The following is a 71,305-nucleotide window of genomic DNA, read 5'->3' as shown; positions in this document are numbered from 1 at the left end:
AAACTACTTTTTTTTTTCACATACAAAAGGCTTACAAAGTCTTAAAAGAAATGAAGTAATTAGAAACTCACAATAAGGAACAACGAAGTAGCAGCTAAAGCAGCTGGAATGGCAACAGAGGTAATCTTATCAAACGGTCCCTTCAGGTATGTGTGTTTGTGGATGCTTTGGAAAATCTTTTGCTTCTCATAGAGCTGCTCACGTGGTCGGAAGGGTGTTTCTGACATCCTGTATTATAGACATTCTTAAAAGGTCATTCTATGAAAGTAACTTCCGAAAGCTACATTTCTCCACAGGCGGAAAAAGCATATTGTTCTATATTGTAGAGGTTCCCACACCAACTCGAAATATCAACACTGTGCATAAGCACCACAAACCCAGACGGGGGAGGCACAGGGCCTTAATTGCCACACACATGCGTACGCACAAACACACATGCACACGCGCACACACACACTGTGCTATAGAGGCTCCAACAAAATCACACCAACTTAAAACATCAACACCATACAAAATCACACACTACGTTCAGGAAGACCCTTAGCAGTTGGGTATCAATCGATGGTAGTTAAAGCACTTCATCAGAGAACATAATATTGTCAATTAAGTTCCGATACAATTCTGGAAAAACATCACGGTGGACTGAATGGATTCTTTTTGAGCCATTAAGAGAATAAAGAGAAACATTTATTCACATTTTCCATATTTTCTAATTTCCATCACAGGCTTGCATTTCCAACTGAATGTTGTGTAATACTCGAAAAACGGAAGCGAATAAACCTCGTTTACATTAATTACCAATGCTATAATCATGACAATAACTGTTAGCCACCCAGTTAATAAAGTACATGATCTGAAAAAGACTGAAACCCAATTTTACAATCTGACAACAACCTTGACGTAAAATACATTAAAAATGTCATAAACCTAATTTGATGAACATTAAAGCTAGAGGCAACTGAAAATTTCAGAATTACAAGAATACCATGCCAAACTCATCATCAGCTACAAGGAGGCTAATACAGCCCCTTCCCAATCAGCCCACATACTGGTAAACTAAATTAAACAAATTGGTAATTTACGAAGCTTCGTGTTATATGCCCGAGGCATACCATACACAATTGCAATTACACTATCTTATCCGACCTCTTAACCAATGACGCACAGCCAAACCCCAATTGAAACTGAAGACTTTTTTCCCCATTTTCTATACATAAAAGCAGCAGCCTTCAGATTGCAATTCTAAAAGTTGCGCTTTCCCCTCAATTCCAACCTCAACGCCCAAATCAAGAACCCTAGAGTATCAATCATTTGCAAATTGAATCGAAAACTGAAAACTCAGAACGCCACATCAAGATCGAATCAATGAAATCATTTCCAAAATTCACCCCTCCCCTGAAAAACTTGGAAACCCGTACACAAACATCAAGTCGGTTCAATAAATATAATCATATCGAACAAATACCAAAGATAGTCGATAAATCACAACAAAGTAATTGGAAAAAGAATACAAAGGCAACAAAACCTAACCCTAGATTTAAGTGTTAACGCAAATCATATTCGTGTGTGTTCGAATATTTGATTGGAAATTGGAGATTGGGTGGAGGGAATCTTACGTGAAATTGCGAGTGACTGGAGCTGGAGAGCAATCAGGAAGACGAAGAAGGTGAAAAATGAAATGGTGATTTCGAGTGCAATTGAGGTATACTCTCCGGTTATATTTGTACAGTTTGTTGCGGTCAATAAATGTAATCTTGGAATGTCATCAATGATTTTTTACTTTCTACTTTTTTTTTTTTTTTTTTTTTCCGAATAAAGAAAGATAGGAAGTGCGTCAAGTTGTTGATAGCCGACATTTTATCCTTCACGTTTGATATGAATTCTAAACAAAATTGTGCTAAAGGTAGGTTGTCACCCGGAAGTGACGGTTGCAAGGTCTGGGCACAATGATAAGTGCATAAATGTCGTTGTATCTCCATAGAAGCTGGAATATAGTGTTAAACAAGTAAGGACACTGTAGAAACTTATTTTTGAAAGATTCCACTCAAAATTGTTTGGAAGCATTTGCTGATATCAACTTTACCCAGGATACCTAAAAGACGTATTTTGATCCTGCGGGACGAGTGAGGTCAAATAAGCTAGGACACGAGGGTAGGTTCATAAGAGTAGAATGCGTTTCGGAACGTGGAATATAGGAACTTTAATGGGAAATTTTATAGAAGTAATAGAAGTTATGTTGAGAAGAACGATAAGTATTATGTGCCTCTAGAAAACTAAGTTGGTCTTAAAGTGAAGGATCTCGAAAAACCAAGCTTTAAGCTTTGGTATTCGAGCACAAACATATCAAGAAACAATGTCAGCATCATCATGGATAAGACTTTGGCAAAAGATAAGGTAGATGTTAAGAGGGCCGGGTATTGAATTATAGTAATCAAGATTGTGATAAGACCAGAACTCATCAATGTGATTAGTGCGTATGCACCTTAATAGGATTTTTACCACCTGCAAAAGTATGAATAAAAACACTTACAATACTTGCAAGAGTACAAGGTAATTGTATTATAGTTGGCTCTAGCAAGGTTGTTCTCCACAGAGATTGGATGAATAATTTTTATTAAACCAAATCTTAATTAATTATTTAAAACAAAGTTTGAAAAAATGTTGATTTTGTGATTTAAAATAATAAAAACGAATTTAATAAAAATAATTAAAGAAATTAGCAAATTAAAGAAAACAAAAAAAAGATTTTGAAAATTAAATTGTAAAACCACTAGGTTCCGCCGTCACCTTAACAATCCTACGTAGTTCTTTCAATTACTTATGACTTATACATGCATATTTGAAGGTTAGGTTTTCCTAATACATGCCTACTTGGACCCCCCAACATAGAGCGTATATCAAACATGCAATCCGTTTGTGGTATTCAAAACAAGTCTAAACATGCAAGACTCATTAAGTTTTGTGAAACATTTTGAAAAATCATGCAACCCTTAAGACGAGGTATTCATCCTAAGTGAACTTGCACAAATTAACCACAAAAGGCCTTTGTCAATTTCAGGAACCGACCTCCGACCAAAATTGGATCAAATTACTTTTCTAAATATCCTAATGTTAATCAAATATTAAGACAAATAGATAGTTTAAACACGGTGATTAATAATTCAAAACCTGCATGCATAAAATCATAAGCAGATTGAAAAAAAACTACATATTCTTGTTAAGGCTTATGGTCTCGCCTTAGCAAAAGGAAATTAGTTACAAACAATCATAAAATAAAATATTATTAAAAATAAGGATAGAAAACACCTTGAAATACAAATCGTCAAAGCCTAGCAAAGTTCTCCAAAACTAATGCATTCTTCCCCTCTTCTCTCCAAAACCCTAATGGCTAAAAAATCTTATTTATACTACTATAAAATAAAAGCCTTATTATAAAAGGTCATCTATAAACTAGGAAACATAATAACTTAAGAGAAACTAGGAAACATAATCCTAATCAAATATGGGAAATCTGTCCAGCCATACATCAGCCACGTTTCTGGATCTTTAAGCTCCAAAACAGGCACAAAATGGCTAGAATTAAAGCTTGAGATATTCTGAACATAATTACAGAAGGCTTCGAACTCAAAAGACATCATCTTGGACGCCAAAAAGGCCAAATAAGCCTAAAACATCACTTTGACAGTACTGCACACTGCTCCTTTATTTCATCACCATAAATTATCCGCTTTGTAGAAAAATCTGAAACTTTGACATGAACTAGCTGAGAGACTCACGAACATCTTCCAATTAGAATCACTCCAATATTCATCTGTTTGGCTACTTTTTGCTTAAGAGGAAATCCAATGTCCTACATTGGAAATATAATTCAAAGTATCAAAATTCTCACAAAATAACCAATAAACTAATACTAAGATTAGGAAAAAATATATAATATAGAATTGACTCATTACACCTTAAGTGTGGTTAGATAGAAGTCTGAAGGACAAATTTTGGGAAGATTTTGGAGAATGATAATACTTGGGTACTGGCTAGTCAATACCTATTTTACTCACTAAACAATGTGGCCCGATAAAAACACAAGTGTTTATGATTAATTTTATAATTAACCAACCAAACACTCCCTTCTCTAATTAATCATGTGGCCAAAAGGACCCCTTCGTCTCTCTCCCTATGGTAGCCATGGCTTCCTTTCTCCGGCGATTCCCATGGCATCAATCCTTATCTTCTCCCGCTATCCACACCTCCATTCCCTCTCTTTTACACAACTATGAATCGTCATCCTCCGTGGTGGACGACAGAGATTATTGAGGACAACTGACTAAACCATTACAGACAAAGAAAAATGTGTCTGAGGTCGTGACGTCGTATCGAAATTCGAGATCATCATCATCCTAGTCATTGATGGTGGACTGAGGCAACAACCTAAGACATTGAGCCATAGCTTTGGCGACGAGGATTTTATTTTTCTGTCACGATTACACTGGCCTCATAGTTCTACGATAATGCAAAGCCTGCTTCCTTCTTTTGGTTTAAAGAAAAGCTTTTGGGCAATGTGAGGAGGAAGAAGGGTGTTTGGTTGGTGGAATAGTAGAATTGTTGTGTTTGGTTATAGAGTTATGAGATAGTTAAATAATGACATATGTCATTATTTTATTTGGCCACATAACATGGTGAGTATATCAATGAGTACTCAAGTATTATCCTTTGGAGAATTAGTTCAAGAAATCTCTCAGACGGAAAAACTATTCATATGAGGAGATTTAAATTGGCATGTGGGCAATGAGACGGGCAACTATAGAGGTTTCCCTGATGACCATGGTTTTGAGAAGAAAAATGAAGAAGGGGAAGTCATTTTATATTTTGCCATAGCTATTTGGTCCTTGGATAAGATTATGTTCAGGCAAACAAGGTACGTTCTACTACAAGAAAACATTGTTGGGGATCTTTTTGATCGAGTTGGATTTGGGTCTCGGTGGAAACTATTAGCCCTCCTGGTTCATTTTCAATACCAAGTCCTGAAATAATTTAAAAAAATTAGTGTCTTGGGAAGTATTCCAATTGAATCAATGGCTCAAAGATTGAATAATTGCAATAAACTATGACTTGCTTGAGTGAAGCACAGCATGGAAGCTAAAAGCTTATTGGTTTAGCATGATAGAAAAATCAGTGCATGCTTACATGGATAATGTTCTTGGAATATTTATAGTGGCTAAGGAAATCTAAAGAAAGCTTGAAGAAATGCCTTCAAAAGTTAGGAGAATTCCTTCTTCACGAATCAAGGTTTCCTGCACTTGGAGAAAAGCTTGCTCTGCCTGATGTAATCTCACTTTAATTTTTTCTTTATGTTGTCTATGTTGTTTTCCCACGTTGTGTCCTCCCTTGTTGTACTAATTATAGCGGCTTTCAGGGGAGTCAACTAATACTTATATTACTTATATTCAAATAAAAATATATAAAAATATAAAAATATAAAAAGGGTAAATTACATTTTACCCCCACAGGTTTGGGGTCAATTGCAACCTCATACAACATCTTTAAAGCATTTCAATTTCATACATTTACTTATCATTTTATTTCAATTTCATACATCCGTTAGAAAATTCGTTAAGTAAACCGTTAACTGATGACGTGGCAAATATAGGATCCACATTTATACTGACATGGCTAACAAACATGTGCCACGTGGCATAAAAAATTAATAAAAAATAAAAATCTAATTTGAATATTAACATATTAAAATAATTAATTAAAAAATAAAAAAAATACAAATTCTTCATCTTCCCCATCCCTTCTCCTACCACCACCCCCTTGCCCACCCAAGCCACCCCTTCTGCTCTCCTTCGTCTATAACATCTTATCTTTCCAAGACGTCTCCCACCTCCACCGTGTCTCCTCCTTATACTATGGTTCCCTCGAGGCTTGCGGTCTGGTCACCTGCAACATTAGTGTAGGAGTCGCCATGTTTAACAAGAAGTTCCTTGACAAATTCGCCACCACTTATCTCACCCCCTCCGACACCTAGAACTCTCACACCATCAATAACTCCAACGTGGATCGAATTTAGGGGTTGGGTTGGATTCGAAAAAAATTTGGGGGTTGGATTTAGTGATTTTGGGGGTTGGATTTGGTGATTTTGGGGGTTGTATTCGTCCAAATTCGAAATTCACCCAAACCCAGGTCCAAGTTGCAGGGCCAAAGTCGGCGTCCCTCCGCCTCTCTCCTCGTGCTACTACAACAACCTCAACGACGTTTCCCTCGCCCGCCACCTGCAACTCCTAGATCTGGAGGTAAATTTAGGGGTGAGATTAGGTGAATTTGGGAGTGGGATTTGTTTAAAACTAAATTCCCCAAGCCCAGATCTCCAATCCCAGCACCTCCACAAATCCATTTGGATTGTTATTTGGTTTTTGCTCAATTAGGTACTGCAATTTGGGGCAGATTTGAAGATTCTGCATAATTCTTTTCGTCAGAGTAGGTAGCTGAAGAAGATGGGGAGGATAGACTAAGAAGACATTTAAAAGATGTGGGCCCCCTTGTGTATTTTTAGTTTTGTTTTATATTAGCTTTATATTTAAATTGGTATTTATTAAATGAATTTTTTTTTGTACACATGACAAACGCGTGGCGTCCACGTCATTAAAAATATAGATTTTATATTTGCCACATCATTATTTAACAGTCAATTTAACGGATTGACTAGCGGTTGTATTAAAATAAAATGAAAATCATAGTTAATGTATGAGAGTGAAATGTTTTAAAGATATTGTAAGATATTGCAATTGCACCTAAACCTAAGACCATCTCCAATGGTGCCTTATAACCTAAATTTTCCCCTTCCCCCCCCCCCCCCCAAAATCCACTCCAACCCAAAACCTAAACCAAACCTAAAACCTAAAACTTAAAATGAACCCAAATACCAGTCACAAATTTAGCCCACAAATTGAAGTGGGACCCACACCCCAAAACCCCACCCAAAACCCAATATGCCAAACAGGGATGAACAATGCAGCTGAAGCCCACCCACGAGGGTTGTCCCATCTGTTGCCAGTTTCACTGTAGCCCAACGGCTCCATTTAAATGGGCCGTTGGTTAATCCAACGGTCTAGGTTCAAATTATTTTTTTTAAGTTTTATATTTATATATTTATTGAATCCAACGGCTTAGATCGAATATAATCAAATCTAACGGTAAAAAAAAAAAAAGATCTAACGGTCCAAATTTAAATCCAACGGCTAAAATAATTTTAAAAAAATTATTTAACTTAAAATTCAACCAAAAACTCTATAAATACCTATGTATTTGTTCAAACATCCACACAAAACTCACTTTTCTCCTACAATTCTTCCAATTTTTCTTTCTACCATTTCTTCTCATTTCCAAAATTTTTGAGATGGCAAAAGAGCATGTTAGAGGTCGTAATTGGACCTTTGACGAAGATATTGCTTTATGTTTGGCATGGATTTCTGTTAGCGAAGATGGTGCCGTCGGCACCAATCAAAATAGAGAGGTTTTGTGGGGTAAAATCGTTGATAAGTTCCATGAAAACTCCAACGCCGGTCGAAGGGAAGTTGGTGGTGTTTATGATCGGTGGAAGATTATCAATAAAGTGTGCACTTTGTGGAAGGGAAGCTTGGAGAGAGCCATGGTTGACATGCCTAGTGGAAGGGGCGCCTCAGAAATTGTGAGTTTCATTGTTGATATTTTAGTTGTCATGTACATAATAGTATTTTGCAACTAATTGTTTTTATGTATTTGTTGCATAGGGTGACAAAGTAATGGCAATTTACAAGACAAGAACTACACCAAAAAATCAAGCTTTTAAGTTGCATCATGCTTGGAACATCCTCAAGGATTGTCCGAGGTGGGGAACCGATGTGAATCAACAATGTGGAAGATTATTTCATAATGAAGCCCCACCCCCAAATGATGTCAATGAAGGTGTGAATTTTGCCAACAATGAAGGTGTCGACCAAATGAGCCCAACTTCTTCTTTTCCAAGGCCCCCAGGTAGAGATAAGCAAAAGGAAGCAAAGAGAAAAGAGAAGTCCCAAGATCCGATACGTGCACAATTTGCTAGCGAAATGGAAAGAATGAACGAAAACCAGTGTCGTCGGCAAGAAGAATCGGCCCAAATGTTTTTGGCCATGAAGGAAGAAGGGGATAGGGAGCAAGAAAGGTACGAAACTAATTTGATAATGGAGGACCTCGACAAATACACTCCAGAGAGGAAGAAATACTTACGTGGTAAACAAAAGGAAATTTTACGAAGGAATACCACAAGGAGTATATTTCAAGATGATGATTTATTTCAAGATTATCACCCAAGTCCATCACCAAGTCAAGTTGATGGATATCATTATTAAATTTATATAGTCTATGAGTTTTCGATTGTATTAAGTTTATGTGGTTTATTAATTGTTTTTTTTTTTTTTTGTAAGTTTATGTGGTTTATCATGATTTTCATGTATTGATTTAGTGATTTTTCAAAATTTATCGGAATTTAAATATTTTTAGGTTAAAATGTTCATAAAATTAATTTAAGATAGTCTACATAATTTTTTTTTTTAAAGTTAATTTAAAAAAAAAAATTAGCCTTAATTCATTCTTTGATAATCTAGGGCTAAAATTTTAGGCCAGAATGGTTGGAGTCGAAAAACTGTTTCTGGGCTAAAACCTAAATTTTATGGGCTAAATATTTTTAGGTTTTAGGTCACCATTGGAGATGGTCTAAGGGGGTAAAACGTAATTTACCCTAAAAAAAAAAAAAAAAAAAAGCATAGGGTTCCTTTCTAGCTCTCTAAGGAATCATTTGGTTTTCTTACTTATTCTTGTTTTTGCTAAATCCCATTTCTCCTTTCTGATGGAGCAGCTTTTTCTTTTTAATGTAACCTTGTAAAATATTGTTAGCCTTGCGAAGACTAGGCTGAACACCTTGCCCAAAGCACCTCTTTCGTGGTCAATTTCCACAAATTTCTCTTTTGCCAACGCACACCATGTAAGGAAATGATTGAAGGATATAACGAAGTTGAGTAAGGATAGTTAAATGGTTTAATTGTTTATGGTTAGGATTAATTAATATGTTAATTAATCAAACGAATAAATTTATTTTAGACCTTGGGTTAGTTTTGGACCTCAAGGCCCAATGGGCACTGAATAATTAAGCCTCTTGACTTAAGTTGTAGGACAACTTAATTGACAAAAGGGCACAAAGGCCCGCTAACTTGGCTAGGTCGGCCATAGGGAGAAAGGCTTGAGCTTTCTCATTTAGTCACTTAAAAAAGTGACTATATAAGGAGCTTTATAGCCAAAAGGCTCATTAGAGTTTCGCAAGGCAAACGAGAGAGTACACTTCTCTCTCTTTTCTTCAGGAAGGCCGATCACCCTGGGAAACTTTTCTAGCATTTGTTATTCAGTGGTCTCTCATCTTCTTCCAAAATTATCCTTGGTGACGGAACTTAGAGGCCCCCTACTTTGTGGGCTTTTGGAGAATTTCAACCATTCAATTCCATGGATCAAGGGAGCCAAGAAGCAAGAGGAGTTCATCCATGTTGATGGATTTAAGAAGCTAAGAGCAAAGGAATGAAAACTCTCTTTCATGGGTGATTAGCCTTTGCTTATTCAAAGAGGAATCAACAAAGGTATATGAATATCAAATTTTTCTATTTGAATTTGAGTTGAGTCTGGGTTCGCCACGATTACTAGGCATGGAATTTCATTATTTAAGTTTTGTTTTAAAGTGCATACATGCATGCTTCCACCATTTAATAGTTAAATGCATGTAATATGTTGTTTAATGAACTTAATATAATTAAAATTTTCCTTCAATAATTTTAGGAGCTAGAAGTTTGGGAGAAAATATGATCTTAGTTGCTGAAGCTCTAGCTTTAAGAGATGCTCTTTGGACTATGAAAGGAAAAGGATAAAAAAAAAAAAAAAAAAAAAAAAGTGCGTTGAAGGAGACTCAAAATTAGTAATAAATGTAACTACTAGCTCATGCTCAATTTTTTGGAGGGTGAAGAACATTATTGAAGATATTAAATGGTTTTAGACTTCTTTGACTCAATTTCTTGGTATTATGTCTTTTGGAAAGCCAACTTTGTGGCACATGTAGTGACTAGCACATGATTTAAGGTCGCTAATTTTTATATTTGGACAAAATCTTGCAACCTAGGGCCAGAAAAACTCTCTTAATGTTGAAAACATTGGCATTGTTATGAATGCCCACATACATATTTTTCAATGCCCACAAATGTGATGTAGACTTTGAAAAGGATCGTATTTTCAAAGTCATGTGATGTAAATTTCAAAATGTAATAATGCGAGTTGCTCTATAAATAGAGCACTCGACTGCAATCAAAACACAGAGAAAGAAAGGAAAGATAAATAACATCAGTATCTATTCCTGCCACTTTTATTAGTCATTCCCTTGTGTTATAGTTATAGTGTGATATTTTACACCTGCTTCACTCCTGTCACTAGTAAAGGTTATCTCTCTAACTTTTACCATAACACGTTATCAGCACGACTCTCTAAATATAACCATTCCTCATTTCTCTTCGCCGAAAGAAAAAAAAAAGTTTCCTCTAAGGATTTTACTGTTCATCTTCTTCATCTGCCTCAACTGCTGGATATACCCTTGCGAATAACTGTTTGCACCATGCTAGCTTTTAGTTCTCCACCTAGCAGTTACATATATCTTTGATTTCTTGTTTGGTGTAGATCTTGATTATTAACCAGTGTTTATTTATGTTAATTTTACTGCAATCCAAGACGGTGCGGTACAATCGCCCATCTTGAACTGCAAATTTAATCTTACTGTAATCCATGATGGTGCGGTATCATCGCCTATCTTGGATTGCAGATCTAATTTTACTGCAAATTTTAGGTGGAGCAGTATTATGGCCCATCATACCCTGCATATTTAAATTTGACTACTGTTTAATTTCATTGCAATTTTAGGTGGTGCGGTATAATCGCCCACCTTGCTTTGGATATTTAAATTTTCCTGCTACTTGAGTGGTGCGGAATAATCGCCCATTCTATGTTATGAGAGTGGTGTGGTATTATGTAAATCTCGAGCCAGAAGTTTCGAGTGCTTATCATTTTGGCCTGAAAATCAAAATGAAAAATTTGTAAGAACCAGAAGTTCCAACATTACATACCTCTAGAATACATATTATTGCAAGTTCTTATACATCTCCTTTTTCTTTTAGATAAGAAAATGGCGAACTTGGTAAAGCTTGATTTTGTTGCCCTGGACATAATTGGGAAAAAATAACTTACCTAGGTAGTGGATATCAAGATCCATCTGGAGGCAAGGAATCTTGCAGAAACAATCAAAGAGGAGAACAATGCATCTTCTCAAGATAGGGCAAAGGCCATGATCTTTATCCGTCGCCACCTTGATGATGGGCTAAAGAGCGAGTACCTAATGGTTGAAGACTCGTTAGCACTTTGGAAGACATTGAGGAACAGATACAATCACCAGAAAACGGTAATTCTTCCAAGAGCTCATTATGAGTGGACTCACCTAAGGATCCAAGATTTCAAGTCAGTGGCTGAGTACAATTCTGTGATGTTCAGAATTAGTTCCTAGATGAAACTTTGTGAGGAAACCATCACTGAGGAAGATATGTTGTAAAAGACTTTTAGTACCTTTCATGCCTCCAACGTGCTCATGCAGCAGCAATATAGAGCGCGAAGTTTCTCTAAAAATAAACAGCTGATCTCTATTCTTCTGGTTGTTGAACAAAACAATGAGCTCCTACTGAAAAATCATCATGCCCGACCTACTGGATATGCACCATTCCCAGAAGTGAATGTTGTTTCCCTCGAAGTGAATGCCACATCCTCTGGTGGCAATAATCATAAATGAGGACGTGGCCACATGCGAGGACGATGGAACAGGAAAAGCAAGAATCATGGTGTCTAGTTTCATAACTAGGTTCTAAGGCATAATTCAGGTCTGAGCTTCAAAAATGTAAATCACCACAAAGGCAAAGCTCATATGAACAATGCTTCCAGGAACTCTAAAGGAGCTTGCCATAGGTGTTGTGGCAATGGGCACTAGGTGCGTACTTGTCATACCTCAAAACATTTGGTGGATCTGTATCAAGCCTCCCTAAAAAAGAAGGGTGTCAAGACCAATTTTCTCGACCAGACTAAATCAATGGATATACCTGATCCAATGTGTGACTTGATAGGAGCATATTCATGCGACTTAAATGGCTTGTTCTCGTGCATTTACGTTATGTTTCTCTCGTTATTTTAGTCCTTTATGCTTCTTTTGTGTGTTTTCAGGTTCTAAGGGCCTAGGAAGTGCATTTTGAGGCCATTTGGAGCATTTTTGTGCATGATTTGGATAGCTTAATCATGGAGCAAATAGGATGGACGAAATTGAAGCCTTGTATGCTCTTTGGGGACATCAAACAAAGGGCCTAGCCCAATCAAACAAATCCTTTGAGCCATGGAAAACCTCTAGCCCAATCAAACACATTATGCCATACAAACCAACCTATTTTAGGCCCATTCTATGTACTTAAACCCTAGCCCTTTAAACTAGTTCATTTATCACTTATCAAACCATTCACTTATCACTCACCACATATCATTCACTTATCACTTAACATATCATTCATTTATTTCACTTCCATACTCCTCTTAATTCCACATGCATTCTCACACATGCACATCATTCACTCACATTTCCATCATTCATTCTTCATTATTTCCTAACCCTACATGCATTATTTATTGCATCTTCACATGCATACACACACACTTTACACATTCAAACCGTGAGCTCCCATTCCTATATGCCATTTTCAGATTTCCACCCACTAACCTAGTCATCAACACATGCACTTCCACCTTTCATCCACAATGATTCATGATTCATTCACTTTGCATCCTTTAATTCAATCACATACTTTCCCATTGTATAATACATCCACATGCATCTTTAACCAACAAACATTACAACCACATGCACCCTTTTCTCCACATTCCAAACATTGCCGTGTATCCCCTTCATCAATTCCAGCATCTTCACATGTCTTCTAGCTTTCCCTTTCATTTCCACCACTCATTCTTCATCATTTCAGCCACCTACATGCATTAATTATTAAACTCTTCATCATTGCATTCAGAAAATGAGCAAGAAAGCTTCTCAATGCCGTGTATCCCCTTCACCATTTCAGCACATTCCAACACCTTCACATGCAATTCCAGTTTTCACATGTTTTCCTAATTGATTTTCCATCATTAATTAGCCACTTGCATCTTAAACAAACAGCCATATGTTCCCTCCACTACTCCTATAAATACCCTTGCATTCATTCATTCAAGATCATCTCATTTTTCATACACAACACACCACAAACACTTCCATCTTCTCCCTAGCCGTGAGTCTCTCCATTTTCTGCACCATTCCCTTCCCTTTCTCCTCCATTTCTTCCATTTCCATAATCCCCCAATCCATTCAACACACCAACAACATCCCTTAGTCCTTGTGCTACAACGAAGACGAAGAGAAGAGGGCCTAAACGTTCATACAATTCACGTTTGAGTTGTTGGAATGTTTACGCGTTTCTTTGATTTCAATGTTTAAATTCAATTCTCTTTGTTTTGTAATATGAGGAATGGAAGAGAAGAGTGCCTAAACGTTCATACAATTCAAGTTTGAGTTGTTGGAATGTTTAGGTGTTTCTTTGATTTCAAAGTTATGAGGAACTAAACCCTTTTTGGCTAGGGATGATTTCAATACCATGATTATTTATGTGATATGAATTGATGAATTCCGGTTATGAACTCTTGATTCGTGAATGCAATTGGCTTAACTATTTGATGATTAACTTATTTGTGTTTGTTGATTGAGGGTCGACACTTAATTAGCATGCATGAATATGTGGCTAAAGTTTAAGAAGGTTTCACATAATCGTTACTAACTTATACTTGAAAGTAGTGAAGGTCGCTTGTCACAATCGCGTTAAGTTTAATTCTTAGCATGAGTAACATGATGTCATAGTTGCAAATGCTTTGTCAATGCTTATGGTTTTCATTATTCTTAATGATCTTCGATTGTATCTCTATTATGATGACATGTAGGGAACTTTTGAGAATGTTTTGGGTTGTCGAATGATGCCATCCAATCCAATAATATAAGGAAAATCTGAGGGTTAACTAGTGATGTCACGGTTAATTTGGGGCATTGTCGTTCATAATTCAATGAAGGAATAACTGGAAATTGATTCATATGCATAAATATCATGTGTAGAGAAAGAACCTTTAGCTAGCTTCCCATCCATTCATTTCCGTCAAATCCATATTTACAATTTGTTTTGTTTCCAAGTATTCATTTTAGTTTAAATTCGTCCAAATCCAATTCCCCCCTATTTCGTTGAAGTCTTAGTCTTAATCTTTCTTATTTTTAGTTATGCTTTCTTCGAGCATTAAATAGTGTTTTATATTGTGTTTTTATGTTTTTAAGTCAATTTAGAAGGTTTTAGCAAGCCCTCCTAATCCCCGGTCTAGAACGATCCCTCACTTATCTATTCTACTACAATTGTCAAACGAGGGTTTAATTTGAGTGTCAAGTAATTCTCATATCATGACTTATCAAGGCAGTTGAACACAACCCATCTAGAGATCTCGGACTTCATGGTGGAAAGGGGAATGAAGTATACTGGTCCGATTAAATCATTGATGTTTGATGTACTTTTATTACGCTAAACTTGTAGTTTAAAAACTAGCATTTCAAATTCAATAAAAGTGGCATTTAAATTTCCTGTTATAAATTGCTTTTAACTGTGATTCCCTTACTTAGAGAGCATGGATAAAAACTATGGTCATTTTCAAAACATGAGAAAGAACGGAGACATTTGTCTTGCAGACAGCGCAACCACTCATACAATACTTCGAGATTGAAAGTATATCTCAAGATTGATGCTTACAAAAGTAAAGGTAACAACAATATTAGGGCAATCAGATGTGATTAAAGGCTCAGGGAAAGCCCAGATTATGTTACCAAATGGAACAATATTGTCTATATAGAATGCGTTGTACGCTACTCGATCTACTCGAAATTTGTTGAGTTTTAAAGACATACATTTAAATGGACACCACATTGAAACAAAAAGTGCATAAAATATGGAGTATCTATGCATTACCTCTAATGATACCCAAAAGCGTATATTGGAGACGTTGCGTGGTTTGACCAGTGGATTATATTAAGCATACATAAAGATAGTTGAATCACATACTGTCATGAACCAAAAGTTCATTGATTCAAAAGTTTACATGCTTTGGCACGACCGTATGGGTCACCCAGGATCTACCATGATGCGTAGAATCATTACCAACTCTAATGGACATCCATTATTGAGCATACACATTACTATCTCAAATGATAACCCTTGCAAGGCTTGTTCTCAAGAGAAGTTGGTAATTAGACCATCACAACTAAAGGTTAATGCTGAATCCCCATCATTTCTGCAAAGAATTCAAAGGGATATTTGTGAGCCTATTTAACCATCTTGTGCACCATTTTGATACTTTATGGTTTTGGTTGATGCATCTACCCAATGGTCACATGTTTGTCATTTGTCTACTCGGAATGTAGCTTTTGCGAGCACAGTTCCCAGATTATTTTATTAAGTCAATCCAACTTGATAACGCTGGTGAATTTACATCTCAAACTTTTGATGATTACTGCATAACATTGAGCATTGATGTTGAACACCCTATTCCTCATGTCTATACTCAAAATGGTTTAGCAGAAGCATTGATCAAGCGGCTTCAGTTAATAGCTTGCACTCTACTCATGAAAACAAAATTGTCAGTTTCTGCATGGGGACATGCCATCTTACATGCTGCATCATTGGTTCAATTAAGACTTATAGCCAACCACCAATACTCATCAGTACAACTCATGTTTGGGCATCAGCCAAACATTTCACATTTACGAGTTTTTGGTTATGTTGTTTATGTACCTATTACACCACCAAAACGAACTAAAATGGGACCTCAGCGCATACTGGGAATTTACGTAGGTTTTGATTCACCATCTATCATTAGATATTTGGAACCCTTGACATGTGATATGTTTACAACTCGTTTTGTTGATTATCACTTTGATGAGACAGTCTTCCCATCATTAAGGGGGAGAAAAGATCGTTCCAGAATAACAGAAAGAGCTGATATGGGTTGTTCCCACCTTATCTCATTTTGATTCACGTAGCACTCAATGTGAAAATGAAGTGAAAATGATCGTTCATCTTCAAAGTATTGCCAATCAAATGCCAGATGCATTTAATGATGCTATGAAAGTGACAAAATCACATATACCAACTGCAAATGCATCTACAAGAATTGATGTCCCTGTTGGACAAATAAAGTGGCAGCGAATGATTCATCTGGTGCATGCTTGAATCATGGTAGACCTTCAGGTTCAAAAGATTCAACCCTTTGAAAGAGAAAGTCGAAAGCACAATTGAATCTAAATGAAATCATTCAAGAAGAAAAAATGAATAACACATCCACAATTCATGATTCTGTACTTTCAGAAAAAGAAAATGTCCTTAATGATACACATGTACCTAAAGAAACAGAGGTACATAAAAGCAAAGAAATCTCCATAAATTATGCTTGTACTAATGAATTGTGGGATCAGAATGAAATAATCATCAACGACATTTTCGCATTCGCGGTAGCCACTGAAATCATATTAAGTGATGATCTTGAGCCCCGCTCTGTTGATGAATGCAAACAGAGACAAGATTGGTCTAAGTGGAAAGATGCAATCCAGGCAGAATTAAATTCCTTGGCTAGGCGAAATGTTTTTGGACCAGTAGTCCAAACCCCGCCTGGCGTAAACCCCATGGGTTACAAATGGGTATTCACAAGGAAACGTAATAAGAACAACGAGATTGCAAGATATAAAGCACGACTCATTGCACAAGGTTTTTCACAAAGACCTAGAATTGATTATGAGGAGACATACTCTCCTGTAATGGACGCAATTATGTTCCGTTATTTAATAATTTTAGTGGTTTCAGAAAAAACTTGACATGCGACTTACAAATGTCATCACCACGTATCTATATGGAGAATTAGATGCTGACATATATATGAAAGCCAGAAGAAATTAAGTTGCCTGAAACAACTAACAACCCACGAGGTATGCTCTCAATCAAATTAAGACGATCATTGTATGGGCTGGAACAATCTAGACGAATGTGGTATAATCGTCTCAGTGAGTCTTTGATTAAAGAAGGATATATCAACAATGTCATTTGCCCTTGTGTGTTCATTAAGAAATCCAACTCTAGATTTGCTATAGTGGCAGTATATGTCGATGATATAAACCTAGTTAGAACCTCTGAAGAGCTCAATAAAATTGCTGAATATCTGAAAAGCGAATTTGAAATGAAAAACCTTGGAAATTTTTTTTTATTATCTTGGCCTGCAGATCGAGCATTATTTTAGTGGAATTTTGGTCCACTAATCAACTTACACTGAAAAAATCTTGAAACGACTTGGTATGGACAAGGTATATCCACTCAGTACGCCAATAGTCGTTCGTTCTTTGGACATTAAGAAATATCCATTCCGTCCAAAAGAAGATGATAAACTGGTCATTGGTCCAGAAGTACCATATTTTAGTGCAATAGGTGCTTTATTGTATTTAGCACAATGTATTAGACCAGATATAGCTTTTTCAGTCAACTTGTTAGCAAGGTATAGCTCTGCTCCAACAATTCGTCATTGGAAGGGAGTTAAAGATGTATTGCGATACCTTCGTGGGACAACAAACATAGGTCACTTCTACTCAAAGAAATCCACAAATGTTAAAGATGTATTGCGATACCTTTGTGGGACAACAAACATAGGTCACTTCTACTCAAAGAAATCCACAAATGACCTGATCCTTGTTAGATATGCAGATGCTGGTTTTCTCTCTGATCCGCATAAAGCCTGCTCACAAACTAGATATGTGTTCAAGAATGGAGATACAACAATCTCATGACGCTCGACAAAGCAAACATTAGTTGCTATATCTTCAAATCATTCAGAAATACTTGCTTTACATGAAGTAAGTCGTGAATATTCTTGGTTAAGATCAATGATCCATCATATTCAGAATTCATATGGTCTACCTTCAAAGACAGACACTCCAACTGTCATTTATGAAGATAATGTAGCCTGTGCTGCCCAAATGAAGGAAGGATTCATCAAGGGCGATAAGACTAAACACATATCTCTAAAGTTTTTCAGTGCACATGAGCTTTAGAAGGCTAAAGTTATTGAAGTTAGACAAATCTGTTCCAATGAAAATCTGGCAGATTTGTTCACCAAATCTCTACCAAAGTGCATGTTTCAGAAGATAGTGCAAAATATTGGATTACGTCGATTTACCTAACAAGTAAATTTGGAGAATGCAGAATCAAGGGGGGAGATATATCAGGGGGAGCATCCATGATACATGCATGTTGTACTCTTTTTCCTTTGATTATGATTTTTCCCATTGAGTTTCTCCTATCAAGGTTTTAACGAGGCAACATAAGCATATTTAACACTATATCAACAATCCAAGTAAAGTTGCATTCTTTTTCCTTCGCTATGGTTTTTTCTCACTGGCTTTTTCTAAGCAAGGTTTTAACGAGGCAACTGATGTTGATATGTGGGCATCCAAGGGGTAGTGTTCAAAACATTGACATTGTTATGAATGCCCACACATAGATTTTTCAATGCCCACAAATGTGATGTAGACATTGGAAACAAAATGATCGTATTTTCAAAGTCATGTGATGTAAATTTCAAAATGTAATAATGCGAGTTGCTCTATAAATAGAGCACAATCAAAACACAGAGAAAGAAGGGAAAGATAAATAACATCAATTCCTCTCACTTTTATTAGTCATTCCCTTGTGTTATAATTATAGTGTGATATTTTATATCTGCTTTGCTTTTATTACTAGTAAATGTTATCTATCTAACTTTCACCTATTTTTAACACTTAATTGATTATATTGGTACTGATTTGACCAAAATAATAATAATAATAATAATTGTATTGGTACTGATTGTGACTGAATCCCTCTGTTTAATCTTATTTTCGAGATTAATCAATAAAAATTTTGTACCTAAATCCAAAGTACCAAAAAAAAAAAAAAAAAAAAAAAAAAAAAAAAAATCCTGAATCGGGTAGTTATACCAATATACAACTAAAAAAAGGAGCATATCCACTTCTCCCCCCTTTCTTCCTTCGAGCTCTACCATGGCCCAACCTCGCTAGCCACCTCTGCCTGGCGCTTCCTCATCCGATTTCTGCAGAAAAAATGCGTTCAAGGGATAAAATCGCCTACTTTTACGACGGTAAACTCTCTCTCCTCCCCCAACCCTAAACCCTTACTTCCACAAATCTCTCTCTCTCTCTCTCTCTCTCTCTCTCTCTCTCTCTCTCTTAATCCCAATGGGATTGTTGGATTATATATTTTCTTCCAACATTTAGCTATTTTAATCATACGATTGTGGAAAATTTGTGAAATTTTAGTTTGATAAAAACAATGGGTATTTGCAGGGGATGTGGGTAGCGTCTACTTTGGGCCGAACCACCCTATGAAACCGCACCGGCTATGTATGACGCATCATCTCGTCCTCTCATATGATCTCCACAAAAAGATGGAAATTTATGTTAGTATCCAATGGTTGCTTGGTAAATCTTTCATTTTTTTGTGTCATTGGGTGTGCGTGTTTCGGCGTAAAGTATTGATCTTTTTGTTGATTGTTGTGTTCCTCAGCGGCCACATAAGGCATATCCGGTGGAGCTTGCGCAATTCCATTCAGCTGACTATGTCGAGTTTCTACACCGGATTACGCCCGACACCCAGCACTTATTCTCGAATGAAATGGCAAGATGTATGTCTGTTTGGGGCATTGCTGTGTATATATTGTTAATTTGTGGCTTAATGTGTGCATTGATTGTTCTTCGTTGTGTGCTTGAACATAGAACAGTAAGTTAAGGTATGCCTCCATAGGTGTAAATTATAATAGAAATTTCGGTAACGAGATAGTGGTGTTCACTGCACTTACAGAATACTAAATGAAAGAAATCAGGATCAACTATTTTAGCTAAGGTAGGGAATTTCAGAACTTCTGATAGAAGAAGTGGGTGGAGTCAAGATTAATAGGCTGCCCTTTGACCATAGTTCTTTATTTTTCAGGCATTCTCAGTTTTACTTTTTAATAAGTAATTGAACTACAATTTTAAGTTCTGCTTTGTTTCTTAGTGGCTACTTTTTTCTGTGATTTAACGTTTGTAACTCATTCAAATGGAACCAAAATAAAGAAAAAGGGTTTGATATGATGTTGATTGATGATCCATGTTAATTAGTTTAATTTCAAGATATTTTTTTTTCAGAAAGAAAGTGTCATTAACTGCCACAATAAGGTTCTTGGAGTCAGTAACATAAAATGGTTGTCAGAGTTTTCTTAAATTTTTCTATTATTGAGGATGAAAGAAAAACCTATGATAAGTTCTACAATATAAATCTTCACTTATTCTTCTCTTTGAGTACTAGTCTTTAGCTTTCTGCATGACTAGTTCAAATCTCTAACTTGGTTTACTGATTCGTTTTTATTTCCTTTATGCCAGATAATCTTGGAGAAGATTGCCCTGTATTTGATAACTTATTTGAATTTTGTCAAATTTATGCCGGCGGAACAATAGGTAATTCTAGTTATATGATGTTGAAAATGTGGGTTGCAACTATTCTACCATATCCACTGATTGAGCTTTTTTGTGCAGATGCTGCACGTAGATTGAACAATAAACTTTGTGACATTGCTATTAATTGGGCTGGTGGACTACACCATGCCAAAAAGTGTGAGGCATCTGGATTTTGTTACATCAATGACTTGGTCTTGGGCATATTGGAGCTTCTAAAACATCATGCCCGAGTTTTATATATTGACATAGATGTGCATCATGGTGATGGTGTAGAAGAAGCTTTTTATTTTACTGATAGGTATATAGCTGTTTCTTATAAGGAATTTGGTTAAGGAATAGGATTATTGAATTATATGTATTGATATAAAAGAAGCTTACCTTACTGTTAGAAAAGTAGCTCGGTGCAAGGTGTAGATGAAAAATATTTGGTTGTGTTTGATATAAGCAAAATGATAATGCTTTTTGTATATAATTTTTATCTTGCTAAATGTTGCATCTATACATTGAAACTACAGCAAAATGGGTGTTGATTATACAAGTTAGAATTGTTGCTTGAGAAGATAACTTTGCATTCATGTATGTAAAACATAAAAGTTTTAATATACCATTTTATGTAGTTAGAAATTTGGTTAAGTAATGATTTCTTAAATTGTTGTGTAGCTTAACACGTTCTCTGATCAGAAAATCTGTGATTCTAGAAATTTAGACATGACTGATATTAATTAACTAATGCGTATAAGAATCAATATTACTCGCCATGATATACAGTTTCTTCTTCAGTTTCTGATATACTCTGTCATTTACTCTAGGAATTGTAGTCGATATAGCTATATGTCTTCTGCTTGTTACCATTCCTATGAGTCCAGAAAAATTTAGAAGTTGATTTGACTAGAAATTTCCCTCCAATAGAGAAATTTTTTTACGAGTGATTGTTCAGTTACCAGAACTTTTTAGGGTTTAGGTTTTGTGGTTTTGTTGAATTGTAATTGAATCAGGTGAAAATTTTATTTACAGGGTGATGACTGTTAGCTTTCACAAGTTTGGGGATTTGTTTTTCCCGGGAACAGGTGATGTGAAGGTAACCTCTAAAACCATTTTGTTTGTTTTTTCTTAGTATTTTTCATTGTGAAATTGTTAATCAATAAGAATGCATGAGTTTACTTGTCGTGGTATTCCTTTCTTAGACAACTCAGGGAAGTACTTTCATGCTCAGCTGCAAGAAATTTAATGTTATACATACACACACACAGAGAAATAAACATTTGTGCAAAACACACAAGGAAATAAACATTTGTGCACACACACACACACAACCATTGGCATGTAAATATGCGAGATGCATAAGAAGAACTAGCTGACGTGCTTGCTTCTTTGGACAATGTTTTTGTTTGGTCTTGCCTTCATGTATTTGACAATCTGACATGAATTTTTTATGTTATAAAACCTGACGTCGTTATATTGCTGGAAATGTTGTACGTTTCTTTGCTAGTCTTCAATGAGTTGAAATTTGTAATGGTGTTTAGTAATCATTCGTTTTGCAGCAAGTAGGAGAAAGAGAAGGCAAGTTTTATGCCATCAATGTCCCACTAAAGGATGGAATAGATGATGCTAGCTTCAATAGACTTTTCAAGACTGTAGGTTCTGTTAAAAGCCAGATTCTTGCCTTTAGTTTGGGTTTCATGGTGTTAAGTGTAAAACCTGACTTGCAATTTCAAATTTTGTAGATTATTTCCAAGGTTGTTGAGACATATCTACCCGGCGCGATAGTTCTCCAGTGTGGAGCCGATTCTCTTGCTGGAGACCGTTTGGGCTGCTTCAATCTCTCTATTGATGGTGCATTTCTTATTGTAATTAAAGAACTTTTTCCTCCTCTTCTATAGAGTATTGTCTTTAAAGCGTTTCATTCTTGTTTTTTGTGATTAATTATTAAATGATCTCAAGCTAGCTGGAACTTTTGGTGGTTACTTATATGTTATGATAGAGTTTAATCTGTGGTGACATTTGCTTTTTACAGGTCATGCTGAATGTGTTAGGTTTGTGAAGAAATTCAATATACCCTTACTGGTATGATCTTTATCTGATAGAACCTTGGCTGCCTTTCATCAATGTCGTATATCTTGTGTACATATAATGTTTTCTGTCTGTAGGTTACAGGAGGTGGGGGATACACGAAAGAGAATGTTGCTCGGTGTTGGACCGTGGAAACTGGGGTTCTTCTTGATTCAGAACTTCCCAATGGTACTTTTGTCAAATGAACTCTATTGCTAGCAGTTTCATTTTAAACTTTGTGTAGAGGAAACAGGAACATTGTTAAAATGAGGAATGAGGTGAGAAGGAAAAAAAAGTCCAGACTAGGTAAATTAATCATGCAGATATGATCTTGGTTTGATAAAGGAAATTCTGAAGATCGTATCGCTCATTGTCTTTTGTATTGACTTTAAAAGATATACTAATCACAACTAGTTTACATCCTTTAAGTTTGTAAAATTTCCAATGTTTCCGTTGATGTATTCATGAGAATTGCTGAGAAGGTTTTTTCTAAATTCATTGGCTTCCAAGAAGGTTTTTCAGAATGTGAGACGACAATTTTATGGTGTTTATGTTGATTTTGATAAGGATTTGTGCCAGAATAAATCAATACATTTTATGATTCAGTGATAGTTTTTGTTGTGTCCATGTTTTATACTTCAGTTCTCTTATTTAAGATCATGTGTGATAATTTTAGTTGTGTTGGGTTGATATGCAGCTTTATACTTGTCTTTTCTAACTGTCATGGCATTGGAGGGTTGAATGACCTATGCCCTGCTGATTCCTGTGAGCATATCTTCTCGCTAACCAGCAGTGGCCTGCATGCATGACTGTTTGCAAGTAATTTCCTATAATTAATAGTTTTATTTTTGGAGGTGTTTATTAATATTAATGTGTTGTATTAGTTTGGGTAATTAACATTGGGCATATGGTTGGAAGCTTATGATTTCTGCATGCATTTCTATCTGCTGGCTAGCAACGACCTGCATGCACTTTCCCATTTTTCTCTTCCTTTTTTCTATTGTCTTATTGGTTGCGGTCTCATGGGCTTCTAATTTTTTTTTTTCCCGGCTGCTGAATTGGTGTCCCTTGCCATCATCTGATTTTTAATTGTCGTGTGGAGATGCTTACATGGGTGTTAATGTTGCTTCTGCAAGCTCACTTATCGGATCATTTGAGCAATATTAATTCTTCTTAGTTCAGATAAATAGTCATATATCACTCCAGTGATAATTTGAATGGCCCTTTTTCTATGCATGTGGGAATCCATTTTGGCATGGTCGTACCTTGAATATGATTATCTTATTTGCCCCTCTACCTTCCTTTTCTTTCTTGCAGAGATCCCGGATAACGAGTATATCAAGTATTTTTCTCCAGACTGCTCGTTGAGGATTCCGAATGGGCATATAGTATGTCATCAGTTAAAGTTTATGTAATTTTGCCTTGTTCAAAAAGTTGAAATTTTTTTCTTTGAACCAATTTGATTGCCACATCTCGTGGTGTTAGTGTGTAAAAAAACGGATTCGTTTAACTGGTGGATATTGAAATACTTCAAATCCGTCATTACTAGTTAATTTTCAGTGATTCTTCTGAAAAGCCTAAATCTTTTTCTTTCGTTTGGATGTGCAGGAGAACCTAAATAGTAAATCATATCTTAGCACGATTAAAATACAAGTCTTGGAAAATCTCCGTTGCATTCAACATGCTCCTAGTGTACAGATGCAAGAGGTAAGTGATCGAGTAGTTAAAAAGAATTCACCTATTTACGTCGCATCCATCGTTCTCCTGCTTTACTGCCTACAAATTATTAATCATGAATTCCTTGAAAGAATTATGCTCTGATGTAATGCGGTTCACTTGTTTCAAGCACTTAGAACAAATAAATTGAAAATGCTCTGTAAATCATATAGGATTGTCTAGGTTTGCATGAGAGATCCAAGAATTAGGCAGGTCTGTTTGGTTTGTTGATTTAGACATTCCACCAACCTAAGTGATCGTGTTCTATTTGTCATTCTTTTAGATGGTGTGCAGTGTCTTCGAGTCCTATGATGGTATTAGGTTGCTTGTTACCATTTATCACGACTCGTGTGCATTTTCTGTTTCGACAGAATATTTGAAAGGCTAGTAACTGATAAGACTTTTGGTAATGGTTTTTATATAGTTAGGTCAGTCGATGTGATCATTATAGGACTGACTCAGACACCCATCCAATTATTGTATATGTTGACTTGAAAATATGTGTTGTCTATTGCAGGTTCCACCAGACTTCTATATTCCCGACTTTGATGAAGATGAGCAGAACCCTGATGAACGTCTAGATCGTGAGTAAAAATTCCTTGAATCAATATGCATTACTCTGCTTAGGACTCGAAATATGTTGATTTCCATCTAGCTAATGACACTTCTTAATTTTATGAATTATCCTCCCAGAGAACACCCAAGACAAGCACATTCAGCGTGACGACGAGTATTACGAAGGGGACAATGATAACGATCACAACATGGATGATATGTAAAACTAGGGCGAATGCCGTGTAGTTTTTTCGGTATATGGATTTCGTTTTCAGCAAGGGAATGCTTAACTACGGGAAATTACGTTAAATTCATCAAGAACATAAGGAATTTGCAGATGTGCCTGTTCGTATTGGTCTTGGAATCCTTGTTAATGCTGTAAATTGCATATATAGCAAATGATTTAAATCCAATTACAGTTTAGTCCCTGTTTTATTGTTAGGGTAACTGTTGCTCTATTTTTTATGGGTAGTTTTATCGATACCCTTAGTCGATCCTCTAACTTCACAAACGGAAACTGACCAATTTGAATCCAACGAGGCAAGTTTCATTCATCAAATTTAAATGAAATGAGGTAGAGGGCAGCTGCGATTGAACCCTCCCTTATGAAACTTTCGTTATTGGGTTAGCCCTACACTTTATATGTTTCTAGAGATTCACATGGCATCATCAAATGATACAAGTCTTGGATAAGACTCAACAACGCACTGGAACGCCCTTGTTGACGATCATATAATCCCAACAGCATCTAGGGTTTCATTGAACAACTAGGATCTAAGCAAGGCATCAGATTTAAATCCTGATTAGCTAGGAGCTTTATCTTGCAACTTTTTGTGTATGCAAATAAATAAAATTGAACAAAAATTGGGACACGAATCTGGAGTAATTTGCATACTTCTGTCCTCATGATCTTGAACATTTTGAATCGCTGTGTACAATATCTTGTCGATGAACTGAATTGAATAGTTTAAGTAATGGAATTTACAAATAAAGAACCTAATTTCAACAGAGTTTATCAAATCAAGCGACTTCTATGATCCAGCTGCTGTCTCAAAACCCGGCGGGGGCGGAATTCTGGGAACAACGACAGAGCTTTTGTTATAACCTGCATGGCACAAAGAAGATCTTGCCATCTTCCCCTTCGTGCAACGAGCTAGTTTTGACGGTCGTGGTTGTGCAACAAACGAATGAAGTAATAGCTCTTCAGCAGTTAACCTTCTTGAAGGCTGCACGGCAAGGCAACTCTTAAGAAAATCCCTGGCTGTACCTGTGATTTCAGCGGGGATTTTGGGAGTAGATACATGATCAAACCATGTCATCCTATCATCGAAATCACTGTAATCACAACCAGAGTCCAAATCCGAGAGGGATTTGCCTGTCAGCATCTCTAGCACGATACAACCAAGAGACCAAATATCCGAGGGCTTGTCCTGCTTGTTATCCTCCAATGCTTCTGGCGACAGATACAGACGAGTGCCTCTCCATTCACCGTAGTTGTCCTTGCTCCTCTTAGCAAAACCAAAATCAGCAATCTTGGCCACAAAACTAGTAGGATTACCCCTACTAGTACTAGCACGATTGCGCATGAGCAGAATGTTCTCGGGCTTTAAATTGCAGTGAACATAATCGCACTTGTGAATGTGCTTAAGCCCTTCAAGAATGCACCTTGTGTACCTTCTAACTTGGGATTTAGGCAATCCGCGACCGTTGGATTGCTCTATGAGATCGTCAAGGGTTCCTCCCGACGCATATTCTAACAACAAGTTGTAGACCTCATCACCCTCGTCAGTGCTCGTGGTCTCTTCGCCAAAGCAATCGACAACAAAAGGGCAGCCCTTAATCTCACTGAGAACCTCCGCCTCGTGCTTGATAAACGCAGAATCCGACATCTCTGCCGATTTCACCGCCATTACTGACGGCAAATTGGTCAGCATACTACTACGCTGACCCCTTGTTTTTTTCTTCCGAGTAGCAAGAAAAACAGAAGCACAGCGTCCTTCTCCGATCAACTCTCCTCTCAACCAGTGCATTCCATGATGCTGATTCCACATACTTTCTCCTTGTAATTCGTCTTCTGCCTTTCGTTTCATCATTCTTCTTTGCTCGAACGATCTTGGCCGTTTGCTTTCTTGACAAGAAATTAAACAAGAGTAGCTAGGGTTTTAAGTTAGGAGGGAGCAGAAAGATGAGTGCGGAATGAGTAAAGTCGGTCAGGTTTAATCGATGTTTAGCAGGAGTTTAATGAGTAGGGTTTCAAAGTTTGGTGACTTTGATTTATATACAACTAAGGAAGGTGTAAGGACTTTTCCGTTTGAAAAGGAATGGAAGAAGTAAGGACTCCAATTGCAGAACGTAATTTTGATACGGAGACTTGGATCCCAAGCTACTAACGATTTTAATTGGACCGCTGAGAATTAGTGAAAATTTAGCAGATAAACATTTGTTTCCTAACAAGGAGAGGAGTTAGTGTCCCTTATTTAACAAGAACAAAAGTTTCATTACGAAACCTTTCCTCGAAAGGAGAAAAAGAAGCTTTGGGAAACCTTTCCTAACAAGAACAGGAGTTACCCTCACCATAAAATAAAATTAAAATACAACACTCTTACCATCTCACGCTGCGTCTTCACATCGAAGTTTCCAAAAATCTAACTGCAGTTGAACCATCATGATTTAGAATCTATTAGATTTGACATATCGACTGTTAGGGTTTGGAGGGAAAATACGATATTCATTAGAATTGAGTAGAATACGTACATATGAAGATAGGATGTATATATGGGCATCGATAAAAACTTTGCCGAGGATTTCAACCCGGTCAAAGAGAAAAAGAGTGTTCCACATTGTTAACTATCCTCAATGACAATGAAAAGAAAACATTACAATTGATTGTCTTCTACAAAAGCATTGCAAATTAAATCAGGTGAGTCTCCCTTCTGTCGCGTCTCAACTAAGCATCCTAGTCCCACGTGAGCCAAACGATGGGTAACGTTATAAGAACTATATTAAAAGAGTCTTTCTGTGTGTGTTCATGCATACACAATTAACATTTTCAGATTTTGATTATGCATATTATGTTATATTGTGATGAAAGGAAAACAAGAAATTAGAAGCACAAACTAGGGTTTTGAAAATACTAAAAATGTAGAAAAGGGAGGAAATTTTAAGGCTGAGCTGCTGCCTAGAGCCGCGTCACTGTGGCGATCCGCAGCGCGTTGCGCTTGGCTTGACCTGAAGCTAAGCGGCGCAGCCTTGAGTTGCACCAAAACTACAGCGATTGGAGGCTGGGTTCCGCAGCCCCAATTCGGCTTCTTGCCCCACAATTCACTGGGCTTCTGTCTGCCAGGCATGAAGCATGCTGCCACTAAGCTTTCTTCCCTCTAGGCCCGCTCCACCCTGATGGGTTTTCTAATGATGCAGCCTCCATCAGTCGGCCCTGTTCTGGCTTACCACTAGCCCAAGCCTGCAACTTGATGTTGCATGGCCTGTTTCGGGTACAAAGCTAATTGCCAGATGCTATTGGGCTGCTCTTCCTCTCAGCCTAAGCCAATTTCTTAGGCCTGTTTTGCTTCTAGCTGCACCCAACCTTGTTTAGGTGGCCACGGCTAAGCCCAAAATTGGGCTCTATTTTCTTAATTTTTGGGCCCAAAGGCATCCAAAACCAATATGACCTGAATGTCAACATTCCCTTCCTTCGACGACCGATCCCTATATGATCCTGTCTATTGAATAATTTAGTGACTATCAATCCATTAGTTTAGTGACCAGCAACCCACTTTTGTAAACTAACGATTCATCTACAATTAAACTTGTAGTTTTGAATTTAGTGCATTTGAAACCCAAAGTTTTCAAATGAAGCATACACCATGAAACCTGAAGTTTTTCATGTAAAATTAAACTAATACATGTCTATAGAACTGGAGTGTTCTACTTTATATATGTGGATCTTTACTTTTCCATAGGACTAATCACGTTCTTGTTTCCTCCATTGTAACGACATGTTGAACATGAATAAACTCAACTTTACTGCTATGGCAGAAACTACCTGAAATAGGTTCCATATGTGAAAACTCCACCTCACCATCAAAAGTCTCAGAGCTACCATTGAAGAGCTATGGACGAACCGGTTGACCAACCTAATAAAGCAATCGCCATGATCTTTATCCAAAGACAAATGCATGATGCACTGCAAAACGAATACCTCGCTAAAGAGGATCCACACAATATCTAACTCACTCTGGCAGAGTGCTTCGATCACTAAAAGGGTATCTTTTTCCCTGAAGAAAAAAACAACTAGGACCACTTATGCTTCGAAGACTTTAAGTCTATAAATGAATACAACTCTAAAGTTTGTAAAATCTGATCACTTTTCAAATTCTGAAATGAGGACTTGACTAGAGAACACCTATTTTCAACTTCTCATGCCACAAATATTGTCGTGCAACAATAATATCAGGCACAAAAGTTTTTAGAGTTTCGGATTTGATATCTGTTTTACTTCTTGCTAAAAAGCAAAACCAGCATTTGATGAAGAATCATCAAACTCGACCTACTACTCGAATGCTACACTTGAAGCGCATACGACCACTTCTCAAGACCAAAAGGGACGCAGAAGGTGTCATGGCTGTGGTAAGGGGTTGAAGCCCTAGCTATGGGCACAAGGTAGACAAAGAAAAAGCCCACCCAAGAGAGGAAATTAGGCGATGCGTGATTCCTTGGCTCTTAATGCTTCTAACTTCAAGAATAAGGGCAAACCTTCAGCCAATCTAGATTTAACTGATCTGGATATATGTTACTAATGTTGTTCCAAAGAACATAGATCACGTATTTGCCAAACTTCCCCTAATGCTATGGCTAAGTATCATTCACGTCATCAAAAGGTTGAGACAAACTTTGTAGAAACGGATAATCTCGAAGATACCACCATGTATATTTCTAATTTTCAGGAGGCATGCTTTGATGGAAGATTAGGTTTAAAGTTTTCTTAAGACATGTTGGCCAAATTCTCCTAGTGGTCGAACCCCTTTAATATTTATGCCAAAATGTTGACCCTAAAAACTACTTAACCTATGTGGCACACATGTCGAATAACTAAGAGTTAACTACATCCTTCTAGTGTCAAACGCGCTGCTGACTCATGTGTCCGAGCGATCATGACAGAACACGTCTCGGCCTTGAACCTAAAGATAAGGTTGCGAGTTACTTTGAAGTTAAATAAGGTTCCGCTTTTAATGTGCCGAACATTGAGTAACTTGGTAACACCATTTTGCTAAAGACTAATGAGATGGCCTCTTTTAATGAGAAGACCAAATACTCCTCATTGGCTTAGACTTGGATTGGTAACTAGCTAGACTCAAAGCAGTGTTGTTACTCCAAATTGAAGATCTTCTAGATCGCCTAATTCTATGGCTCTAGTGCTGTTAATTTAAACTGAAGATGTCGCTGATTGTCAACACAATGCTGCTCATCCAAACTAAAGGTGTATTGATGAAGTTAGGAGAGTTAGCGGTTTCTTAGAAGAATGAGAAAGGTTAGAGTAGAGTGAGATTTTGTGCATGGCGTTTATGTGTGGAGATTAAGGTCATTTTTGTTAGGATTTGGGCTCGTCAAATATGTCTTGGTTGGTTTAGGATTGTTTTAGGAAACCTAGAGGTATACTGATTCTTGTCCTAGAGGGATTAGGAAAGAATTTCAGTTTCCTTATTCAATTTAGGTTTGGATTTCTAGAAGTCTATTTGGATTTGGATAAGTGTAATTTCCTAATCCACTTAGAAATAGGAATTCAATCAGCCTTGGGACATGTAAGCTAACCCTATGTTTATAAATAGGGTGCGGAAGGCTGATTTTTACAGAGAAAGAAAATAGCCAGACATCCAAGAGTTTTGAGATTAGTTCTAGGGTTTGCAAAAGTTCTGTAATCTCTATTATTAATCAAATGAGTGGTGATTTCTCTACCTAGAGAAATCACAACTGGACATAGGCAAAGGTTTTGTCGAACCAGTATAATTCTTGTGTGTTTCTAAGTTTTCTAATATTTTCTTTTTTAGTCTATTGCCATTGGTTACATTAAAGAACAAGGTCTAGTGTGTGGGGTTTTTTTTTCAACAATTGGTATCAAGAGCTATGATCAAGGTGTTTTACGATGTCAAAAGGGAAGGTAAATATGGATCAAGGACATGCGTTAAAGCTCTTTGACGGCAAGGATGACTTCACGGACTGGCAAATGATGATGAAGAACGTACTGATATAGCATGGACTAAGGTTCTCAAGAAGGCCAATAGTTCCATCGAGACCAATCTCACAAGATCAGTTCGGTCACACATCACTGAAAAGATTACTGCCCAGGAAGCATGGGAAAAGTTGGAGAATGTTTATATGGGCAAAATCGTGTCCAATAAACTTTTTCTAAAGGATGAACTATTCGGGCTTCGACTAGAAGAAGGAGGTGATATTGAAGATCACTTATGCAGGTTCCAAAATTGCATAACTAATCTTCAGAAGGTCAAAGAAACTTACAAAGATGATGATATGGCTATCATTTTGCTGAGGTCTCTATCTTCGTCTTTCAAGCACTTTCGGACAACTCTATTGTTTGGAAAAGAGTCCCTGAAGCTTAAAGACATAATTCAAACTCTTCAATCATATACTAAACTGGATGATATAATTGAAAGCTCTCAAGGCCTTTATGCCAAAGATAAATAGAGGGGGCGGGAAAAGACAAAGGAAGAGAAAACTGGCAACAGAGGTAGGTCAAAATCTAAGGAAAAAAAAGGAAAAGAAGGAAGGTTGCTTCGAATATGGTTTAGCTGATCATTGGAAGAGGAACTGCAAGATTTAGAAAGAGAAGAAAACCAAGATGGAAGGAAGCTCAGGTTCAGCTAGTGTAGTCACCGAACATGAGAGTGATGGGAAGCTTCTTTCAGTAACATCGGGCTCCAAGGCTTGCATAAATTGGATTTTGGATACGGGATACACGTTTCATATGTGTGCAGTAAGAGAATGGTTCGATACTTACAAGGAAGTCAGCAGTGGGGAAGTCTTAATGGGGGATGATTCTTCATGTCCTGTAAGAGGAATTGGCACTGTTCAACTCTGAATGTTCGATGGGATGATACGAGCTTTGGGGAACTTCAGGTATGTCCCTAGACTAAGAAAGAATTTGATTTCCTTGGGCACTTTAGATGAGGCCGGTTATAGGTACAAGTCTAAAAAAGGAAGACTCAGGGTAACCAAATGATCGCTAGTGATAATGCGGGGTGACCTACAACCCAATAAGTTGTATAAGTTAATTGGGACTACTATAGTCGGGGGAGCAACTGTTTCTGTAAATCAGAGTGTAGAAGACAAGACTGAACTTTAGCATCATAGGCTCGGGCACATAAGCCAGAAAGGGTTGCAAGAATTACACAAGCATGGCTTGTTGGAAGGCGTGTCATCTTGCAAATTGGACTTCTGTGAATACTGTGTTCTTGGAAAGCAAAGAAAAGTATCATTTGCAACTAGCAGTGCAGATAACCGAAGCAATGAGCAACTCAACTATATTCACTCAGATGTTTAGGGCCCTACATTAACTAAATCAAATGGTGGAGCTAGGTATTTTGTTACTTTTATGGATAATTTTTCTAGGAAGGTTTGGGTTTATTTCATGAAGCAGAAATCTGAGGTTTTTGCAAAGTTCAAGGAATAGAAAACAGAAACCAAAAATCAAATTGGAAGAAAGATCAAGTACATAAGAAGTGACGATGGAGGTGAATATATAAGTAATGAGTTCACCGATTACTGCAAGCAGGAAGGCATCATAAGGTACTTCATAGTAAAGAAGAATCCCTAACAAAATGGAGCTACTGAGAGGATGAACCGAACTCTCATAGAGAGAGAGAGGAGCATGCGATTTCATGCTTGATTGCCTTGTATGTTATTTACAGAGTAGGGGTTCAGATCTGATTAAGACATTAGTTTCATTTACTTTTATGGTAGTAAAAGTACTAAGTGAACTAGATTTGAGAGTTAATAGAACTTTGGATCATCAAGAGACCGAAAATGACTTGCATATATACTGAGAGATACATTATAACACTATATCTATTAATGGAAAGGCAAAAACAAAGAGAGTCGGGCAAGATTTCACCTTGTCGGGCAAGGTTAAAGCATCTTGCAATCTCTTTTCATTGCAGTTACAAAGGGTTGAGTAATAAAGAGGGATGAGGGGTAAACGAGTTTACATAAGAGAATCGATACTACAACATTTGGGGAAGGTAGCAGAGCTTTTACACAGAAAAAAAATGTCTTTCTATGGGAAATCTAGGGCTGAGAAAGGGTGCAAAATCTAGACAAAGTGCAGCTTTCTGAGTATTTGCTTAACTGAGAGACAAGTTGTATGTTTGTTTGTTTGATTGGTTGAGTGTCCTTGTGTCTGGGCCTTCTTCCTTTTTTTATAGACTAATTAAACCTAATTGTGTTGTTTCTGTTCTTGCCTAAAAGTAACTGAAGGGTAATGAATCATCAGCCTTTTTACATGTTCTACCATCCAAAGTACTTTTGGGCCGGAAATATGTAGATTTCCATTGGTTGTCGCTTCTATTGTAAACACCTAGCCTTTGCATTTAATGGGGTTCGTCATTTTGTCTTGAGATGGATGACCTGGGCTTGACTCTAGGCTTCGGGCATACCTTATTTATTGAGCTTAATTGGGCTTCATTCCCTTTGAAGCTCAAAGTTTAAATATTAATCCAAATAGTGCCCCCTTCAATTGTTGTTAAGCCTGCAACTCGATGCGCTAATAATGATTGAACAGTCGTCTCATGCACACGTCTTCCCTCGGGACTTGTATTAATTAAAATAGCCGTTGTACTTTAGACCCTTGTGCTAACCCATGAATTCGATCTCTAAGTTGACTGTTCACTATAAATTCCCTCATTGACTACTTGGTTAAGCACTCTAGTAACTTCGAGTTTTCAATATATTCTGAACTTCTCAGAATTCTCAGAATCTTCACAATCCTCCCTGGCTTTCTTAGTTCATGATATCACCTAAAATTTGAACTCATATTTCTTGTGAGATTAGTGAGGAGATTTCGACTATGCGTCGCTTGTTTTATAGTCATCATCGCATTCGGGCTGGCCTGCATAATAAGCTTTTCTTCAATGAGGGTGAAGTGCTTTCCTTGGGACCTGTATGGATATCTTAGGCTTTAATAGCTACAAAAAGCAACATGCTTAAGGAAAATCCTGGCTTCTGTATTCTTGGTTACTTCATCATCATAGGTGTATGCTTTGGGATCAATACCAAAGTTTCGGGAGGATTATCATCAGCCCGAGCCTTTTTCTCCTCAAGCGTCAAAGTATCCATTAACTTTTCATTGATTCGAATGACAAGTTCAACCATGAGATTGGTAATGGGTCTCAGCCTCAGTTTCTACCCCCAATTTTTCCATTCCATATAAAGACTTTAGTGGGCCCAAATAACTCCCTGGTCTTCTAAGCGTGGATGCAACGGGATTTTATTGTTTTAGAGGAGTTGAGTAGGATTTTCATTTTTATGCTGTCATATCATCCTAGGATAGTCGCTTAAGATGAGTTGAGTAGAATCTTCATGTAACTGTCATATTTAATGAAATGAAAATGTTCTTTTTAATTTACTTGCTCTTTCATTTTTCAACTCAACTGTGATGAAGATACTAGCTATCTTTAGACCTTTCAAACCACTTAACCCTCTTCGATGTAACAATCCCTAATATCCCATAAAGTCGGACGATATTTCTTCAGGAATTTAGCATTAACTGGATCTTTCTGTGAATTTCCTTCTAAATTAGCCAAGTAATATCCTCCCTTATCCAAAGCTTGATGAATAATGAAAGGGCCTTCCCAAGTCAGACTCCATTTCCCAAAGCCCCTCACTTGGGCTCTTAAGGGCAAGATAGGAGTTGCTAAGAGTAAAATTCGGGAAAAAGAGCCGGTTGTATGGGAAATACTTCAGGAAGTTATGCAAGGGCATCCCGATTCGATGTTGTTTAACGGGGAGTTAGAATACAGGTGTAGGCTAAGTAAATCAATGGACAGTCTTGGCGGCGAATCTGGATTGACTGACACTAGGAGCCGATTCGGAGAAACAAGAAGCATGGCATGAGATTCGCGGCGGAATAAATTCCGATAGCGAATTACTTGATTCGATGAATGGAGGGGGGGCCCTCCAACTCAAGCCCTCTTTTTTCCGATCCAGTTCCTCCACCACCGCGAACCCCAGTTAGATTCAGGCATGATACACTTTTTATATGAAGAAAGAAAGAAATAAGGGTCGAAGTTTAGACCGCAGGAGAAGTACGCCATGCTAATGTGCCTTGGATGATCCACATCTCAGGGTCAGGCGCTGATGAGCACATTGAACTATCCATGTGGCTGAGAGCCCGGATATGGTATGGAGTATGCTAATTATTTTTGAGCGAGAGGAACATTGTTTTGAGGGAGGGAAAGCGTGGTTTTCTATTAGACAGAAGTGGCTGGCCCGCAGTCTCCTTCTCATGTACAAATCTACCCGTAGCATAAACTTGATGCCTTCCATATTAGGTCTCCCTCCTCGAAAGTCTTCAATTTTACCCTTTTGTTGTACACTTAGGTAACAGCTTTCTTTCCTTCTTGAATCTTGTTTAAAGCTTCAATTCGAGTTGTATCTAAATCTTCAATTCCTTGACACCTAGTCTCAATGTATTCTTTACTGTGTAGCCCGAACTGGTTCTGAATTCTAACCGAACTCACATTAATCTCCATGGGAATCACGGCATCTTGCCCGAAGGTTAGAGCATAAGGTGTAGTCCTAGTTCTTGCCCATTTGGAAGTTCTATAGGCCCACAAAGTATCTCCCAACTTCTCATGCCACTTTTTTGGACTATTTGCCACTATTCTTTTGATAATGTTTACCAAGATTTTATTGCTGGCCTCCGCTTGACCATTTGACTGGGGGTAATAAGGACTAGATCGAATCATTTTTATCTTGAACTTTCTTGCAAACTCTTCTACCTCTCTTAAAATAAAGGATGGTCCGCGGTCTATGACAATTGTCTCAGGCACTCCAAATCTATGTAAGATCTTGGTTTCAATGAACTTTTTAACAGTAGCTGAGGTTATGGTTTTTACTGCTGAAGCTTCTACCCATTTGGTGAAGTAATCTATTACTACAATTATGAAAATGTGTCCCTTGCTAGAAGCTGGGTGAACTTGCCCGATGAAGTCCGTTGCCCACCCTCTGAAGGGCCAAGGTTTGATTATAGGGTTCAAGGGCACTGAAGGCACATGTTGGAATGGCCCATGTCACTGGCATTCTTCACATCCTCGGGCATAAGCTTTGCAATCTTTCTCCATCTTGGGCCAAAAATAGCCATATCTTCGTAATAGCTACCTCATCTTAGTTCTGGCTTAGTGTGCTCCATAGATCCCCCCATGCACTTTGGCCATGACTCTCATAGATTCTTCTTGGCCTAAGCATTTCAGCAACAATCCATCCGGGGTCTTTCTTAGCAAATTCTTATCCCACCACACATATTTAGTTGCATGTTGCCTATTCTTCTTACTTGTGGGAAAAGAAGGATCTTGTAGGTATTGAATAATGAGTGATCTCCAATCTTCTATCTTGGCCTCTTCGGTCATTACATCCAAGCTGAATCCTCTATTGAAGATGGAAGGGAGATTTCTCCTTTGCACCTGTACCTTTACCTCAAATCTTCTTTCTCGAATCTGGGCTCTTGAAGCCAATTGGGCCATCTCATTGGCCATTGCATTTGATTCTTTGGGAATGTGGCCAACTGATATTTCAGTGCCCCAATAACTTAACAACTGAGTGGCCGCCAGGTAATAATAGGCCATGATGATGTGTCTGTATTTATATTCCCCACCTAGTTGATTAATTACCAATTCTGAGTCACCAAACACCTCTACTTTAGTTGCCCCTAATTCTATTAGAATTTCCAAGCCAATTATCAGTGCCTCATACTTTGCCCGATTGTTGGTAGTCTCTTGATAATCTAAGAGGAATAAATAACAATGGTAAGAGCCTTTGGGATCGATGATGATAATCCTTGCTCCCACAGTATTCTGAGTGCAAGATCCATCAAAATATAGTTTCCAATGAGTGATCAAAAGGCTAGTTATTCTCTTTATCTCTCGTTGGATCCATTCGTTTTTGCCCGATAAAGCTTTTTGTGGCGGGATCCATACACTGGCTACCTCCAAACTTCCTGGGATGTTGACAATCTCATTTTGAGACTCTTGATGCTCAGCGAAGGAGTCTGCAATTGCTTGCCCCTTGATTGCCCTTTGAGGCACATACTGGAAGCTGTACTCTGAAAGTGCTAGGATCCATTTTCCAATCTTCTCGGTCAGCATTGGCTTTGATAACATATACTTGATCACGTCTGTCTTGGCAATCATAGCTTGCAAGCAGTAAAGTACAAAGGCAAACATAATTTTTCCACTAGAGTATATCTTGTTTCTACCTCAGTAAGGATTCTACTGAGGTAATATATGGCTTGTTTCTTCCCTCCTTCATTGTTTTGGGCTAGCAAGCTTCCAATTGACTTTTCTGAGGTAGAGATATAAAGTTTTAATGGCTTTCCTCTTTGAGGTGGCATGAGCACTGATGGAGAAGCTAAATAAGCTTTTATGTTATTCAAAGCCTCTTGGTGTAGTGGGCCCCATTTAAACTTTTCTTTGTCTTTTAACCTGAGTAAAGGGGTTAGCGGCTGAATCTTGATGGCTAAATTAGCAATGAATCTCCTCAAGAAGTTGATTTTCCCCAACAGCCTTTGTAGTTGCACTTTATTGGTAGGATGAGGTGATTCCATGATTGCCTGAGCTTTGTTTTTATCAACCTCTGCACCTCTTTGACGAACAAGGAATCCCCAAAAGTTGCCCGATCTTACTCCAAAAGCACATTTCTTTGGATTCATTTTTAGCTTGTGGATCCTCATTCCTGTTAAGGCTTGTCTAAGATCTATTAAATGCTGCTATTCAGTCTTGGATTTCACCACGATGTCATCAATATACACTTCCATACTATGGCCGATTAAGTCATGAAAAATGGCGTTAATTGCTCTTTGATAAGTTGCACCAGTATTTTTGAGCCCGAATGGCATTACTAAATACTCATATGCCCCAACATGACCTGGGCATCTAAAAGCTATTTTATGTATATCTTCTTTGGCCATTTTTATTTTATTGTATCCCGCATTTCCGTCCATGAAAGATAGAACTTTGTGCTTAGCAACTGCATCTATAGATAGGTTGGCCATGGGCATGGGGTATTCATCTTTAGGCATGGCTCCATTAATGTTTCTATAGTCAACACAACATCTAACTGCTTTAGTTATAGCTTTTAATACAGGTACAATCTTGGCCAACCACTCAACATATTTGGCAGGCCTAATAAATCCAGCATTTACTAGCCTCTCGATCTCTTCGTTGACCTTCTCCTCAATCTCTTTTGACATCCTTCGTGGTGCTTGTTGACAGGTTTAAACCCCTCCTTGATAAGCATTCTGTGTTCTACTAAGGTTGGATCTAAACCTGGCATTTTGGTGTAGTGTCAAGCAAAACTGTCTTTAAACTCATGTAGAAGGTCGACAATCCTTGCCCGATCTTTGGTTTCCAACAAACCGCTGACCTATATAGGCATTGGATCCCCTTCAATCCCCAAATCAATGGTCTCCAAAGGGTCTTGTACTTCTAGAGCTGGTTTGTCAGGCTCTGCACACAAAAACTCAACTAGTTTTGGATTTTCGGGCAAATCATTTGGCCCATCCAAGTCATATATACACTCAGCCATTTCGACGGCTACTTCTAACTCCTCCTCAAAAGGTTCTACTTCTTGGTTCTGGTTACTCGAAGCCCCTCCACGTGACTGTTCTTTTTCCATGGCTAAGTTTTCCCTTTTTTGTCTTTTCTCTCTTCCATATACCAACAGTCTTTTTATCAAGGACCTGACTGCAATCACCTGGTCCCTCATTTTCTGTTCTGACATTAATGGTGTTGGGGGGTTGGGATGATATAGGGCCGATCCCATTCCTCCCTTATAATGGATAACCCTTGTTCTAGAAGCTTTTGGGCTGTCACCTTAGTCGAGCAGTCGTTCTTATCAGCTCCTTAACATTGAAGAATCCTAACACTCGGATTGTAGAAGTTGGCTTCTACGATATTGGTTGTAGGGAGGAATGACCGTGATTCGGCCTTCATCATCTCCTAGAATCCAGGTCCTATTTCCTTTTCTTCATGGTAGACAGCCACTTGTTGGTGTAAGGTAGATGGCACAGAGAGACTTTGGTGAATCCAATCTCTGCCCAGTAAAGCCCCATAAGTGGAAGTACTGTCTACCATAAAAAAATGCCAGCATGATTTGTTTTGAACCCAAATCGACCTCTAATGGTAGTATTCCATGAGTCCGGGTGATAGCTCCTGAGAAACTAGAAACTGTAAGATCTGTAGGGATAAGATCTTTCTCACTTCTGCACATTCTCTTCATCTGCTTATAGAGCAGCATATTGACCGTAGCCTCTCTATCGATCAAGACCCTTTTGAAAGGTACCCCTTCCAAGTGAGTAGTTACGTATATGGGTTTGAGATGATTGGCTAGGGTCAAACTTGGGCGAACAAAGACCATTTTGTCTGAGTATATTTTCTCAGGCCTTTTTATTGATTGTTCGGGCAATTCTGTACAACTGGATTTTCCTTGTCCTGCCTCTTCCACACTAACATGTGCCATCATAGGTTTTGTCGTCACGTAATCATCTTCCATCATGGGAGGTTGATCATGCTCGGCGTGAAACATGGCTGATAAAACATATGTCATGTTTACATGGAAGTTGCTAGGTCTAGGTAAATCTTTCTCCTTGCCCCTGATATGGTTTATAAACTCATCCAACTAAGCATGTGCTTCTTCTGGTAACATTAGTTCATGCAACGCCTCTTCTTGAGTTATCCCAAAGTTCGACAGTTGTTTTGGAACTTCGTAGATAATATCTATTAACATTGGTGTGGGCAGCCCTTTTTCAGGCGAAATGGTTCCAAAGCAAATCGGTTTTGGGCTCCACCTTGGGGTAGGCATCATTATCATATCCTCTTGAGCTCTCCTCAAGATTCTGTATTTCCCAGGATGAGGATTTGACTGCATATGGTTCCCTTCCCCTTCATTTTTGCTGTTTGGCTTATTCAGGTCATTCTTGCTCCTCCAATAAGGCTGATTTCTTTCTTCATGAGGAACAATTTCAGATTTTACATTCTTCGAGGTCTCCGAAGTAGTGGGAACCTTGAATGAGTTCATGTGGGCCTTATGCTGCCTTTGGACCCTCCTAATCATAGAGGGTCCAATCTCTTTAATAGGCTTCCCATCCTTTCTGATTATATACCATTTTCGCCCAAGTCGGGGAAGATTTTTTTTTGTGACTGGGTTTATGACCCTTCCTTTCATTGTAACATCTCCACTGTCATAACTTGGTTGGGGTGGCCTCACATCTACCCATCTTGGTACTTTGGCCTCCTTGTCTTCCTCTTCCTTTGAAGCTTCATAGTTTCTGAATACTTCTAACAAGTTTTTAGGCTGGGAGTCTCCCCCCAACCTCTGGAAGACGTTTCAAGAGTTTTCCGTCTCAGCTGCCCGCATACTATTTTTGCAGGATTCTTGCTCTTCTTTCTCCCTTTTCTTGATCAACTCCTGATCAAGGATGGCTCCTGCCGCTATTACCTCTAGCTCACATTCACATTGACATTTACTTCACAAAACCACCCCTTTGATTATTACTGCTTTAGGCTTTTTAGACAACTTGATAGCTCATTCAATCGGCTTATCAACTTGTCGCCTTTTAGCTTTTACCTCCCAGGTAGCTTTCTTTTTCCCTTTCTCTGCCCATGTTAGGCTGATCATGTTTACTGGGACTGGTAAAAAAGGAATAGTATCAATCATGGTATCAGCCTGTGGTTCTTCTAGTGATAGCTTTACTTCTGACCGGTACTGCCCCCTGCTATCTAATAACACAGGGTCAGGTAACTCTGGTTCCTTGATTGTCTTCAACACTGGTTGACTATTTCCAGATTCTTCCTTGTTTTTCTCTTCACTCATTTTTCCTCAAGTAAAGGAAACAAAGGAATAACCGCCTCCTCCCCCAGGTTGGCTTCCCTCATTATATTTCTAGAATGATCATTCATGGGGTAGAACACTTCAGATCTAGCCTTCTCTGCAGACTCTTTGTTGGGGAAAAAAGTCTATTGACCTTTTTTCTTGTTTCTAAAGAGTTTCTCTCCATGCTTTTTATGACAGCCATCATGGTAACCTGGAAGCCTTCATTTGTAACCTTCCCTACTGATTTCTAAGAAGGAGTCGGGCTTTCCGTTAAGATAGGTCATTGGAAGTCTTCGGGGAGATTTGCCATGCTAGATCTTGGCGTATATGAGGGTGGTTTTTGGTTTTTTTTTTTTTTTTTTTTTTTTTTTTTTTCCCACCTGAAGGTTTGTTCTTTCCTTCGTCTTCCTGGCATACAAGATTTGAATCCCATCGGTCGTGCCAAAACTATGTTAGGGTAGGAATTTCGCTGGGAAGGTCCTTGGCTTGAGCACACAACTCCCTGAGGAGTTGACACTTTGGTTGACTGTGGGGCTCTCGCTCGCTTCTCGGGCTGTAAGAAGAGAACATAATTAGTTCTGAAAGGTACCTTTGTCGAGCCTTAGATGTAGGCCGGGAGGCTCGCAATCAAAACTAACTAAATGCTAAGGCATGCCACTGCCATCTCTATATGGGAGATGTAGAATGAGTGTATTTAAGTCGATTACTTGTGCCCCAAGTTATTCTGACTTCTCATCATCAAAGAATTGTCGTGGATGAGTTAAATCCATATCAAGTTTTTTTCTATGCCTTAAGATCAAGGAATTTTGTTTATCTTGTATGCTTTTTACAAAGTAGGGGTTCAGATCTGATTAAGACATTAGTTTCATTTACTTTTGTGATAGTAAAAGTACTAAGTGAACCAGATCTGAGAGTTAATAGAACTTTGGATCATCAAGAAATTGAAAATGACTTGCATATATACTGAGGGATACATTATAACACCATATCTATTAATGGAAAGGCAAAAACAAAGAGATTCGGGCAAGATTTCACCTTGTCGGGGCAAGGTTAAAACGTCTTGCAATCTTTTTTTGTTGCAGTTACAAAGGGTTGAGTAATAAAGAGGGATGAGGGGTAAACGAGTTTACACAAAAGAATCAATACTACAACATTTGGGGAAGGTAGCAGAGGTTTTACACAAACAACAGATGTCTTTATGTGGGAAATCTAGGGCAAAAAAAGGGTGCAGAATCTTGACAAAGTGCAGCTTTTTGAGTATTTGCTTGACTGAGAGACAAGTTGTATGTTTGTTTGTTTGATTGGTTGAGTGTCCTTGTTTCTGGACTATGAGTAATTGGAATCAGACTGTCGTCTCCTATGCTATGAGATGGCACCCACTTATAAGACAATTCTTTTTTTTTCTATTTTCTATTTTCTATTTTTTTTTATACAAGAAGACGGTTAAAATCGTCATTTACAACTTTTTTGTACTAGTGAACCATCGTTTATAACTTTTTTTTGTACTAGTGTATATGTACATTCTAGCAACTTCGTAAATATCAGTTGATCATTGAAAAATCATCTTAGTTACAACTTCTTAAATCTTTGTTATCCTCTACAACTATGACAAATTTTTGTGAATTAATTCTATACTAATCGGTGTCTGTCACACTAATACTTTGTTTCCTAGTTTCGTTTCTTAAGATAAGGGTTGCAGATGGACGTGCGGGCATGCCCTCTCCGGTTCTTCTCTTGTCCACAGAACTTTGAGATCGCCTCTCATGTGTCCCAAAGTCAAAAGGGTACCTGCATAAATGTAACTAGCTCATGTCAATGGATGCTAATGCATACTATTTCGCAATGAACGTTTATTCCACTCCACTGAGCACTAGTAAGATCTCGCATTTGTGTCGTGTTTTTTGATTTCGCGATATACTCGATATCTCAATGGGTCGTGTCGTGTCGTGTAACACCCGTTAAAGTAAACGGGTAATATGACCCGACCCGTTAATATTATCAGGTAATATGACCCGACATGTTACCCATTAAAGAAAATATATTTTAAATCAATAAAGAATGGAAATGAAAAACATAATACTAAATTAGCATATGCATACCATATTGTCACGTAAATATTACTTCAAAAAAAAAAAATATATATATATATATTTATATAATAAAAATAAATAAATAAATAAATAAAAACATTTGTCTTTTAAGTATTACATATCCCAAAATACAAGCCTAATGAAAAAAATACATTAGTACATTACTACAAAATACCAAATATTCAAGGATATGCAAAATCAAGGGAGTTGTGTTTCAAGGTTGAGGAACCTTGCATGTTTTTTACAATAAAACCCTTCAATTTTCATCAATCACCAAATGAAATTGTATTGGAACTTTGACTTGATACATTGTCTTCAAGAGTTATATTGACAATGTTTTCATTAGGCTTTAATGTCTTTTATAATTTTTAAATCTCCCTATTTGCCTACAGTATAAATAAAACTTAAACTTTTTTAAATTTATATAGAATAGTAATACAATAATACATATTTAATATACAATATATACATATACTCTATGTAGAGGTGGCAAGTCAACCCACTGGATTGTTAATGGGTACCTGTTAAGATTCATTTAATTTAATATCACCATAATATAAGGGTGAGATTGGTAGTGATGATGATATTGTAAGGTGAAATTAAACTAATGGGTCTTAATGGATACCCATTAACAACCCAATGGGTTGATTTGTCACCTCTAACTCTATGGCTATTGTATTTTTTAGTAAGTTTTTTCAGTATAAAAAATTAAAATCATCAAAATAACTTTTTTCTTAACGTGTCGAAACGGGTTACCCGCATGTTACCTTTGTGTAAACCTATTATGAACCCGTTATTAACGGGTTCTTATCGAGTGACCCGATAACGACCTAATTAGTTATCGTGTTGACTCGAAACCTGTTATTTTCGTGTCGTTTATGTGTCGTGTTAATGGGCCGCGTAAGAAATTGTCGGGTCTGCTAACAATGTAGATGTTAGTGCAGATTAGCCAAGTTTGCGTCTTACCAAGTGCGAACTATACAACAAAGCCGGTTGGCCATGGCAGTCCATTGAGTTCAATATACATGATAGGGAGACCTGCAATTGTAATCGCCAAGCAACCATTCATAAGTAGGCAATTGTAGGTTACGCTAAACATCATTGAATTGAATCATTGACCTTTATTTTCTATATACAAACAGAAAGCGCCATGCCGATGAAACTCTGAATCAAGCTCAATTATATGCACTTTTTGAATGCTTTGTTTAGGAAAAAGAAAAAGAAGTACAAAATGCCCCAAATTTTAGCACATTTCATACCTAAACCATAAGCGGTAAATGTCCAAACAAAGTAACCAGATCGGAGCTTTTTATTTGTTAACCAATCGTAACTGCAAAGTTACCCACATAGTAATCAAATTAAAGAACTTTTGAGACAATGTGCAACTGTTGAAGTGTACACACTTTTGGTCTCTCGGTTTCTAGGTCACCAAATCCTAGATATCAAGGTCATCATTATCTCAAAGTGTTAAACAACTATCTTCCCTTGACGTGATTAGCTACTTAATCTGGTGTTTGGTGTAATCTCCTTGCTTTAAGAATTGGATTAAGCCTAGGTTTATCCGGTCACTAGGGTTTCCCAGTTGGTTGCGTGTAGCCATCTCTTCTCTCATATATACTTGGTCTATTGTACATTGAAATATATGAAATACATTACAATTAAATTAGAAAATCAACATGGTATTAGAGCAAGTTCTTTTGTAACCTATCTCTACCCATTCTTACTACTGCAATTATTCCTTCAAAACTTGAATTATGGCTGAAGAAGGTTCTGTGAATCTTGAGGGCAAAACTTCACAAGGTCCTTCTTCAAATTTTTTCAGATGTTGAGTTTAACACTAATCAACATTTATGTTCAGTTTTATTGAACGAACTCAATTACCTGCCTTGGTCTCAAGCTGTTTCACTAGCTCTTAGTGGCAAAAGGCAAATTAAGGTTTGTGAATGGAAGCGTGGAAGTTTCAGACAGTTCTTCTCCCACGTAAGATGCATGCTTTGCAAGGACCAACTTGTCATGTCTCTGCTGCTCAACACCATGGAGAAACATATTGCTGAGATTTTCAGTTACTCCAATTCCTCACAAAACCTGTGGAAGGCTTTAAATGATATGTATGGAAATCAAAATAACTATGCTCGAGTGTTACAACTAAAGAAAGATATTGCTAGTATTCAGAAAAAGGGGAAAACTTTTGTTCAAAATCTTGGGAGTCTCAAAGCCATGTGGAATGAGTTGGATGCATACCTCCCATATACCACATATCCTATCATTCTCCTAAAATGAGCTGAGAAAGACAAAATTTACCAGCTGTTAGGGAGTTTAAGCTCTGAGTATGAAGATCTAAGGAGTCACATCCTGATGAGTTAGGAGCTGCCCACTTTTAACAATGTTTGTGCTACAATTCAACAAGAAGAAGCAAGGAAAAAGGTGATGAATGTTGAACACGGTCCAAAACTAATGAAGACTCGAGCATATGCCTCAAATTATAAGCACTCAGAGATCAAGGTGTACATGGGCAGAAACACACACCTAAAGTGCAAATACTGTGATGCTGTTGGACATGTGGAAGAGAAGTGTTAAGAACTCCGTCTTGAACTCAAGCCTAAGTTTAGCAAAGATGGAAAAATGCTACCAAGGTCCTCACAGCAATCTCACTTCAAGACACAAATTAATGTTGCTCATCCTCTTCCTACCATGCCACAAGGATCTATAGAGTTCACTGCAAATCCATTGACCCTTATCAATGAGTTTGCAGCTTACCTGCAAGGTAAGGGACATAAAAGAGCTTCACTTGGCCAAAGGTAAGGGACATAAGGGAGCTTCACTTAGTCAAAGTAATGAAGGGTGCTACCACACAGCTATGTTGGGATAGTTTACTGGTTTTCTTACTGGAAATAAGATAGTACCATGTGGTGAAGCACCAGGTATTCTCGAAGCATTCTCTATTAACCTATTAGCTAGTGTTGAAAATGATTGCTAGGTAATTGATTCAGGTGCCACTAATCACATGACAAACAAGGTCACATTTGCATAATTTTAAATCTTTTCCAAGTCCTTCACATGTGTCAATTGAAAATGGAAATAATGTCCTAGTTTCAGGCAAAGGAGGGATCAACTTGCTTTCGCACAAAACACCTTTCACTGCTTTATATGTACCATCTTTTCCTTTCCAACTTTTGTCAATTGGAAAAATCACAAACAACCTAAATTGTCGTGCTATTTTCTCACCAAATAATGTGATGTTTCAGGATGTTCTCATCATGAAGATGATTGGTGAAGGGGTCTTCATAAATGGACTTTACTACCTGTGCAAGAATTCCTGTGTTACTCAGGCTCTTCAAGCTCAATTGAAGTCCATAAATGAAAACCAACTTTGGCATAAGAGATTAGCTCATCCTTCTAAGACCATTTTGTCAAAATTGTTCCCAAGTATTTGTAAATCACATATTACATGTGATACTTGTCAATTTTGAAAATTGACTAGGCTACCTTTTGGTAATACAATGTCTAGGACAAGGAAACCTTTTGAAATGGTACACACCGATGTATGGGGACCAACAACTGAATCAATGGAAGGGTTTAAATACTTTGTTTTATTTGTTGATGATTTCTCTTAAGTTAGGTTCTTATATCTTATGAAATCAAAAAATGAAGTGTCTACTATTTTCAAGGACTTTCATATGCATGTTAAAACACAAATTCAATCAAATATTAAGGTCTTCAGGTCAGATAATGACACTGAATTTCTGTCCAACAACATGATTCAATACATAACTGCACATGGCATTATTCATCAAACAAGTTGTGTAGGAACCCCACAACAAAATTAGGTAGCCAAAAGAAAAAATAGAGATCTATTAGAAAAGACTTGTTCTCTCATGATACGTATGAATATCACTAAAAGGTTTCGGTCATTTGCCATCCTCAATGCCACTTATCTCATCAACCGACTTCCAATTCAGGTGCTAGTGTTTAAATTACCCTATGAAGTACTAAAGGCAAGGCCAATCGATTTGACACACCTAAAGGGAATTGGTTGTGTTTTCTTTGTTCATATCCAAGCCTTGAATCTTGACAAACTAGATGCCAGGGCAACCAAGTGTGTATTTTTGGGGTACTTTTCCACCCAAAAGGGATACAAGTGTTTTAATCCGGTCATTAAGAAGTGCCTGGTGTCAAGAAATGTGTAGTTTGAAGAAGACTATCCTTATTTCACACACAATGGAGCCGCTACAAGTTAGGGGAAGGAAGTATTTGACATATTTCCACTTCCTCAAAATTTTAATAATCCAGTGTTGGAAGAAAGCTCAGTTACTGCAACTCAAGATAATGGAAAAGTTCAAGATGACTCGAACACTTCCAGAAATCAAACTGGTTGTGAAAGAAAGATGGAACCACACTCAGATCACTCTCAGCCCTCAAACAAGTCTCAAGTGATCAGGAGAATTCCTTCTTGAACAAGAAAACCTTCAGCGAGGTTGCAAGACTATGTGACTTACGTTTCACGGTACCCCATCACTGAAAGTATCAATCTTCGTGGACTCTCCACAACTTATGCTGTTTTCCTTGGTGAAATTGTTAAGCATTATGAGCCAAGAACTTTTCAAGAGGCAACTCTACTCCCACCGTGGAAATAAGTTGTGGCAGAAGAGCTTACATGGAGCCTAGTTCAACTTCCTCCAAGAAAAAAAGGCTGTTGGAAGTCATTGGATTTACAAAACCAAGTTCAAAGCTGATGGTTCCATTGAGAGACACAAGGCTCAGCTTGTTGCTCAAGGTTTTACTCAAACCTTTGGAGTGGATTATAATAAAACATTTTCCCCCATTGCCAAGATGAAAACAGTGAGGGTTTTACTCTCTATGGCAATCAATTGTGGATGGTCTGTTTAGCAAATGGATGTGAATAATGCATTCCTTCATGGAGAACTACAGGAAGAAGTGTATATGTAGCTTCCTCTAGGCTATGATCGCATTAAAGGTGATGTGGTGTGTAAATTGCGCAAGGCAATATATGGATTGAAACAATCTCCACGAGCTTGGTATGCCAAGCTCAGTTTAGTTCTGGAAAAGGCTGGCTTTTTGCGGAGTAATGTTGATTCCTCATTATTTGTAAGAACTGGTACCAATGGGAAGTTGATGGTCCTTATTTACGTTGATGATCTCATCATCACTGGAGATAGTGCCATTGAGATTGAAGCTCTGAAGCTCTTACTACACCAAACTTTTGCTATCAAATATTTGGGGAGGTTAAAGTATTTTTTGGGAATCGAAATGGCAACATCTTCAAAGGGGTTATTTCTACATCAACGCAAATATATGGTGGACCTTCTCAATGAAGCTAAAATGTTAGATTGCAAACCTGCTATCACACCTATTGATTGTAAATTGAAGCTTGCCATTAATGGAGAAACTATGCATGATGTAAGCTACTATCAAAGATTGGTGGGCAAGCTTATTTACATCATTATCACTCGTCCAGATGTCAGATATACAGTGAGATTGGCCGGTCAATTCATACACTCTCCCACTATGAATCATCTCAACATTGTTAAGAGAATCCCACAATATCTCAAAGGTTCCATAGGGAGAAAAATCTACTACAGCCTATTGTACATTTGTTGGTGGAAATCTAGTCACATGGAAGAGTAAGAAGCAACAAGTTATCGCTCGCTGCAGTGCAGAGGCTGAATATTGAGCAATGGGGGCCACAACTTGTGAACTAATCTGGCTTAAAGGCCTATTTTCAGACTTATGGTTTCCTAATTCTACTTCTATGTCACTTATGTGTGATAATCAGGCAGCCATGCATGTCGCTAATTTTCATGAAAGAACAAAACATATTAAAGTGGACTGCCATTTCATCAAGGCTCAAGTTCAAACTCACATCATCCGGACAATATTCACGCGAAGCCATGATCAACAAGCAAATCTTTTTACCAAGGCACATTCATCGATTTAATTTCATCGTATTTTGGGTAAGCTTGCATTGATTAACCTCCTCGATCCAGCTTGAAAGGGAGTGTTGAAATGTACACACATTTGGTCTTTTGGTTTCTAGGGTCACCAAATCCTAGATATCAAGGTCATCATTATCTCAAGGTGTAGAACAACTATCTTCCCTTGATTTAAGGGAGTTGACATGATTAGCTCTTTAACCTAGTGTTTGGTGTAATCTCCTTGCTTTAAGGATTGGATTAGGCCTAGGTTTATCTGGTCACTAGGGTTTCCCAGTTAGTTGCTTGTGGCCATCTCTCTCATCTTTTCTATCATATAAAATTGGTCTCTTGTGCATCAAAATATATGAAATACATTACAATTTAAATTAGAAAATCAACAACATGTAAACTCTCATTCGTAATACTTGATACAAGTGTTGATGCCAGCGAAAAAGAAACCGTGAGCTTGCCGAGTGGACAAAACAATCGTGGGCCTACTAAACCCACTAGCGGACAACAACCATGCACCAGATTTGGACCCAAGCAACCTGGGTCAACGGCTGTCCCTATTAAATCTAATTAGTTCCCAAGAACAATTCGACAATCCAGGTAACACGGGCTTTGCCTTAATTGCATTTGTTATTCCTGATACAGGTTGGATCATTAACTCTGGAGCCACTGATCATATGACTTATGATCAGTCCCTTTTTAGCTCTACAACACCACTACCTTGAGATAGTATTATCACTGCTAATGATGGTGTGGCCCAAGTTACAAGGGCTTGTTTGATAGCACTCATACCTACTTTCTCCTTACATAACTGTTTACTTGTTCCCGCACTCTCTAACCACTTATTATATGTGGGACAAGTTACCGAGCAATTAAACTATAGTGTGCAAATATTTCCATTTTTTCTATCTACTTCAAGATATCTGCACTCAGTAAATCATTGGACGTGGTACTAAGTGGAAAGGGTTGCATTATGTTGATGATGTTGCACAGGGTCGTATTCATCAAGTTCAAGTTCGTGACAATGGAAAATTGAAGACTGTTCAGTTGTGGCATTATCGGCTCAGTCATGCCTTCTTTGGTTATTTTCGAAAATTGCTTCCATCATTATTTGGTAATATTCCAGAGTCCTCATTAAAGTATGATGTTTTCACATTAGCTAAAAGTCATCGAGCTTCATATTCTCCAATTTTGAATAAAAGAACAATACCGTTTGAGTTAATTCATTCTGATGTGTGGGGTCCATCTTTGGTTACTACTTAGCATGGTGTGTGTTGGTTCGTAACATTTGTTGATGACTGTTGACTTGGTTATACCTCATGAATAATAAAAGCGATGTGGAGGGCATCTTCAAAACTTTTTATCACATGTTCTATACTCAATATCCACTCCCTATTAAAGTGCTTCGGTCAGACAATGGTGGTGAGTATCTTAATTAGGATCTTTCTCAGTTTCTTACAAAAAAAGGGCATTCCTTATTAAACTACGTGTCCTCAAACCCCACAGCAAAATGGAGTTGCATAACGAAAAAATAGGCACATCCTTGAGATTCCCCATGCTCTTCTTATTGGTAGTTGTGCACCCAAGATATAGGGCTGGTGCAGTCACCTATATTATTTATCTCATGAACTGAATGCCCTCGCGTGTTCTCTGTTTTAGAATACCTTTGGCCGTGCTTGCCAATCATGTTTTGCTACCCTCCACTCTTCATCTCAAACCTCGGGTTTTTGGTTGTGTGGCACATGTACATTTTCACAAAAATCAACAAAGCAAACTTGATCCACATGCGGTATGGTGTGTGTTCCTTAGCTTTAGTCCTTAACAAAAGGGCTATAAATGTTATCATCCATCTACTCGACATATGTACGTCACCATGGATGTAACCTTCTCTGAAGACGAGTTATTTTTTACTCCCAGCCATACTCCTCGGGATCAAATAATGGATGATGGCCCAAGTAGGCCCAATTCGGTATTGTTTGGTGCAGATCTGGGTCGGCAACTTAATAGCTCTAGTGAAGCAGAACATGGCAATCCCCCCTCTCCCCCGGGTCAATATTCCTCAAGTACACATATATGATCCAACAGATATCTCTAAGGTAAGTGCTCACTCAAATATTAATAGATCTTCTTCTGTGTTGCCTCCTCAACAAAATAGAGGAAAGCCACCAGACAGGTACTCTCCAGAAGGGAAGGTGTGATATTCAATTGCTAGCTATGTCTCTACTCATCGACTCTCGTCGCAATATTGTGCACTTGTTTAACAAATGAAAACTATTAAAATACCTACCAAAATGAAAGAAGCCTTGAGAGATCCAAAGTGGACAAAGGCAATGCAAGTTGAGATGGAAGCATTACTATAACGACCCAAAATTATAGAAAAATTATTTGGAAGCAAAATCTAGTGGTAGGCCAAAAACAATGTCATGGTTAATTAATACTCTATAAACCCCAATAAATTTAGTTCGGTCATTTTATGGCTACATTTAACCTTTTTGTTAGACTACTTGCGTACCCTCAAACGGGATCAAGTCATTCGTAGTTCACTGTTAATTAAACCATTTTCTAAATATGCAAATGGCGATCATTTACAATATTAAACTCAAACAATTGAATCACATCAAACGAATATCAAATATAATTTTAGAATGTCAAAATTAACTTAAAAAGGAAACGTCAGCCCACTGGCCACGTGTTGCCGCAGGCAGCGGTTTCTTGCGAATGGAAACTATGAATTTCGACAAAATCCCAAAATTACCAAATTTTACAAACATGTAGGGCTCAATTAGGCCTGGAAACACTTGAAATGGCCCTCGATCCATCGAAACCCTCAAATAAAATGAGCTTCGATTCATCTAACATGTCGCTGCACTGCCCCCAAACTGGTTTGGGGTTTGTTCCTGGGCTCAAGGGGAGCCTTTTGGTGGTGGTGGTGGTCAAAGAGGAACACTTTAGAAATGATGGATCACCGGCAAGGGACCATCGCACCTAATGATGCAGTTCTTCATGAAACCAATGCTAATTTGACTCCGGTTTTGGATGAAAGTGGTAGAGGAAGGGATGCTAGGTCGATTCCAGGTGGTGAGTAGCTTCAATTCGTCGAAAAACCACAGTGAAAGGCATCGAAAATCATGGATTTCGTCGGGTTGGGTCGCTGGTCAAAAAGATTGCAATAGATTTCAAACCTGAGGTGTTAATGTGTAATTTACCCAAAAATAAATATCATAATCATTTTATACCATCACAGATTCTACTTCTCTGTGAACCTCATCCTCTCAGACCTTTGTTGCTTCATCGAATTCCCAGAACCCAAACCTCAAATTGCAAAACCAATCCTCTTTCATGGAATTCCCATGCCTTCCAAAAGAAACCCATTTGCAAAACAAACCTTGTGTGTCCAGATGAAGAAGACCCTTCTTTATCAAACTCTCTCTCTTCCCCTCTTTTTCCTGGAATCCAACCCTTATTTCAAAAATTCCAGAAGCTAATCCAAAAAATACAGGATGCAGTCCAAACAACCCAGGATGCTTCGTTTTATAAAACCCAGAATCCAATTCGAAAATCTCATAGATAGCGCAGTCGGATCGGGGATGATGAGGAGTCTGAGAGGATCCTTCGTTTTATAAAACCCAAAATCCAATTCAAAAATCTCAGAGACGGCGCAGTCGGATAGGAGATGACAAGGAATCTGAGATGGAGGACGCCAGAGAGAGGATGGCAGAGAGAGGGGGTCTTAGCGTCGGAGATGGAGGATGCCAAGTCTGCCATTAAATTTAAATTTGAAGTATTGAATTTGACGTCTCATTTTCTGAGGCTTGCAGTCCCATGTTATTCAGTAGGTCTTGCTAAGGCCATTTAGTGAGTCCATTAGTCTTAATCCCACTAAAACTAGTCCTCGTCAGAAACAAACATTGAACTTCACAAATCTTGAATCCACTCTAATCCAGTAAGAACCAATCAAGATACAAAGGTGGATTAGTCGATGATGTGGTTGATGAATACTTGTTACGTGTATTACTGATTTGTAATAGTCAGGATTGGGGCACGTGTAAAAGAATTAGACAAGGAGTTACAAACGAGACATTGATTTGTAATAGTTAGGATTGGGGCCCGTGTAACAGAGTTAGACAAGGAGACACGGATATTTTTCAATGTGTTCGAAACACGGATAATAAATCACGTGTTAGTGTATAAATTGTAGGATATGTGTGTTAAAAAGTTAATAACTTTAACAAATAAAATTTATCACCACTTAAATTAAAATACATGGTATTCTATCCGTGTTCCGATCAGAATGAAAATTTTGTGCTCTGCATCATGTTTTTTTTTGTTGATTGAGTTGACAAATCATATACCTCCAGCTTGTTGATACTGTGCATGAGCAAGTGCGTATACGAGGACGATTCTCATTTGTTGGACCAAAGACAAATATCCCTTATATTATCTCGATAAAATTCAAACCATAAATATAAAATTCCTCTTTTTCTGGAAGCCAAAGCAAAATAGAAGGGGTGAAGTCGTCGTTATTGCAGAAGCTCAGTCCTGGTTCGTTGCGTGTATGAGTACTGTCGTCTTTTTGGTGCCACGCTCGACAAACTCTCCCCTTTAGGTGTAGGGTTTCTGAGGTAAGATTCGAAAACAGTACAACTTTAGCCAAACTTAATATTCAATATGAAAAATCCAAATTTGTTGTTTTTGGATACTGAAATCCTGCCACTTTGTCTGTGCATGCTTGTTGAATTCATGCTTTTTGAACTTTGTTTTTGTGATTGAATGGAGAGCAAATTCTGTTTGATAATAACCATTTCGTTTTCAGTTTTCGGTTCTAGTTTGGTGGAACAGATTGAATTAGCAATGTTGGGCAAGTTTAATTGCAGTAGTTGATGAGTTTAAGCTAATGTGTTGATGTAGGTGCCTTAATTGAGACAAGGGGTGTTGAATATCGAATGTACTTAGTCGAGGTTTCGTCATCAGAGGGGTTAATTTAAGGTTTTCGGAAGAGTTAGTTGTATACGTTGTGCCCAATGGCTACTTCGGAAGCTGTTCGACAAGTTATGTCTGGGGCATTACCTCGATTTGCCTGTTTTAATATATGTTTGAGAAATATAAATGGAGTTGTTTCTGTTAAGTCTGGTGTGAATAATGCGCGGAAAAGAAGTTCGGTGAGTGCCCAAGTGTGTACAAATGCGAGAGTTTCGTGGGACCGCAGGAGGATATGTGCGTTTCAGGGGAGAAATGATGTTTTTCATGGAAAGAATCATGTTAGAAGGTTTGATTCAATGAGTTGCAAATGTCAACAGGCAGAGAATTTCAGAGGGGCAACCGCAGAAGATCAGCATGGGGAAATTTTTGCAGACGAATCAGATAAAGCAATACCATTTCCTCCTAATGGTGTAACTAGTCCTACTCCAGATAATTATGAATTCAAGGCGGATCAACAACTGAAACATGAAGATGGAGGTTTTGGGTCAAATAGCAAGGCGACTGCGGCTAGAAAAATTAAAGGTTCTACGCAGAAGTCGAAGGCCAATTTGATTGAGGAGGAAGCATGGACCTTAATAAAGAACTCCATGGTCTATTATTGTAACAATCCTATTGGAACCATTGCCTCTAATGATCCAAGCTCTCCTAGTACCCTTAATTACGATCAGGTCTTTATTCGTGACTTCATACCTTCTGGGATAGCTTTCCTTTTAAAAGGGGAGTATGATATTGTGCGGAACTTCATTCTTTATACCCTTCAGTTGCAGGTAAAATACTCTCCTATTCGAGTAATACGCATATACACAGTTGCTTAATTTTGAATTAAATTCATTTGATATTCTATTTAAATCATTTGGTTTGGTGCATTACACACCAACGTATTGTCTACATATGAATCCTTTGGCTTCTGACAGATTAGTGATTGCAAAAATTCATGATTAGAGAGGGCCAGGTAGCTCTTTGGAAACATGAATTCTGTTATAAATGCCGACTTTCATTTTCCGTAGTTTAATTTGTTTATGCTGTTCTATTGAATTTATCTTATCTTTCAATTTCTTCTGGTGAACATACTCCTCTTTAAGTTTAATTTGTTTCTGTCCTACTGAATCACCCTCCCTTTTATTACAGAGCTGGGAGAAAACCATGGATAGCTATAGTCCTGGTCAAGGACTAATGCCAGCCAGTTTTAAGGTTCGCACTGTTCCACTCGAAGGTGATGATTTTGCAACTGAAGATGTATTGGATCCTGACTTTGGTGACTCTGCTATTGGTCGAGTTGCCCCAGTTGACTCTGGTAGGAAGTGTGTTCTATTTGTAAATTATCTTTGAAATTCAATCTACTTTTTCGATGATCCAAACCCGATAGGGAGGTAGTATCATTTTAATTTCAAGTCCGTCACATCATCAGTTAATAAATCTCTGGCTTTTGATCTTTCTGTAGGGTTATGGTGGATTATATTGTTACGAGCTTATGGAAAATGCTCTGGAGATGTTTCAGTGCAGGAAAGAGTTGATGTGCAAACGGGGATAAAAATGATTTTAAAGCTATGTCTTGCTGATGGTTTTGATATGTTTCCAACATTATTGGTTACAGATGGTTCTTGCATGATAGATCGCCGCATGGGAATTCATGGCCATCCTCTGGAGATTCAGGTACATATATTTCGAATGAATTCTTTTATCTGTTTGTGTGCATGTCATTTCATTGCTTATTTCTAGTGAATGCTTTTAGAGTCATTGGAGTGTTTTCTGTCCTTGCAGGCACTGTTTTATTCAGCATTACTTGGTGCGCGCGAGATGCTTGCTCCAGAGGAAGCATCAGCAGACCTTGCGCGAGCGCTTAACAACCGTCTGGTTGCATTGTCCTTCCATATCAGGGAATATTACTGGATTGATTTGAAAAAACTGAATGAAATTTACCGATACATGACAGAGGAATACTCGTATGATGCTGTTAATAAGTTCAATATTTACCCAGATCAGATTCCGTCGTGGCTGATGGGATTCATGCCCAGTACAGGCGGGTACTTGATTGGAAACCTGCAGCCTGCGCACATGGACTTTCGTTTCTTTTCTCTCGGAAACTTATGGTCTATTGTAAGTAGTCTTGCAACAGACGAGCAGTCGCATGCTATACTGGATCTTATTGAATCAAAATGGGATGAATTAGTAGCAGACATGCCGTTTAAAATATGTTACCCTGCTCTCGAAGGCCAGGAATGGCAAATCGTCGCAGGCAGCGATCCCAAAAATACGTAATGATTCCATCCTCGACCTTTTGAAAAATTCACTCTCCTGTTTCCTAACACCCCCGTTATCTGATTTTATGTTGTAGTCCCTGGTCTTATCACAATGGAGGCTCCTGGCCAACGTTGCTCTGGCAGGTAAATCTTTTATTCGGAATTCAGTGAAGGCTGTTTCTTTCCCCTCCCAAGTCCCACCTCCAACGACTTTGAAGATGTAATTTTCGAGTGCTGAAAAGAATGCAAAGTTTACCTCTTCTTGCATTAGCATCTAGCAGTGATCTGATTGTTTGTGTGAGTTAACACCGTTGCGGGATTGTTTCAGCTCACCGTGGCATGCATCAAGCTTAATCGACCAGAAATTGCAGCAAAGGCCGTCGAGGTTGCTGAGAAGCGCATATCTACTGACAATTGGCCTGAGTATTATGACACCAAGCGAGCGAGGTTTATCGGAAAGAAGGCACAGCTGTATCAGACTTGGTCGGCTGCTGGATATCTTGTAGCGAAGCTCCTCCTTGCCGACCCAAGTGCAGCAAAGAAGCTTGTGAATGAAGAGGATTCGGAGCTTGTAAATGCGCTTTCGTGCATGATAAGCGCCAGTCCGAGAAGAAAACGCGGTTGGAAAAAACAGATTTTAGTATGAAGAAGCGAAGATCTGGCGGAGCATTCAAGTCTCAAATGTTTCCGAATTAGTACATTTGCAGCGGAAGAAGCCATGTCAGTATCATTGTACATTTGCGTCAACATACGGCTAATGTATTTAACATAGCTAGTTTTAATACTGTAAATAGTTGTAGACATCACGATATTGTCTCCGAGTAATACTCGATATACGCTTTTGTTTTAGAAGTTTTTAGATAAAGAATTTCCACAAGTATAAAGAAGTACAACTACCACGAGTTGAAGGATCTTTGGCATGACAATGTATCTAGCATCTTACACGAGTTGAAGGGCTTGTAACTCGGGTAGTTACCAGAGTTGTAGCATCTTCACCAAGATGCACTTGATTTCCTCCCTTCTGAACATTGTTTTCACCTACAAAACAAGAGCAAAGAGACAACGGACAAACAAACCAATAGACTTGTAATCAAATAACTTTTCATTTCTATTTTCTGTCGGGGTAAACTACGACTCAAAAATTGACACGCATAATCCAGTGCCTTGATTAAATCAAGTGAGGCACCAATATTTTTGAGTGATCAAGTGAAGTTAGCGATAAATTCTCTGTTGAAGCTACCGTTCACTTACAAATGACAATGTGGATCTTATGTAATGGCGTCGGATCTTGAGCAAAAGCTGCTTTACATAACAAACAAACAAGAAGCATTATGCAAAATGGACAGTTTGCTGATCAACCGAAATCCCTAAAATCAATCCAACTGGATTTCACAGTGAGTTTAAGAATCAAAGATGTGTTTGTTCTCAGCCAAGATGCTGTCCAACAATGATTCACACGCATCTTCAAGTAAATCTAAAACCTGCAAGATAATGATGTTTCTTAATTAGCATCAAATCTACAAAAGTATAAGAACTCAATGCCAGTCGCTAGCCGGATTATCTTTCTTTTACAGTTTCTCCTCATTTTCTATCTTTTTGTATACATACATACATACATACATACATACATATATATATATATATATATATCATCCTTTCAAAGTTATATAAGCAAAATCCAATGGTTGAATTCCTTTATTGAGTTCTTGACTGTGCAGTAGTGAACTGCGTTTTTTATCTCTCCCTACGGTTTTCTGGGACTTCTCTCTTTTAATAGAAAAATGGGTCATTGTATTCTGGTTAAATAGTTAAACAACCAAGAAAAAAACAGGATCATCTTCCTACTGTTTAACAGATTGAAATCCAAAAATTTCGGTTCGGGATAGCTTGCTGAATAACACAAGAAGCGTTGTATTTATAGTGTCATCAAACTTCATTTACCTCAATTAAAGAATTCAAAGATTAGACACTGATTCAAAACCCTGCATGCTCTAAAGAAACATCATATAGAGTAAATAGAAACTGAAAAGGTAGAAAACGGAAATGATCTTGAGATGCCATCACATAAAAAAATATAAACGAAAAATGAACATGAAAGGGTTTTTTGACTGTGCAGACCTATATATTTGAACAAAAACTTTATCAGCTGCAAGGAGAACATTTTACAAACACTACAACAAAAAATCAGTTCGAATTATATTCTGGTAATTGTTATTTGTAAGGCATGGTTAACAAGGTTTGAGATATATATTGAAACCATGAGCATGTTATCAATATTGTATACAGCCCTTGTCACTGTAATGCATCAATCGTCGGTAAGTTCACTAAATTCCTCACAAGCATTGCATAACAGATAAAACCATCATGTTATACGCTGACACTTTAGATGCAGGCACTTGATATATTAATGATAAGCTGAAGAACGATGATTAACGGGAATTTACAGTATCACCTTCTCAAAACCTTGTGGTCCACCATAATAAGGGTCTGGCACTTCAGTTTCATCATGTTTCTTACAGTAAGAGCACATTAACTTAACCTGCATTACGAATAACCACATATGAAAATCAAGGAATAAAACCCTTACCACTCCATGGAAGCATCCTTTAACCGAGTACTAAGTACAAATTACAGACCTTTTTGTGAGCGTCCTCAGGTAAAGGTTCTCTAAATTTCCACCGATTAAACGCCTCTATTATATCAGCTGTAGCCAACATCCATACCACAGGTTAATCCAGTATAACACATACATATAGAGTTACAAACATGTACAAATATTTGAGTATGAAAACATACAAGGGGATGATCAAAACTTTCAAGAATGCCAAGTAAAATGCATGTGATGATTCTTGGAATCAACATTAATAATCCCACCTCGGTTTTGATTGTCCATTGCAAGAATAAGATCAAAATCGCGAAAATCAGGCAGCCGGATTGGCCTCGATAATGAAGTTATCTCAATGCCACGCCTTTTCGAGGCTGCCCTCATCCTCGGGTCTGCTAGATTCCCCTTTTAACACCAAAAAGACAATTAAAATTCAGAAATTATACTTATTAACACCACCAAAATCAAATGAAACAATTCATATACTTTCTACGTTTTCTCAGAAACTAAGCAGTGGTGATAGCGTAGACGTGGATTAGACCAGTTAGCCATGGAAGCGTGCCCGCCCAGCTTTCACCCAAGTTAGAATCCATTTTCGTAAATTAGAGCAGTTTAGAATATCGTCTTATCAAAATATATGATTGAAAATTAGGTCCTACCTCATGGTAATCAATAGTTCCAGCTGAATCAATCTTAAACTTGGAATCCAAACCCCTTTTGTTGACCAAGTCTCGAAACACCCCTTCGGCAGCCGGGCTTCTGCAGATGTTGCCGAGGCACACAAAGAGGACGGCGAAGGGCTTGGTCTCCGCCGCCGTGGACGGAGTAGGAGCCGCCATTGATGCTTTGATTGCGGACCCAGATGAGAAACGGGTGCCGGGTTTGAGAGAAATTGAAGGAGAGGTTGGAGTTTGGAGGGGTGGGAATTGGGGAGGAAGAAGAAGAAATGGGGGTTTTAGGGAGTGGTGGTTGGTGGAGTGGCAAAATTGTAAATTTAGAGGGGTCGCTGCTGCAGCGTGCGATACCTTCATTTTAGATTTGGTTATAGAAAAGTGCTCCTGGCTATGGAGTTGACTGGCAGTGCTTTTATTCCTACAAGGATAAATACTTGGCATGTAAGGAGCTTTTCATTTTTCAATAACAATGTAACATCATTTCACAGTATAAACGTCATTATTAAAAAAATTTATTATTTTTATGGAGAACTAAAGATCATTTCTAGAAAAATATTCCTTCAATTCAGAGACATACAATATTCGATATGAATCAAACAAATTAACGGTTCGTTGTGGGAATGCTATTAAGAGGAGAGCATTGTTCCACCAAGAGCAATTCCAAACGTTGTTCCATGACAAGCTTGTAGTTTTACCAACAAATAAACAATTATAACAAGCTTACGAGTAGAGCTGCTTCTTACATGAGAACTCTTTGAAGGACAGTCTTCAATAAAAAAAAAAAATCTATGGCGCTGTATAGCTTTTAACCGTTGGGTCTTGAATTTTAAATAAAGATATAACGGTTAGCACCATCGATAATCCCCTTGGATCATACTTTGTTTAGTTACAAAAACTTTATAAAGTGCGAAAGTGCTTCACCAAGTACTTTCAAGAGAATACATAATATGCACTTATGCTTTTAATGAAATGTTTTGCTTCCAACTTAAGCACAAGGGATTAAAAGCGCTTCATACAGAACCACAGTCTCAACTAAGCTTCCATCCTTCCCGGCCAGGGAAAGAAAACGGAAACAAACAACGAAAGGAACTAGAAGGAAGCCTGTCCGCGAGAGCGTTAAACACTTCACAACCCGAGAGAGCAGGTAAATTGGATATTTTTAACTTGGAAAAGAACATAAGTAATTACATGACCTTCACGTGATGAGGGTAGAAACTTGCATCTCTTACCGGATCATATTGCGGGAAGAGAAGAAGTTCTGGCAACATGAATACACCCGAGTTATAAGACAAAAAGAACACGAAAAATGCTAATCCGATTTCCATCTCTCAGCTACTGTATCAGTATCCATGCTCTACAACTATCCACCAGTATTTCGAGTTACATTTAATTTACACTATAAGCTATATCATCAGTTGAAACCGAAAAGACATTTCGGAAAAAGAACATCACCTTTCTTCCCAATGTAAAAGATTTAAAACAGCTCAAAGTCTATATGCTCTCCTATACCCTCCAGCTCCTTGCAACCTGAGCTCTCCTGTTTCTGTGAAGCAGACGGTGTACAAATTCCAACATCACCCCACTTGGGAAGCTCTGGCGGTACTGCACACCGAATCAATGCCCAATTTAGGCCTTCAAAGAAAGGATGCTGCTTGATCTCTGCAGCCCCTTTCACTGATCCTAGACGATTTTCAGGGTCCTTTATTAAGAGGCCTCTGATCAGATCTCTTGCATAAAAACTCACTATAGGGGTACTTGGGAACTTGAGACTTTTCGACACAACATTGGATAATGTATCCTCGTTTCCTGACCCCTTGAAGGGTGTCTTACCATATAACAGCTCAAACAAAAAGATTCCGTATGTCCACCAATCAACAGCACTCCCATGGCCTTCTCCTTTAATGATCTCTGGGGCAAGGTATTCATGGGTTCCAACAAATGAGTTGGACCGGGCACTAGTTGGCTCCACTACAAGCTGTGGCAGTGGGGTGACCTGGGCAGCAAGCTCAGATTTCATTTTTCGAGATTTTGCAGTGGCGGATAGAAGTCTGGGAGTGAAGCATGGAACTTGCCAGGATGGTTGAAGGCAAAATGGATCAATGCAGCTAGATTCTATGCATGGGCTTGACATTTTTCTTGTGCTCTCCAAAACAGGAGAGGATGATTTAAGCAGCGTTGGATTGACAGCACATCTAAGTGACAAATCAAAATCTGTGAGCATGATGTGGCCATCTTCTCGGACCAAAATATTTTCTGGTTTCAAGTCTCGATACACAACTCCTAGCATGTGTAAATACTCCAGGGCAAGGAGGACTTCAGCAACATAAAATCTGAAGAAACAGTATAAAATTGCTTGAAATCAGTCTATTGAACATTTAAAATACTGGAGTACAATTGCGCTGATGTAAATCAATCATGTAGTTCTCTAAAGGCACCAGGGCAGCCCTTAGTGGCCAATGCTTTCTACATTCCAATAGGCAAAATGAGATTGTTTCGATGTTATTAGATCACGAGCTTAAATCCCACGAAATAAAAACATCTAATTTAACAAACCAAACATGTATACACATGGCCAGAGCATGTTATCTAGTGTAAATACCATCTTCACCTACAGTTGACTGCTAGGTCTTATATACTTGACAAGCCGATTTCGGAAACTCAAGGAGAAAAAAAGAAAGATGTAACATAAAGTAAGCACTAGAATCAAACAACTATCAAAGGAATTTTTCCAGAAATGGAAAATCAGGGGAAGACAAACATGTAACCTACTAAATAATAATGTCAAATGTATGCATTTGATCATCTTCCACAGCAAAAAAAGTGCAGGCACAGTTAACTACAAGTGGACCTTAAAAAGAAATAGGTACCTGGCTGCTTGTTCACAGAAACTCCTGCCAGGTTGCTTTTGCCGCAGCACATGCAGATCCCCACCCGGACAGTACTCCATAACCAAACATGAGAGCTTATCTGACACACAATGGGAATATAGTGTAGGAAGAAACGGATGATCCAGTATTTCTAGTATCTCTCTTTCTGTTTGGGCCCTGATCATTTTCTTCCTGGTAGCCAAAAACTCGTTGTCCATCACTTTCAAAGCAAATATGCAATTTGTTCCAGTTAGCTCAGCAAGATAAACAGTCCCAATGTCCCCGGAACCAATCCTTCTAAGCAGCTTAAAGTGCTTCAAACCTAAGCTTCCATGCTGCTTCTGTACATGATGGATGGCTTCCCATCTCAAGTCTCTTGACATGTGAGGCCTCTTGCCGCTACGACCAGAACCACTTAGACTGCTTTCCTCACTAGTGCATGTAGTGCTGCTATAGTCACCAATGCTACTTTTTGAGCTTTGTGAAAAATCCCCGTTTTCCCTTGATCTTGACCTCTCATCAACTTTTGTCACTACAGAGTTAATCCTACTGCTGCTATTTGAGGAGAAATCTGGTTTGCTTGTACCTGAATTCATTTCTTTGCTAAGACTCGTAGTGCTTGATGCTAGAGACTCTTTCTCATTTCCTTTCCCTTCATGCTTCGGAATACAGTTGAGTGTCTGGTCCTTTAACTTACTAGTACTAGAGCATGCATCATTATCAACCTGTCGGTTATCTGATTTCGAACTACTAGAGCCAGAACTTGAATCGTGCACTTTTTTCTTAACAATATTTTTGCTCCTTGGTACCGGCTTGATTAAATGTGAACTACTGCCAGAGGATTTGCTTACCTTACTACCAGTGCTAGAGCCAGATGGAGAAGAAGCAGAGTGCAGCCCCTTGTTTGAATTTGAAGTATTAATTGGAACTTCGGTTGAGATAGAAGCAACTGCACCCCTCTGCATGATTTTCTTGCTATCATGAAAGCAAGATGAAGATTCTGCTGATTCCAGTTCTCTATCTTCTCCCTTTGATATCTCACTTTTCATTGATGTTGAAGAAGGAGCAATTTGATCATGTGGTGCTAATCTGATCTTACTAGCATCTGGCATCAGTGCAGCGCCCAAAGTTGTGGCCGTATCAACCTGTGTCTCTGATTGCATGGACCCAGGATTGTTTTCAGAATTTTTGGATGCTTCAGGCACAAGGGACACCTCTACATAATTCCCTTTACCTTCAGTCATAGGCAGGCCAGTCCCGTTGGCCTCGGCTACCACTGTCCCGTACAACCTTTTGATAGTTCCTGATTCTGAGACCCCTGACGAACGACCTGGCCTCGAAAACCGCTTCATGGCAGCCAACTCTGATGCCTGAGTGATGCACAATCCTCTTAGTGCTTGTTTCAAACTCACAGGCTCTGAAATTCCGATACCTGATGCATTTGATGAACTAACTCTCATTGGCCTTTTCATAGCACTCTTCCTCAAAGCTTCTTTACTAGCCTCATGCGACATACCTGATATCCTAGCTGACTTTCTACCACCAATTGCCTGAAAAAGCTGATTAATATCATCCTCGATGGAATATTTGTTTTCTGATTTCAGCATACAGTGTTTTCCACCTTCCTCATCCATTTTGGACTCCGAATGGACCTCTTCTCTTGATTCAACAATTTCACACGTCGAGCGCAATGTACTCATTTTTCATGAACCAAATGAAATACAGCAGATGATGTAATATCCTTGCGAATTCATACTAACCCACTTCTGACGAAGCATTGTTAAGATACCGAGCCACAGAAAAAGGAAATAGAGCTACATATCCCCTGAAGTTTGCTAGAGCCATGCTGATTTTTTGCAGACTGAAGTGCCCCAACACTATTCCTTTACTTGGTCCAAAATGCAGCATCCAAAGCCGGCCATGATTGCTACATTTCAGTTAATATCAAAAGTCATCAAATTTCTATTTCCTAAAAGTATCAGCCATGTCTATGCTTTATCCACAGAATACTAAAATTAGCATAAATATTACCTAAAACTAATACCAATTTATATAGAACCAAATGTAATCGAAAGGTAAAGGGAATCATTAACTGATATTACTTCAACCTCAATTAGTAAAGATGTCAACAATCTCATTCATTATTTCTTCAATTTCAAGGTAAGATCCAAAAGAATAAAACAAAAGGACATCCAATTCGATCTTTATTAACAAGAAGTACAACATTTAAGCAATCAACGATTGCAATGACCGAAAGTTTTGACAATAACAACACCAATCGTCACCTGCACACAACGGTTAACTGGCCAATTACAGCTGAACGGAAAGAAACAAAAGTAAGAAGTGCCACTCCCACCACTTTGGAGACTACGAAGAATGACAGAGTCACGTATCGATAATACCTCCAGAACATAAGGCAAACAACAAATCTTGTTCACAAATCCAACACAATCATCCCCACACAGACAACCCAAACTTACTATCAACAAACAGACACATTCAGCCATTTCAAATCAATTTTTTTAACACAGATCTTTCAAAACAAACAAAAACAAAAAAACCCATCATTCCAAATCACCAACAAAAACAATAAATTAACAAAATTAATGTACATCACAATTCACACCAAGTAAAATCAGACTCATACAAAAAATAGGAATAAAAATATAAACAAATAATAAAAAATCATTAACCTTTACCTTGAACATGAACTCCAAAGAAGAAGCTGAAAGGAGGAGACAATTGGGGTTGATGGAAGTTAGGGTTTGAAGATTGTATATTGTTAATTTTAATTATTTAATTTTTGTGGGGGTGGTTTCAATAGAAAGGGAATGAAATTCACGAGAAATGCGGGTGAGGGAGTGAGAGACAGCAGAAAAATCTTGGATGCTCTGTCTGAATATCTGCTTTCTTTCTTTTAAGCTCATTTTTCAAATGGGCGGAAAAACACTGTTTATAAATTATATCACGCACCCTGCACAGGAATCCAGAGGGAAACAGAGTAATTGGGGGTGGGTTATCATGTGGGAATCCCATTGGGTTTTTCTTACGCTTGTGCTACCATCCACTACTTTTTTTTTTTTTTCTGTTTAATTTCAATTTTACTACTCTCGGTAACAGTGTTTTTTTTTTTTTTTTTTTTTTTGTTTCACTTTCATATCAAAATATTAATTTTTCTACCATTTGAATATGAAAGCGAGACAACAAAAATCGTAGCTCAAAATCTGCTAGATGTCTGTACTGATCTAGCGACAGTCACATTATCACACATTCCTGTTACAAATGACCATGCAAGGATTGATGTTCCTAAGGTCGCCCCAGTTGGATCTTGTGTTCCGAAAGAGCATGTCATTCATGATAGACGAAGAACAATATTGGCAACTAACCAGTCAATGTCCCCTCCCTGAATCGAGGCAAACATGTTAGTAAGAAGAACACACTTCCTTAGAAGAGGATAGCAACGACACATGAAGGGACATCGTAAGTCATCCTAAGCTTGGTTGTTCTCTCTACCTCGTTCATCCACAACTTGGCATTCTTCTGGATCATGGGATATGAGTCTCTATCCTGTGAACTTTGAGATCTCTGGCAACTAGTTTGGAAGACATGTGGAAACTGAACGAGATCATTATCAATAATGTGTTTGCTTATGCAGTCGTCGAAATAGTACAGAGCGATGACATCGAACCATGATCCATTGTTGAAGTTGAATGTCAATCTGACTGGCCAAAATAGGATGAGGCAATCTAAGTTGAACTTGATTCCTTAGCAAAACGTCGCACGTTCGGACTAGTCGTTCAAACACCCTCAGACGAGAAACTGGTAGGCTTCAAGTGGCTAATCGTAAGGAAACATAATAAGATATAATGAGGTCATACAATATAAGGTCCACCTCGTGGTGAAAGGTTTCTCACAACGCCCTAAGATTGATAATAAGGAAACGTATTCTCCCGTAATGGACATTATTATGTTTCACTACTTAATCAATTTACTATTTTTCAAAAGACTGAGTATGCAGCTTATGGATGTGGTCACTGCGCATCATTGTAGGGATCTAGACAAGGAGATTTATATGAAAGTCCTAATATGACTGGGTATACCTAAATCAATACATTCTCAATGACAGAACATGCTTTCAATTATGTTGAAGAGTTTACTCTATGGTTTGTGTTAGAACCAAATTCCCACACCATTGTGTGTGGAGGAGATGCACAAACTCGACTACATGTAAAAGAACAAACAATCATAAGATCACCTTATCACCGGTTGGGTGTTTGCCAAAGGCTCATCGACGATCAAGTTAGGAAGCAAATTATGAGACTCAAGCAGTGGTCAAGAGAATCGAGTGTGCAATAATTGCGTTACTAGAGATGAACCCCAGAAGTGTTTATTATGCTAGTCGAGAGAGTACTTTTAGGATATAGAATATGTACTAAACTGGGAGAATCTTATAGGATATATAAGAATAGATATTGCGTCTTCTAAGGAATGTGAATATTTACGAAGCACACCAGTCTTTAATTGTAGGAATCTCCAAGAATATAGGAAACTTATATGATCCCAATCGGATTTAGGTTTCCATATCTTGCGGAACAAAAATGTCCAATCTCAGCAAAGTCAGCAAACTTTGCCTACTTTTTTGGAACACAGGATATGGTGGCATCACCAGTCCGTCTGTGTAGCTCAATTTGATGGAAGTTGTTGAGTCCATGACCAGACTTCTAAGGTATGCATATTCTCATTCGTACTCCGACCTTGGAAATATCATGGTCTCATAATTGCCCCTAACTAAGTATCTGAAAGGGATGTCTGCTTGAGAATGGATAGTTATCCAAAGACTATATCTTTTAGAGTAAATCAGAATATATACCATTTAAAGTTCTTGTGCACATGGCAATCCAACCTCGTTTAAACGTGCAACCTTGAAAGTTGTGACATTCCTTGAAGAGGTTGGACATAATTTCACAATCTTTCTCAGCCCTCATTTCTTCTTTAAGTATCTCTCTTCTTGTCTAAGTAACTCTTTTTGTCTCTCATTGGCTACAACTCTAGCCTCATTTCTAGCCTTGTTAGCCTTAATTCTAGCCAAGTCCCACGCCAAACTCAATTCATCTGGGCGAGTAAGTTCTTCCATATATTTTATAATCACTCTTGGAAGAGCTCCCTTTTTTTCTTCGCAGCCTTCCTACCTTGAGGCAATGAATGACGGGTCAGTTCCAAACACTTCAAATGTGTTGCCTCCTTGAACAGGGAAAACTTCTTCTGGTGTTGAGTGTAGAGGGGTATCATTCCTGACAACTTATGGACCATTTGCCATAATTTTGTGTCTAGACCAATCTTTGACAACACTTCAACATTGAAAGCAGTTGAATGATTTGTTCTTGTTGGTTGCATACTATCAAGCTTGTGCTTGAAGTGCCTATAAAAAAATGGGAGAAAAAAAATTATATTCAAACTAATTAATGTCAATTACCTGATCCGATAAATGTTTGTCACTTCGAAGGTTAGCATGAGCTTGAAAGATGGCGTTTCTCCAACTAGTAAACGATTGGTTGAGTATTTTTCAAAAACTTGCTAGAGCTTGCTCCGTCTATTGCCAAGCTTCTCACAAAACAAGGTACAAACTTTCTTCCATAGTTGTTGAGTCTTCTACTCATTACCTGTAATCGGGTCATGAGAAACTTAAACCTAGCATTCACACAATGTAACATCTTTGATGATCGACCAATCCGAGCCTGTATCGTTAACTTTTTGCAAACAAAAGTATATGAAAAACTTTGGGAGACAAATTGGTTGAAAGTATATGAAATTATTGAAATGTGGTGTATAATGGAAGATGATGCTTGGGTATTTATAAGAAAAATTATATATTTTTTTATATTTTTCTAAATTGTTTTATAATCTTATAATGATTTTTATCTAACCTAATAAATATGGACCGTTGGATTCCTTTTTTTTTTTTTTAATCCAACAACCCAAATTTTGACATGTAGTCCCAATGGTAATAATAGAATTTTTGCTGATTTTTTTTAAAAAAATTTAAGGCTAAAAAATATGGGCTGTTGATTGGAAAATCTAACGGAACAGAACTCACCACGTGTACTAGTCGTTACGTTCAAATTAAAAAAAAATAAAAATCAACAGTTGGAAATCTAACAGCCTAGAAATCTAGGTGTTGGAAATCCAATGGCGCAAAGTGAGCCACATCGCCTAACGTCAGATCCACTTAGTCACAATGTTGCCTATTCTAGCCCGTGTGGTTAGTCCGCCCCCTAGAGCCCAGTTGATTTGGCAAGGGGGATAGGTTTTGGGATTTTGGGGGATTGGATTGCCAAATAGCCCAAGCAATTTGCTTGGGGTGGAGTTGCTTTAATAGCTAAGAACATTTTCACCCATTGTGGTGGATTTGGCTCCTATAGGGTTGGGGTAGATTTTTTTTTTTTTTTTAATAGAGAAAATGTACGATATTCATTAACGATATAAATACGTGCAATCAATAAGGACATGGTGCATACAATGGGCTTCAATAAAACCTTGCGGGAAATTTTAACCTGGTCGAAAGGAAAAGGCCGCACCAAACAAATTAAGAATTAATATCCTCAAAGAGAAGATCCACAATTACATCAGGAGCTTGTTCAAACCAAAGAATAGGATTATCACAACTCAGACTCATTTGTGCTAATCTGTGCGCCACTTTATTCGTCTCCCTACCATTATGAATAGTAATCTGTGCGCCACTTTATTCGTCTCCCTACCATTATGAATAGTAACAAACGTGGCAGTTACTATTCACAATGACTATTTTATTGTTTAATGTATGATTCAATTATTTAATAATTATTCAATGGATGAGGGTTTAGAATAGGTTACTACAGTTTACTATAGTTGCACCATGTGTCCACATTTTATTTTTAGGGAAATAAATGGGAATTTTTTTATTTAAAATATATTTATCAACTTTTAATGGATTTTGTATTTCAAAATTTTCTTTTTTTTTCTTTGAAAAAAAATTGATTTAGAAAAAAATCGAGATTGTTGGATTGAAGTTACCATTCAAATCGAAAGACTCAAAAAGTGCCATGTGATAATGGCGGTTGCATTCCAGGTTTTGACCAGACCCCAGGTGCATGTTCATATGACTGATGTCATCCTATCATCGCTGGGCTTGGGGCTAGAATTGTCATGGCTCCGGCCATGACTGCCAATTGCCAAGAATCACAATAACGGGTAGAGGGTGTTTAAAATCACTTTGCCATGTCTAAAAACAATGGGTGGAAGTGCTCTAGGGCTTTAATTAAAACCAAATTATTAACTTTTCACATACATATAGGTGGAAGTGTTTGAATTTGGTTCTTAACCATTTATAAATCAAATTGTTTGAAAGTTACGCATAACTACGATGCAATGAGCTTGACCGTTGCTTTGTTTCAGGTGCTAGCAATAGTTTTAAAGATATAAGCCTCGTTTGGTATTGCATGATGTGCGTTGTTTGTTGTGTTCGTTCATTCATATAAATCTTGACATCCTGTGACAATTTTCATATAACTATTGAAGTTTACTTAATGAAATTTTTGTATTTTGTATAAAAAAAAATATTATTTCTTTCGATAAAAAAATTTATGTGGACTTTGAATAGCAACAGCTTTGTCATCGGTAAAACATAGTGTGACAATTAGGAAACAACTTTTAAACAATTAAATCAGGAAAAAAAACGCCAAAACTTAACAAGTTTTACAAAAAAACTGTTATTTAAAAAAAAAAAAAAAAAAAAAACGACCAGCTGGTGGCTTCGTTTTCCGGAGGTCGAGAAGACTCACAAAATCATTTTAGGTTTGACTGGATTGAGTTTTATTAATAGCCTAAACTGTTATACATTTTCAAAAGAAAAAAACACAACATGTGAACCAAAACGGCAAAAGCAAGAGAGACAGAAGCCTCTGTTGTCCAATCCATATGCATCCAACTTGATGTTGTAATACTAAAAAGAGAGACTTGGGGAGATTATCTTAATCATGATGCCAACATTGTAACAAGAACAATCAAGACCTAAACTAACTTTACACTTTATAGGCTATAAAGAACAAGGTGAGTTAAAACTTTGCCTTCTTTTTCTCGGTTAGTGGAAGCTTTTGCTGTCTTAAACCATCATTCTGCATGGTTTTACCCTCCCCTTTGACGGGAGATCACTTATGGGGTTTGAAATTTTGAATGCTCTACTACTTCTATCAAGATTACTGATATTGTCTGCCTTGCTATGATTATGAGAAGAGGGGAAAAGATCCATGCGTAACAAAGTTCAGATCCACGAGGCGATCCTATATACAGCGAAAAATTCTCTACAAAGGACGATAATAATATTGACAGGTTTTTATTGTATAAACTTTTATAGTTCTATGCTAATCAAAAGACAAAACCTTACTAACATCGATATGATGATTGATGGATGAACAAACTTGAGGACGTGATAGCTTGAAGCTCTTCTATGCATCATTGATTCTGACTCACAAACTAATGCGGAGTTCTAGGGTTTGTGAGGTATAGCAGCGTGCGTAGGGACCTTAAACATGTAGCTAGAATACTAAAGCTCACATAATTATATTCAATGCAAGAACCCCTTCAGCCTATATAGGAATATACTCGGATTTCACTCGTTATTGAATAGCTCACTAATAAAACTCTAAGGGTGTGTTTGTTTAGCCTTACTAGCAATCACTGAACTGGACTGGACTACTTATTAGTCTAGTCTTGTGTTTGTTACGTG

At 37.9% G+C, this 71,305-nt stretch overlaps 7 protein-coding genes across 7 annotated transcripts in view; 2 read left to right on the top strand and 5 right to left on the bottom strand.

The window, feature by feature from the left end:
• Positions 1-1,727, bottom strand: part of LOC137742657 (uncharacterized) — a 2,074-nt gene extending 347 nt beyond the window's left edge. Inside the window, exons 1-2 of the mRNA XM_068482580.1 lie at positions 1,617-1,727; positions 72-228 (exon numbers count right to left, since the gene is read on the bottom strand). Coding sequence (XP_068338681.1) covers positions 72-227 — 156 coding nt within the window. The 5' untranslated portion in view covers position 228; positions 1,617-1,727. The remainder of the gene's footprint in view (positions 1-71; positions 229-1,616) is intronic.
• A 17,508-nt stretch (positions 1,728-19,235) lies between these two features.
• Positions 19,236-25,479, top strand: LOC137741929 (histone deacetylase 9). Its single transcript, XM_068481626.1, has 14 exons — positions 19,236-19,377; positions 19,583-19,695; positions 19,803-19,920; positions 20,657-20,731; positions 20,810-21,029; positions 21,746-21,809; positions 22,273-22,365; positions 22,456-22,564; positions 22,746-22,795; positions 22,879-22,969; positions 24,098-24,168; positions 24,389-24,487; positions 25,014-25,080; positions 25,190-25,479. Exons 1-14 carry the CDS (start codon positions 19,341-19,343, stop codon positions 25,273-25,275), a joined length of 1,293 nt encoding a protein of 430 aa, XP_068337727.1. The 5' UTR covers positions 19,236-19,340; the 3' UTR covers positions 25,276-25,479.
• A 477-nt stretch (positions 25,480-25,956) lies between these two features.
• LOC137741558 (mitogen-activated protein kinase kinase kinase 20-like) lies at positions 25,957-27,141 on the bottom strand. Its single transcript, XM_068481254.1, has one exon. It carries the CDS (start codon positions 27,139-27,141, stop codon positions 26,083-26,085), a length of 1,059 nt encoding a protein of 352 aa, XP_068337355.1. The 3' UTR covers positions 25,957-26,082.
• A 9,315-nt stretch (positions 27,142-36,456) lies between these two features.
• On the bottom strand, positions 36,457-37,467 carry LOC137743025 (uncharacterized). Its single transcript, XM_068482946.1, has one exon. It carries the CDS (start codon positions 37,465-37,467, stop codon positions 36,457-36,459), a length of 1,011 nt encoding a protein of 336 aa, XP_068339047.1.
• Positions 37,468-53,643: 16,176 nt separating this feature from the next.
• On the top strand, positions 53,644-57,291 carry LOC137741944 (alkaline/neutral invertase E, chloroplastic-like). Its single transcript, XM_068481646.1, has 7 exons — positions 53,644-53,800; positions 54,087-54,925; positions 55,287-55,452; positions 55,600-55,811; positions 55,920-56,413; positions 56,494-56,542; positions 56,727-57,291. The coding sequence occupies exons 2-7, from the start codon at positions 54,200-54,202 to the stop codon at positions 57,042-57,044; spliced, it is 1,965 nt and encodes a 654-aa protein (XP_068337747.1). The 5' UTR covers positions 53,644-53,800; positions 54,087-54,199; the 3' UTR covers positions 57,045-57,291.
• A 254-nt stretch (positions 57,292-57,545) lies between these two features.
• LOC137741945 (uncharacterized) lies at positions 57,546-60,070 on the bottom strand. Its single transcript, XM_068481648.1, has 5 exons — positions 59,663-60,070; positions 59,273-59,408; positions 59,035-59,102; positions 58,851-58,937; positions 57,546-57,879 (listed from the first exon to the last, which is right to left on the bottom strand). The coding sequence occupies exons 1-5, from the start codon at positions 60,032-60,034 to the stop codon at positions 57,799-57,801; spliced, it is 744 nt and encodes a 247-aa protein (XP_068337749.1). The 5' UTR covers positions 60,035-60,070; the 3' UTR covers positions 57,546-57,798.
• Positions 60,071-60,973: 903 nt separating this feature from the next.
• Positions 60,974-65,501, bottom strand: LOC137742076 (serine/threonine-protein kinase D6PK-like). The gene is made up of 3 exons (XM_068481822.1): positions 65,244-65,501; positions 62,545-64,471; positions 60,974-62,007 (listed from the first exon to the last, which is right to left on the bottom strand). The coding sequence occupies exons 2-3, from the start codon at positions 64,242-64,244 to the stop codon at positions 61,152-61,154; spliced, it is 2,556 nt and encodes an 851-aa protein (XP_068337923.1). The 5' UTR covers positions 64,245-64,471; positions 65,244-65,501; the 3' UTR covers positions 60,974-61,151.
• Positions 65,502-71,305: the final 5,804 nt, after the last annotated feature.

This window comes from Pyrus communis, chromosome 8 (assembly GCF_963583255.1).
Source record: "Pyrus communis chromosome 8, drPyrComm1.1, whole genome shotgun sequence".
Lineage (NCBI taxonomy): Eukaryota > Viridiplantae > Streptophyta > Magnoliopsida > Rosales > Rosaceae > Pyrus > Pyrus communis.
This window is presented reverse-complemented; position numbering and strand designations above follow the sequence as displayed.

What these genes read in the sequence shown, in the direction of transcription:
- LOC137741944 (XM_068481646.1), top strand. Translation starts at nt 54,200, where the DNA reads ATGGCTACTTCGGAAGCTGTTCGACAAGTTATGTCTGGGGCATTACCT. An exon ending in AGTTGCCCCAGTTGACTCTG is followed by an intron (nt 55,453 to 55,599) that starts GTAGGAAGTGTG and finishes ATCTTTCTGTAG; the next exon opens with GGTTATGGTGGATTATATTG. An exon ending in GCCATCCTCTGGAGATTCAG is followed by an intron (nt 55,812 to 55,919) that starts GTACATATATTT and finishes CTGTCCTTGCAG; the next exon opens with GCACTGTTTTATTCAGCATT.
- LOC137743025 (XM_068482946.1), bottom strand. Translation starts at nt 37,467, where the DNA reads ATGATTGCCAAGACAGACGTGATCAAGTATATGTTATCAAAGCCAATG.
- LOC137741945 (XM_068481648.1), bottom strand. Translation starts at nt 60,034, where the DNA reads ATGAAGGTATCGCACGCTGCAGCAGCGACCCCTCTAAATTTACAATTT. An exon ending in AATGGACAATCAAAACCGAG is followed by an intron (nt 59,103 to 59,272) that starts GTGGGATTATTA and finishes TGTTGGCTACAG; the next exon opens with CTGATATAATAGAGGCGTTT. An exon ending in GACCACAAGGTTTTGAGAAG is followed by an intron (nt 57,880 to 58,850) that starts GTGATACTGTAA and finishes ATTATCTTGCAG; the next exon opens with GTTTTAGATTTACTTGAAGA.
- LOC137741558 (XM_068481254.1), bottom strand. Translation starts at nt 27,141, where the DNA reads ATGAAACGAAAGGCAGAAGACGAATTACAAGGAGAAAGTATGTGGAAT.
- LOC137741929 (XM_068481626.1), top strand. Translation starts at nt 19,341, where the DNA reads ATGCGTTCAAGGGATAAAATCGCCTACTTTTACGACG. An exon ending in TTATGCCGGCGGAACAATAG is followed by an intron (nt 20,732 to 20,809) that starts GTAATTCTAGTT and finishes TTTTTTGTGCAG; the next exon opens with ATGCTGCACGTAGATTGAAC. An exon ending in GGATTCCGAATGGGCATATA is followed by an intron (nt 24,169 to 24,388) that starts GTATGTCATCAG and finishes TTGGATGTGCAG; the next exon opens with GAGAACCTAAATAGTAAATC.
- LOC137742076 (XM_068481822.1), bottom strand. Translation starts at nt 64,244, where the DNA reads ATGAGTACATTGCGCTCGACGTGTGAAATTGTTGAATCAAGAGAAGAG. An exon ending in TTCTGTGAACAAGCAGCCAG is followed by an intron (nt 62,008 to 62,544) that starts GTACCTATTTCT and finishes CTGTTTCTTCAG; the next exon opens with ATTTTATGTTGCTGAAGTCC.